The 72,089-nt window shown below is 45.9% G+C and overlaps 3 pseudogenes; 2 read left to right on the forward strand and 1 right to left on the reverse strand.

Moving 5' to 3' along the window:
• Positions 1 to 14,281: 14,281 nt before the first annotated feature.
• On the forward strand, positions 14,282 to 16,396 carry LOC126543180 (putative nuclease HARBI1; annotated as a pseudogene).
• An 8,840-nt stretch (positions 16,397 to 25,236) lies between these two features.
• On the forward strand, positions 25,237 to 29,639 carry LOC140216510 (uncharacterized; annotated as a pseudogene).
• A 12,396-nt stretch (positions 29,640 to 42,035) lies between these two features.
• LOC140216365 (uncharacterized) lies at positions 42,036 to 43,976 on the reverse strand (annotated as a pseudogene).
• Between the last annotated feature and the right edge of the window lie 28,113 nt (positions 43,977 to 72,089).

The raw sequence follows: 72,089 nt of genomic DNA on the forward strand, positions 1-72,089 counted from the left end.
TTAAATGCAACAAACCTCTTCATATTTGGTGTAGTGGTTGCCGAGAAAAACGAATACTCCTTTTACATGTATTTAGAGAGGAGCACCCGAGCTAAAGCTTCCTCTTAAGGGAGATCTTAAGACACCCCGTGATTTATTGAACGGGTAGAGATGTTCCTTGAGCTGCCTACTTATACGGGTTTTCGTCTGTTAATGGGGCCGTACAGAGATTTGCGAAGGTTTCATGACGGCTCTTCTGTCATGGCAACATTTAAAAAATGGTAAAACGGGCGCCGCTGGTGTGGGAAGCAGATGAGCGCTGCCGACGAGTACCCAGCGTTGTGCTCAATGACTGCGGGAGTTCGAGAGGCTTGCAATGACACCCATTTATTAAGAAGGTGGAGGCGAGGGGTTCGCGGCACTACTTTTTGCTACCGCAGTGGTGGTGAACTTCCGAAACACGCGCCACGTATGCAGGAGGTCCTTGATTTGAAAAGGTGTGCCACCGAAGGTACACGTTTCTTTATAACGGGAAGAAATGTACCACGACCTGGCACTTGGTACACTGTGTGGCTTCTCATCTGGAAAGAAGGTCCTACAGAAATTTTTGGTGGTCTCTCGGGGGTCATTGTCCATCCAGAGCTTTGTCCAGTATACGTTATAGCACATTATTCTCAACTGCTGTGGGATCCAGGGATTTGCTGCCGCCGAATACCTAGAACAACACAGATACAAGCGGCTCCCAGCCCTGCGGTCAGCAACTACGGACATTTCAGATGCTTGGCAAGAGACTTACCTGATGCGAAGGTGGCGGAAAGGAACAGCTAGACGCATTTTTCTGAGAGTCATTTGGTGTTTTCTTCATCTTAGTTCCTACGCGGAATTCACAGCAGTCTTACTAACCTCTCCAAAACAATAAACACTTGGAAGGCTGCACGCCGGACCGGGGGGATGATGGTTCCCGTGTTAAAATCGGTGAATGTCCAGGGGTGGGGATCGAACCAAGCAGGTCCCGGAGCCCAGCCGGGCGTTCAACTCACTGGATCACGACTGCGGTGGAGTGCATGCCTGTATGCCACAGCTATCACACATCATAACGTTAAGCAACAGAGATATCATTTCGGCGGATTGGCGCTGACAGCAACAACGTGCCATCAAAATTCATCTCCTGCGTGCGTGCTCGTACTATGTTACCCCTGAGTGCGGTAGAATCGCATTTTGGTGGCGATATTTGCGGGATGTCATTTGTACAATCCCTGTCTATCCAAGTGCAACGCAAACTTTGTATTGGGGGAGTGGCTAGTACGGGTCGCAGAGGTTTAGATAACATGTCTAAGCTGGAAGGTTAGATCTCATTGCATACGCCCTTTTACCCAAGAGAGAGGGGGAGAACACTTCCCAATCACTCACAAACCGCTCTCATAGCATTGAAGGGAACGCGTCAAGTCCTATTTGTAGAAGTACTTTTTGTAGGCTTCGCTTAACCAAATGCGCTGTAAACACGTAGTGCCCTATCTTGTACGGGAATTTGAAAGTCACACTTCAGGCCAACATAAGGAAGGCATTCTATTATCGCTCGGCATCACATCAAATCGCATACTGCGAGTTCCACTTGACAGACCTCAAGAAAATTTAACCCTCAGTTTTTCTTTTTTTTAGAATTGTATAGTGACCAGCTGCAATGCACTTTGTGAGCTGTCTCAGTACCGTGGTCAGCCTGAATATTATCCTTAGTGTCATCGCAGGCAGCCAACCTCTGAAGCGCAATTTTGCGGTGCATATGCATGCCTTCGTGGAAGACAGTCGAGTTTTGACACAATAATGCCCTGACGTAACTGCTGCCCAAAAGCACTATCAATGTCTGGCTGATCGATAATGTAGGCAACAGCTCCATAAGGCGCAGCGTCCTTAGTCAGCTCAGCGGCAGTGGTGAACGTCCTATGGTTGAGTCTGGCCGAAATTTTTGCTTTATTAGATGGGACACCGGTGGTAGCCGACGAGTAATCAGGTGCATTATGAATACGTTATGAACCATCTAGTCTGCCAAAATGCAATTTTTTCTAACGGAGTCTGATGTTTCTGAAAAGTTGTTTTAATCGAATCAAGCGTTTTATTTACATTTGTCGTTTACACATAAGGTTATGAATAAATATATGACCAAAACATATTCATAAATCCTCAGCCCCCACCTTTCTTTTCTTTTTTGCCCTTCATTTCGAACTTCAAACTTCATTTCGAAAATTGTGGAAGAGAAAAAATAATAATATCTATAAAAATAAAAGTGTGGAGACACATAGATGACAAAAGCAGCAACGAAAAGAAAAAGAAGTGAGGCGGAGCGGAAACCCAAATGCCTCAATGTGCGTAAGAAAGCAAGTAAACAATGTACGTAAGCCACCGTAGAGTGTAAACGTGTAGATTGCTTCTGCACTTTTTTTATAGCTATGGTGAAATTCACTGTACGTGCGGGTAAACATGTTACAGTCCGCTTTTGACTGAGATATGAATGTGACGAAGGTGCGTATCCTAAGTTTCGTATATCTGTGTTTAGAAAGGTAATGAATATATCCCAAACATTGCCACACCTGCTTCAATAAACCGCCACTCTTTTCCCATTGTCCCACGTTACGTGGGTTATATACAGTCTTGTGGCCTCCTAGCTTAGGCTTAACACTTCTACGATCCCTTTAAAACTACAGGCGTTAATTACATTATTTTAGTATAGATTAGAAGTTGGCGCGCGCTAAAGCTGCACTAGATATACTATTACAACGCGAATAAATTTCTTGTGCAGTAAAAACCTACTATAATTGTGATGTGTAATGTCGTGCTCAACGCTATTCTTTCATTTTCAAAACAAAATGAAAGGATACTGTTGAACAGGACAGTACACACCATTATTATGTTGTGTAATTCACAGTTTTTTTCATCTATTGTTACCTAAGTACAGTGCTCAGAGTGCTCCCTTGTCACACCAGTGCAAAAAATATACCCCCCCCCCCCCCGGAACATTACAAAGGGTCGACAATGTGCGTGTGGCTCCAATTTACAAATACACCATTATGCACGAATAGTTGTTTATTCTTCAGCATGGGTACACCCGTATCACCTTTGTTGCGTTATTGCGCATAAATTTATCACTTTATCATTGTCGTGGTGCAGTCACAAGGTCAGCATGCCCTGATTTCTGAATTTCACGCACACGGTACCAAGTGGGGTATACAGTACTGCAATGAATGGTCGTGGCAAGCATTCAGCCGACATTGTGTTTAGTCAGAGGGTAATGGCGTTTAGTGACGGGTCTCCTGCACTTATTCGTGGCACGTCCCACAGCACTCATCCATGACCTAACCTTTGTATGAAGGAGACTTTCGTCCTCAGCATGTTGGTCGACGGATCTGTAGATTCGCGCTAACGAACACCTGTCAACTTACGTTCAGTTTAACTGGTTCCGCCACTCAGCTTCGTGTATAGTACCTGCAAAACAGGCTGGCTTTGATGTAAGGCGTCTGTCGATACCGGCTGCCAGCGCATGATCTCTCTGTCCGACACAAAGGTCATTCTTGCTTTTCCTCTGCGTCATAAAACCGGGCAAGTGAATGTACCGAGGCGCAGACCATCGGTGAACACACAACATGAGGCCTTTTGCGCAAACCGTCGCGGCGCACAGTGGCTATACAGAAAAACATAATGACCGTCAGAGCTTTCGAAGAGTCGCCCGGTTCAGCGATATCTTCTTTGAAATTTAAGCAAGCTTTTTGGACTCACCTTTTACCGTCTGTAGGTAGCTGGGTCAGGTATAAAAGACGCAAAAACAAAATGTGGGAAGATATGCTCTCCGCGCAGGCTTGTTAAGGCGTCATCGATTTTAGGAGCGTTTGCAGGACTCCTGTAGTGAAGTGTTTTCTATAAAGCAATATATTGCAGTCTGAGTGTACCGAAGGTTAAAGCTAGGAAATTACAAGCTTTTATCTCGAGCCTTAATTTGTGATGTCACACTTCCGTAACGGCACAGTTGCTTCGACAAATATTTAGATAAAGCACTGTCTGTTTTCAATTCTTCAGCTATTTACCAACATTATTTTTTTTTTGCACCTGATTGAATAAAACCCATTTTAAACGAGTACTTTACCATTGTTACGTAGTGTTGAACATGTCGCAAAAATATATAGCTTATGACTGCTCCTTACCAAGCTTTCTTTACGTGTAAGGGCGCCCATATGTTTCATCTAGTTTTTACCATTGCGGGTTAAGCAATTGTCCACGTGGCGAACGCATCATGACCACAATCTGAAAAATAAAATTGAAAGTTCCGGAAGCCTGAAGAGAGTGCACCAAACTGCCTCCCCAGGAGCCCTAAGAGCATAACAGTACACAATTTTTAGATCAGCAGACGAGAATTCTGAAAGCTACCAAGAATCTATGGGCGAATAAAAAGTCCGCTCTTTGTTATAGAATGTTTGCACAAACTTCTACCAATATTTTTTCTTGCGCATTTTATGAAATCTTAAAGTATTTTTCTAGCGTTTCCCAAATTTCCGGAAGGAAATGTTCTTTTTATTGTATTTTACACGGTTTCAAAATTTCAGGAAATCTCGCATCCCTACCATGAACCCTAACAGGCCTCGGAACATATAAGATAGCCTGGTGAACATCTCAATAGAGATGTTGTGCAAATAGAAACACTGCAGTTAATTAGTGTGATTGTAAGCGCTCGAAAATGACACACGCGTGTTTTCTAGTGTACCGGGAGAAGTAAATGATGGAGAGAGTATAAAAACTGAACGAAAGAGCGAGTTGTTTCAGGAGTGACGTCCGTGGAAAAGATGATTTCCTTGAAAGTAAATGACCTATTAGAGCATTCGACAGTGGTAAACAGCCTCTACACGGTGTTATTTCTAAGTCTCCCGCGTATGAGGAACATGGTATGGATATGTATGGGATGTCGCACGAGTTAGGTCAGACTTTTTAACTACATTTCTTTGACTTCATGCTTTGACATACCATTCTTTGGTCCACACGTCATTTGGAAAACCCGTTTTCCGGGCACCGTGAGCCGTTCTATTAACTTTTGGGTAAGCGACACGGAGACCACATTTGCTAGAAAAAGCTTACATGTGCGCCAAAAACTGTGCGCCAAGTACGATGTTTGCATATAATGGCTGAATGATCCGTTTTATCACAGTCTTCAGGCGTTCACGAAGCACGTAGCAGCCTATCCTGTTACGTTCAGAGTGCCGAAGGCGGCGCCAAGTCTATATTTCGTGGAAGTAAAAGACAGCTTATGAGTGACGTGTAGGAACCATTGGTCTATCAGAAGTACTGAGAGCGTTTTTACTTAATTCTTTATTACACTCCGTGCAGGAGCGTTTTAGCAAACTTAATATGCCCGTGAACGAAATGTTACATGAAACGAATTTGCAGGAAATGAGGAAGCGAGGGTCACATACAAGATTAGACGATTTAAATAGGTAGGGTTCTTATAGAGGGCAGAGAGGGTAACACAGGTGGGTGAGGCAACGACTAAAAGTGCATTAGCAGCAAGGGTGTAGAATTGAAAAGGTATGCTATTAAATATCGGTGGAGAAATGTGAGGTAGACGACCGCGTGTCAGCCGGTAGGCGGGCCACCCTAGATTTCTTTTTTCGTGGAAGGGGCCTGGATTACGGGTCGGGAGAGGGGAGAGGGAATATCAGCCCGGCTGGCGGTAACTGAAGTATCGCCTGTCTGCATAGCAGAATAAAACAGGTGGCAGAAAATGGTACTCGTGGAAAAAAAATAGGCAGAGACACATAAGACTGCGTAAGTGTGCGAACGCGAAAGCAGTCTCATTGGCTTAATGTTTCTTTACCTGCGTTCCTTCTACGCGCAAGTTATCGCTTGCGGTCTAAGTGCGCCTCGGTAAGGCCAAATGAACAAGCGCCAAGTGTCTCAACGCGCTGCTTTGCCCGCGAAGAGTTGATAACTCGAAGGAACGCTCGGTGGCATTAGGCAACTTGGGCATTAGGGCATTAGGGCATCTTGTGCGTTAGGGGCGTCGGACACCTAGCGTAAGAGCTGAGTCACAGGCGATGTCAAAGGGATCGTCGTAACTATGGCACAGCGAAATGACGGCAGACACTGTGGTCCGGTTTCGGGCGAACAACATCTTAAAGGCGTCGTCCTCTATTTCCTCGAGGATATTCCTGATCTCGTCGGCTTTGGGCATTGTTGCGTCGATTCCGTTGCACAGATTAACGATGACTTCGACGTAGCTGGTTCACTGGCCGCCTAGCAACTGGGCGCGTTCGCGTAGGCGCTGTTCGGTCTGAAGTTTATAGACAGCAGGGCTGCCAAGGACTTCCGTGAGGTGGTTCTTGAACACCGACCAATTCCGGAGGCCGGATTTGTAGTTTCAGTACCGTGATTGTGTAAAGTTTCTCAAAAAAAAAAAATACGTTAATGAGCGTTGTTCAGTCGACAGATTACTTGTTCGCGCTGAATCTTTAGAACGTGGCGAGCCAGTCCTCGACGTCGTGATCTCTGGTACTCGCGAAAATCACAGAATCCCACTTACGAAGTGCGCGGGGACGAATGACAGGAGACGTCGTGGCTGCAACTGACGGGGCTGGATCGTCAGGCATCCTTCGAAAAGGCTTGTCGGGACGATCCGGCATGCGCCGCGATGGTAAACGAGTTTGGCTCCGAAGTTCGAGCGCTGATGCAGTCGTACCCAGCACCTCAGCCAATTGCCAAGGTGCCTCTTGACATTATATGCAAGAAGGAAGAAGTCGAACTCCGTACGCAGATTTCACCCTACGAGCAGCCAGAACTGGCCCCGTACGCATGCACTGGCCGTGCGACTTCTTCATCGTTGCATTTTTTCGATACAACCTCCATCGTAATGCGGCCGCCATTGCCACGAATGCTGTGTCATGAATTAAGTGGATATGTTCCGCTCTTCAATGACCATCTCGCCAACTTTCGTCAGTGAGTTTGTGCCACTGAGTGTGCACAAGCGAGGGCACAATTCTCGGAGTGCGCCGACACTGGCATGGAACGCTTGTTGGTTTGGAGGCCACGCGTGGGCTTCTCGACACTGCCGCTGGATGGCGTAGCGTATCCAGAAATAAGCGAGAGCGAGGACCAGATTGCCGCATGACGCATTTCTCAGCATTTTCACGCGCCGGTGCGTGATGCGTATGGGAGGGTGCGCACTCAGGCTTTCTGACGGCGGCGCTCAGTGGCACCGAGTGTTCTTAACGAAGCGCGAAAGAGCAGTCGCGCTGTAGTAGAGGCTTCATACATAACTCGTTTAGACAGTGGCAATAGGTTGTGCTGCTCAAATGTTTAAATGCTAACGCATTACCGTCGACAGTCACCGTAAGATGAGTTCTGCCGCAATTTTTTCATCTCGCTCGTTCGAAGGCCTTAACTGCCTGCCTTCCCTGTATTTTCAGTTGCTCAAGGACGCCGCCGCATCGCCGGCGCGGTAGTATTGAAGTGGAAATGACAACGCAGATGGAAATAAAATCGACATATTGTATGTCTTCTGCTAGCGGCTTCAGATGGTCATGTTTTCAAAAGATGCAACCTTCCGTGTTCCATACGTGGCTTTAGCACAGAAACTACATTCATGCCGGCTTCCGGCTTGCAGCAGTATATGAAATAGCCGATATATTCTGTATCGCGACCGAAGAAGGCATTCTGCCAAGAGCCTCTGCTTCTGTTAACTGTACACTACGTGTTTATGCCCTTGCCGTTAGTGTAATATACACTTTGTCATTCTGCCTATAAGCTTTTTCGCTATACACAGATATTTGCTGAAAAGAGCGTTGCGGCGTGTACAAAAGCTTTTGAGAGTATCTACTTATACTTCATAGAAACATTGCCCTTCAGAATACTTCCGACCAAATTTTTAATACAATTCAAAGCAAGTGGCTTTCTTTCGTGTTTTAATACAAGAAAGCAACTATTCTCTTCTGAATTCGAGAAAACATATTCTTCCTTATGTGGGGAAAGCACAGTACTATAGTAGTATTTTGAGTAGTGTGCGTTTTGAGTAGTCGCGAGAAATAAAGCTTCTCGCGATTCACTGCTCCCCATGTAGCGTTGTGTTATATAACACGTCACTGCCTACTGCCACGCAGTTAGAAGGCGCGTGCTTGGAGCCACCTGGAAAGAAGAAAAAAGAGGATGAAATAAACGGAGGAGGACTGAGTAATGTCTCTATTGATATCGTACTGAGTGCTATGCACGATATAACATAACTGGCGAAGAGGATTTGACAGCCCATGTGATACCGCCTTGCCCTTCCTCTGTTCCTTTGATTTCTGCGTATCATCCTCTACGATGGGCATTTCGGAGCTACGAACAACACCCCCGTTCCTGTCGTAACCTGGACACCAGGTCATCCCCTAAGAGCAATGGATTCAAGCGCTCAAGAACTACATGGTGGCGTTGAGCGCCTCCGATCTACCTGCCATGCGTCGGAAGCCGACTCTGCTCAACTGCTTGGGCTTGGAAGGACAACCTATCTTCCAGACTCTCACGTCGGAGGACAACCCTCGCTTTTTGGCTTCGAGCGCTGCCGGAGGGACTCCTGCTCCCGGTGAGTTCGACAGCGCAATCGCGACACTTGAAGGTCACTACGAGGAGCTCTGTCAATGTCACTGCACCGTGTCACCGTTTCTGTCGACGTGCACAAGCGCCAGGTAAGAGTGCGTCGATTACGTCACCTCGCTACGAGGGCCCGTAGGAGCGCATAATTTCGGTGACTTGGCGGACGACATCATACGCGACCAGCTCATAGAAAAAACTACGAGTGAATGCTTGCGTAAACGCCATTCTACTGGAAGAGTTCTTTACGCTTTCTCGGGCGCTTACTATTATTGCAACACAGCATGATGAAGCGACTAGAAAAGCGAGAGAACTTGCACAACATGACGGTGCAAAAAAATAAAGCACCAGTGCATCACGTTAAAGACACAAACCCTTCAAATACGAGAGAAAAGCACTGTAGCGCGTGCACATGCTATAAGACGCGAACTGAAAGCCGTCCAGCTTTCAAAAAGCAATAATGTTGTGGTTGTGGTTCTCTGGAGCATCTAGCGAATAGCCCTCACTGCAAAGCTAACACACATAAATGTCATAGATGTGAAAATACTGGCCATTTTCAAAAGGTTTGCAAGTCTCTCCGGAAGTCTGAAAAAAAATTCAGCATGTCACGGAAGACGACACAGATAGTGCTGACATGGACTATCACATAAATGCTTGTCACATCCTGAGCCGTAAGAAGGGAATTTATGCGGCTTTGGAAATTTAAGGAATTTCTGTGTCGTTCCTGATTGACACTGGATCATCGGTTTTAATCCTAGCAGAACTTTACCGACGTCATTTTGCTACTGTATTTTCTCTGACATCAACATCCGTCCAGTTGCTCGATTATTCTAAGTCAGCTATTCCTATAAAAGAATATTTCATTGCTACAGTTTCATTTCGTGGCCGATGAACTTCTACTCTTCTGTACATTGTGTCTGGACGAACATCCATTCTTGCTTTATATGGTATCGCGTCTCTGGATATGGAGATTCAAGGGTCACCGCTCAGGTGTCTGCTAATGACGCAAGAAACTTCTGTGCTACCTCCTGAATTACGTTCCAAGTTCGAGCCTTTGTTTGAAAAGCCATTGGGACCTGTCAGAGGTTTCATTCACAAGGTTGGAGTTCGTGTGTCTGTTCAACCAGTGGCTAGCAAACTGAGACGTTTACCACTCGTCATTCGTGAGCAAGTCTCGGCACCAGTACAAAAATTAGAAGCTCAGAAAATCATTGAGCGCGTCGATTCTTCAGAGTGGGTCTCACCAATTGTCGTAGCAAGAAAAAAAGGATGGCTAGATTCGCATGCGCGTATACCTACGTGAGCCAAACAAAACCACAGTAGTTCAAATGCAGGTTTTCCCTTGCACAAACCAAGGATCTTTTGAACATATTGGCTGGTGTGCAGCCATTTTCCAAGCTAGATTAAGCTTCTGCATACCATCTGTTAAGACAAAGTCCAGAGAGTCGTGATAACGCACAACGGACTATATCGCTTCAAGAAGGTTTGCTTCGCACTGGCATCGGCACCGTCAGTGTGATCCTCAAAGAATGCAAATGAGACTCATTTTACATTGACGACATAATCGTGCATGGACGCTCCCGAGAGGGTCATTGTTCAATTTGCGCACTGTTTGGAAACGACTCTGTGTTGTTGGCCTCAGGCTCAAACAACAATGTGTTTTTGACGTGGCAGAGTTGACTTTCATAGCTCATGTTGTCAGCATCAAAGGCTTATTCCCACTGATGTCATCTATCGAGGCGATCACCAAGGCGCCATCACATACAAATATCAATGAACTTCGCTCAGTGCTGGGACTTACAAGCTTCTACTGCAAGTTCATTCCGCAGTTCTTTTATGTTGTAAAGCAAATGCGTGCTTTGCTTCGAGGAAATGCGCCTTTCCCTTGGAATGCGGCAACACAAAGCGGCTTGGAGTAGCTGAAAACGCTGATAACATTTTGCGAAGTTCTTCGTTCTTCACGTTTTTGTTCCTCAGTTGCCTGTGTACGCTCAACTGATGCCTCAGGATATGGATTAGGTACTGTACTGCAGCAGGATAACGGGGCATCACTGCAAACTGTCGCGTTTGCCTCACGTACTTAGAAACCGCATGAACGGAAGTACTCAGTTGGTGAACGTGAGGCCCTTGCCTACGTCTGGGCCTGCGAGCACTGGCACGTTTACCTGTGAGGCCGCCTCTTCATCTTGCGCACGGACCACGCCGCTTTGGTTACACTCCTTTCAACGAAAGGCAGAAGTCACCGTTCGTTAAAAATTGCGCGCTGGACATCACGGTTCCTGTGCTACAATTACATCATGAAACCAGGAAGGGTAGCGAAAACGTCGTAGCTTACGCCCTCTCCCGGCTGCCTTTATAGAGTTTCATCAGCGATGCACCCGAAGAACAACTTGTACCTGGCTTGTCCCCAGTAGTTACCATGCAAAAGCTTCCAGAAGCAAGAGCCGCCAATCAGGATATCTCTCAAATTAAGCAGTTTAGCACTACACTCTGGCCTGACAAGGAATTATTGCCAAAGAGCTGCTCCCTTACTTTCACGTGTAATCTGAACCTTCGATTGTTAGCGACATTCTAGCCGGGTAGACAAGATTGTCGTGCCTACAACTTTGACCCGCCGTCTCATGGATCAGGCTCATAAGTCTCACCCAGGAATTTGTTGAACCAAACCTCGTCTTGGAGAGTCGTATTGGTTGCCATGCATAGATAACCACACTGAAAAACTTGTGCGCACATGTGTAACCTGCCAGTCATGTGACAAATCAGCATGTACATCTGCAGCTCCAATGCAACCTTTCGCTCTTTCCAAGAACGCCTGGGGAAAAGTCGCTGTCGACATTGTGGGACCTTTCAGGCAAGCTTCAGCTGGCTGCCGTTTTGCAATTACAATTATTGACTATTACAGCATCTGGCCGGAATTGGCTTTCGTACGGGATGCGACCACCTCTACAGTTAGAGAATTCCTACTTGAGCTTTTTGCAAGAGAAGGGTATTCACGTAGTATTGTATCCGATCATCGACTACAATTTTCTTCAGCGAACTTTGAATTTCTCACAGAGCGCTCAAGCACGCATTACAACTCTTCTATATATTACCCGCAAGCTAATGGTTGGATTGAAGGATTTAACAGGGTAGTAAAGTCATACATTTAATTAGCCCTGTTAGGGCGTCGTGATATAAGGACAGCGATGTTTGAATTCTTGCAAACATATCACTATACGCCTCACGCGACTACCGTTGTTGCACCCGCTGTTCTTCATGGACGCCAACCTCGAACCAGACTTTACACTGTGGGATTGTCTGACAAATGTTTCAGCATGGACCCTTCAAAGGCCCTATAGCAGCTGAGAGAGCACACCAAGAACAAGCAAATGAAGTCGAAGACCTACACCGATCAAAAACGTGGTGCCAAAGAGCCCAACTTCGTTGTTGGTGATTGTGTGTGGGTTAAATTACCTGTAGTTCATTTTCTGCGCCCATATATTGAAAAGCGTGAACCCGCCTCAAACCTCTTCGAAGATGGGCGTGTGCGGAATGCTTCCAAACTACCCGTAGAAAAAAATTGTTCGAAGGATATCGAAATATCATTGTTCAACGTCAACAAATGGCATTCTAAGAACATTGGGGAATCGTTGAAACATGTTGAGGAAGTTATTGACAAGTGTTGAGAATTGGACCGTGACATTTTGTCGACACATCTTTGGGGCTTCTCAATTTGTAAGATCATTGGTATATTGTTGAAACTATGACATGTTTCAATGTTGAAAGCCCATTGAAGCTCTGTTGAAGATGTGTTGAATCTGAAAATTGAAAGCCCATTGACGTATTATTCAAATGTGTTGCTTGTCAATACCGAAAGCCCTTCAAGCATTGTTGCAGATCTGGTGAGTCTCAACAATAAAAGTCGGTTGAAATATTGTTGCAGCTGTGTTGAACGGCAACACTGAAATTATGTTAAAAGCCTTTTACGCCCCAGTGGATTAAGCAGTGTTTAAAACTGCACTTGCCTTAAAATACTGCTCACTTATGTTGTTTTGCATATAATTAAGTATGATGTCACGTTGATATCTTTGCTGTGAGTGAACAGGGGTAAAATTTATATACAGGCACTTCTGCATTGCAGGCCTCGGTAACGCTGGGCCCAAAGTATGCTCCTAGATTGCCTGTAATAAAGCATATTGGAAAGCTGCTAGCATTACTGCAATGCCACTTTTTCAATAGTCACAGCGAATGGTCCTTCACAAAATCAAGAGGGCTGAACGGATGCAGACAAAAACCATTTTTCTAGGTGAAGTGTTCATTCGTAACCAAACGTTGGTGTAAATGTACAACCATGCATAGTTTAAGGAACATCGGAAACGTCTTGAAAACTTTTGCAAATTACAAACTTCTTGCAGCTTGACACCATAACACGATTGAGTACTGACAGATGTAGTGTGTATGGCCCACAAGTAAACACATTTTTCAAAAGAAATGAATCTTAAAAAATAAATACCTAGATATATTAATGTACAGGCAAAATGACATGACAGTAAATAAGAACACTCAAAAAAGGTACTTGCTTTCTCCATTAGGCACCCAGTGGTACTATAACCATGGCATTATTTGCTTGTGCCCACAGCACTCACTGAGACGCTGACGTGCAGGGTGGTTATCTTTGAGTTTCATGAAATTTATTAAAAACTGGCTGTTGGAGCTAACATAATTCTAAATAGAGAGTGCCAAACATTACTTCTACGTGAAATCAGGACGCATATTAAGCAAACTAACAAAAACTCACTTCCTAATAATTTTTTTATTGATCGTAGCCGGTAGTTTTACAAAGCGTTGCACTTAGAATGAATTTCCAGGATTACGCCAAAATCAAGAAATGGGCTGACAGATGGAATAGCACACGTTGGTATAGAAGTTAGAAACAGGCATAAGGTGCCTCAGAAAGGCTAGCCAACGTTTCGAGAAGAGGGCCTATCTTCATCAAAGGCGGCCTCGTCATCTTCGGAATGTTAGTTTTAAAGGGTTAGTACAGTGACGGCACGCGCGGTTGTCGGTGGGGGCTTGATGTAAAGGGAGAGACTTCAAAGAGAAATAGCGCTGTCGCCTGACGTCTATGAGCGTGTTTCCCAAGACGGGGGGACAAGTGCGGGAGAGTGGGAAGGTGGGGAGAAAAGAACAGAAAGCAAAGGAGAGGAAAAAAGAAAAAAAGAGGGGAGGGACACCAAGAGTGAGAAAAACAAGAAAAGAAAGAGAGGGGCATGAGAGGGTGTTGCGGAAGCGAGAGGTTAGGGAGCACTCAGGGGTGTCGTTGGCGGCATGCTTTTGTGGCGTTAGAAGAGCCGGTCATGCGGTCAGTGCGAGTGTAACAAAAAAGGCCCAAAAATGGCACCAGTTGAAAGAGTGGCTTAAGTAGCTTAGCAGCAAATGCGTCGAGTAATTTTGAAAGAGTTATGTTGAATTCCAATGGCGGAGTCGGAGCAAGTTTTTCTGCTTGGTTCGGAGAAAGCTTGTTCCAATGACGGAGTGAGAGTAGGAGTAAGGTGTTCCAATGAGAGAGTCGGAGTGGATTCAGAGCGGGAGTCACTCCGTGGAGCAGAAAAGGATGCTCCGCCAAAATCGGCGGAGTGGACCGGAAGTCTGCATGACGTATTTCCTTTACCACGTTTGTCTGCTGGGAGGCGCCACCGGTCACGACTCGCGAGTTGTGTTTGTAATGGCGGACGACATGAACGGCTCCGCTGGTTCGGCAAAGCGTGCGGCATTGCTTCTGCTACTCGATAGCGACAGCTCTGAGTCGGAAAGCTCAAGTTCCGACACGAGCGATTGCTCGGATAGTGACAGCGACGGTGAAACTGCCGCTTACAAGCGGGAATTCGACAGGATGTTCCGCATTCCCGCAAAGAGGCCTAAAGTAGTCGGCTTCATCGAGGACGTCGTGCGGCAGTACTCGGACGATGAGGTAAGGAAAGAAAAAGGAAAGCAGCATACTCAAGGTTTAACACGTTGTGGTGCTTTCGTTTCTGTTTCTTTTTTTGTGCAGTTCTGAAGGCACTTCAGGCTATCTCGACCTGTGGCGGAAAAGTTGATCGCCGACTTTGCCGCGTCGTCAATGTGCCCTTCGGGCACACATGGAGGGGTTCCAGCGAAATCTGCGGAAACGCATATCTTGTCTTTTACCTGGTTAGTTCTCGCCGTTTTTTCTATGCACCTGCCAAATTAAGAACGATTAATGAAACGCGAAAGAGTCAGATGCCTGCATAAAAACGCATTTCACTACGAGCTCGTTGCTTGCAGTGCACTGTAGTCTGAAGCTGCTTTTTCGGATGCGTGTAATCCCACTGCGCAGGTACGCAGCCAACAAAACCTGGATGAGAAAAGTGACCAGCCGGTTCGACTTGTCGGAAAGCTCTGTTTACCGAATCCTTCATAGAGTAGCCGACTTCCTCCTGACTCTGGGACAGTCGTTGATAAAATTTCCTGCTGACCTGGAGAACCTCACTAGAAGTTTTGAGAAGTTTTGTTTTGATTTTCTTTACCTATAAGAAGCACTGAATATCGGCCAGCCAAGTTTTATTGATATTGCAACATCACTGTGCACGTTTTGTTTGCTATTTCAAGCTCTATAATGCTGGACCTTCATGAAAACGTGATAGCTTGTGATGATAACACTCAGAATTTATACCAGTGGTGGTCGAAACATTCAACCTAAAGGTATCTCTTGGGATCACAGCCAATTCCTTGCTTAGGAATGATGCTGCATGCTTTGTCATCACCCACAATAGTAGATGTCTGTTCAGATTTCCGGGAGTACGATGCGATATTGACCATGTCTGCTTTGGCAAGAAAATTCTCATTACGTGCTTCAAATCGATTAAGGGAATATACACAGGATTTGTTTTATTTTCTCTCCCATTTTGATATAGTAAAAAGAGAAGTGGATAGTAAAAAAACATGTAATATGTTGTGTGCACGGCAGTGTATGCTGCCCTCAGTACTTCTCAAATTTGCATTTGGTTTGTATTTTGTTTCTTTAACTTAAAATAAATGGTGCTGTGCCATGAAGGGTATGCTGTTAAAGTGAGTTAAAGGGTATGAGCACCAGTATTTTCTCTTAAAACTCCTTGCAAATGCTCATTTTATGTTCAGACATGGATGATATCGCTCAACACAAGTGTATGACTTGATTGCAGGTGTCTGGAATGCCTGATGTTGTTGGTTGCATCGATGGGTCGTACATAAAGATACAGTGCCCGGAGAAGAAGGTTGCTTCGACATATTGTAACAGTCTGCCGTCTGCGATGACAAAAGGCGCTTCCTGGACGCATTCATTGGAAGTTCAAGCAAAATGCATGCTTCGCATGTGTTCAGCTTGTCGCCACTTTCAAAGAAAATCTCTGCAGTATGTCAAGGGTCTTACCATCTTTTAGGGGACGCAGCGTATCCACTGCGGGAACACCTGTTGACACCCTACAGGGATTACGGTGCTTTAACAAAGGAGCAAAAGCACTTTAATTATAAGTTTTCAGCCACAAGAGTTCTCATTGAAAATGCATTTAGCACCCTCAAAAAGTGCTTCAGACAGCTGATGTACCTTGAGCTCCGCACTATTCCCTGGCTCAATAAGTTTATCATAAGCTGCTGCGTTCTCCACAACTTGTGCATTGAGTATGGTGATGTAGAGCCAGATGATGATGATAATGAACAAGTACCCAATGACGTTCAGTGGCAGAATTGCAGTGACAATCATATTGACAAATCTGGTGAAGAGCGAGCACTGCGCAGGCTTGGAGAAATTAAGCGCACGAAAGTCTCGGCAAAGCTCCTGTAGAAAAACTGGTCACTAAACCATCCTGCTCCAAACTGTTGCTGTTCTCTTCCGAGACTTTTACACATTACTTTAGTTTTCTGCAGATTAATCTTTAGACCCACTCTTCTGCTTTGCCCCTTCAAGTCAGTGAGCATGCATTACAATTGGTCCCCTGAGTTACTAAACAAGGCAACATCATCAGCGAATCGCAAGTTGCTAAGGTATTCTCCATTAACTCTTATCCCCAATTCCTCCCAATCCAGGTCTCTGAATACCTCCTGTAAACACGCTGTCAATAGCATTGGAGATATCGTATTGCCTTTATTGGGATTTTGTTGCTTTCTTTATGGAGGACTACAGTGGCTGTGGAGCTGCCATAGATATCTTTCAGTACTTTTACACACCGATTCCATAATGCCTCCATGACTGCTGAGGTTTCGACAGAATCAAACGCTTTCTCGTAATTAATGAAAGCTACATATAAGGGTTGGGTATATTCCGCACATTTCTCTATCACCTGACTGATAGTGTGAATACGGTCTATTGTTGAGTAGCCTTTACGGAATCCTGCCTGGTCTGTAATTACCTGCATGTAAACATGAGAACCACTACCTCCAATGTGCATCGAAATAAAGTCCATGCAGTAGTTGGGGGCTGCGGTGTGTGTACTAATGCGCGGCCCTCATTAAATACACAAACACATGTTTGGCACTGTACACTTTTATTTAAACAAGCCGATATTCTCGGACACTGGAATTTTTTTATTCTTCAAGGCCAAGAGCACGGCTTAAAAGCCAAATTTTTTCGGAATGTTGTTTTGCTTTTTCTTGCCGAATACGTTCCTTGTATTCTTGCCTTTCTTTGTGGCACCTCTCTCTCTCTTGTTCCCGTGTAGCTCGTCTTCTTTCTTTTTCTTCTTGAATTTTGCTCATTTCATCGAAGAATACCTTCATCTCCAGCATTCTCGAACCTGAAGGCTTAGGCCTTTTGGGCATAGGCTCCTTTGTCAATGCTTGGCTCAGCGCTAGGCTTTCAGACTTCCTGGCTTTCTGATGCTTGGCTGGTCGACGCTGGGCTGCCTGATGCTAGGCTGGTCGACGCTGGGCTGGCGGATGCCTGGTTGGCCGACGCCTGGCTGGCTGGCCTCTTAACAGCAACAACGCCAGAGCTGTCCCTCAGCTCTTCGGGCTCGAGGCTGTCGTCTAGCCAGCGTATTCTGGCTACTTCATCCTCAAAGGGCACTTCACACGGGGAATTCCCGGATTTGTTGTTGTGTGCTGTAGCGCTTCTTTTTCTACGCATGACGGTTTTGTAGCGGCTGCAGCACTGCTCACCGGTTTTTGGAACTCCAAGTGCCTCTGTAATGTTGGCTGCAATTCGGCTGAACATTAGCTTTTTATTTTCGAATTTTTTCAACGGCCCAATCTCAGCAAAGTATTGCTCATAATAATCAATTAGCAACTTGGTTTCCCCGGCTGTCCATTCACAGCCTGTACCTGCAAACAAAAAGTGCATGAGGTAGTTGTAGAGGTGTTACGGCTGCATTAAGCGATTGCATTTGCTGGTTTGATTTGTGTAGTGCTCGTGTTTGCAGCGATCTTTTGAAGCTCATTTTATGATTTCTCCATCCTGTATCGGCCTTTGGTCTAACAGTATCAATAAATAAATAATAAGTCATTATGAATGAACTCACTGCGTTGGTCATTTTTGCTGCTATGTTCCGGCACTGTTGATGGAAAAACCAAATGCAACATTATTCATTGCCCTGGATTCATAAAGGTGGCATATATGAAGCGACATAACCATTACGAAGTTGTACTCTGTGACATGTTGCAGTACATTGAACCACCACGTGCATTTCATGCAACTACGTAAGCAATTAAGCCATGTCACACTTCCTAACACAGCTTAACAAAATAACTCGCTGTTTGCTGCGCTACCTCATCTCAACATGAAATTTCGAATAATAGCGTAATATAAACATGCACGGTGCCACGCAAGTTCAATATTTGCTCAACACATGGTGCACATTCTTGATTACATAACACACGCTTAGCATGATGCAACCAACGTCCCTGATCAGGTGGCTGTTATTCAAGATTACCGTACGGTCCTTCTGGCCTGAAATCGACAGTGACGCTTCAGGAAAAGCAATTTGTAGATTTCTGTGGCACTGAGACTGATTCGAAAATTGGATGCACTTACCGCCCTGACCTACATAACAGCACAACTCCATTCGGCAGCAGAATGCACTCGCACTGATACGTCCGCTAAAATTTCGTGGGAGACAAATTCTCAGGCACGTGACACTGCTTCATTGCTTCTTCGCGACATATAAAGCTAGACAACTACTTCTGTACCACACAAAAAAAATTAAATTATGGGGTTTTACGTGCCAAAATCACATACTGATTATGAGGCACGCCGTAGTGGGGGACTCCGGAAATTTCGACTACCTGGGGTTCTTTAACGTGCACCTAAATCTAAGTACACGGGTGTTTTCGCATTTCGCCCCCATCGAAATGCGGCCGCCGTGGCCGGGATTCGATCCCGCGACCTCGTGCTCAGCAGCCTAACACCATAGCCACTGAGCAACCACGGCGCGTGTTTCTGTACCACGACGGACCCAAAGGAAAATGCACAATACAATGACGGATGCGATGCGTTTGAGTGAAACGAACACATCAGCAGTAAAGCAACTACGCAACTGAAATATAGCGTCAACAGACAATTGCTCCACGCAACACGTGCGTTGCATTGAACTTACAGCACGGTGTTCAAAGTTGCGATGACACCTACTATGTTTGTCCGCATGCTGTGTGCTCACCAGAGGAAGCAAAACCGCTGCACGCTTGCCGAGATATCCATTCCACACTTTTCAAAAACAACAGGTGAATGGCGCTGAAGAGACAAGTGACTGGCGCGGCGGTGCTGGGAGCAAACAGCGGAAGGAAACAACAACGCGCAAGGCATCCTGGGTCACTCGGCGATAGAAGTTCCGCTTCCGCCTTGCTCCGGCGGCGCAGGTTGTATTCCACTCGCGGATTTGGAGGCGTTGATCTACGCCAGAGCCGAGTGCTCGCTCGCGGAGTGCGTCGGCTGCTCCGACTCCGCCATTGGAATTCAACATTAGGATGACGACAAGGAGTCTGGGGTGCAATGCATGGGGTAACTGGAAGGCAGCGGCATGGTGTTTCAAGGGACGTTAGCCCGAGTAACTCAACGTAGGTGTCGTTACGGCGGCATACAGACATGGCGATACCCTGTGTGGCTGAGGCGCCGAAAAAGGTATGCTGGCATCTGGGATTTTTTAATGTGTTGGTGAGGGCGTTTCAAAAAATATATATATTTAAAACAGACAAATATGGGGGGGGGGGGGGGGTGAAACCGGAATAACAAATAAAAGGATGACGTGCGCGGAAGCGGGCGGGGGCAAGTGTACATGGGAAAAGGCGGTCGTACAGTTGATACAAACGCCAATAAATGAAAGAGTATAGAAATGGAGTACAAGGCAGGAAAAAAGTTTTCGGAATGGAGGAATAGGTGAGGTTAAGGAATTAAGGTTAGCTGGTAGCATAGCGTGTTTTGTGCCTTGGTTGATGATATGAGAATTTCAGATTTAAGTTAGCGCTATTAAAGATTTTAAGCAACCACGTGCCAAATTATTCCCATCGGGTGTAGGCAAATAAACTTGTGCATGAGGTATGATTCCGTTTATTTCCTTTCGCGAGGTGAACGGAAATTTGCTTGTAGTATATAGAGCCTTGCACTGTCGAATATATGACAATGTTCATTGAAGTGTCCGACTACTGCTTTAGGTAAGTTGTGTTTTGTATCCACGCGGTGACCGTTGAGCCTTGTATGCAATTGTTGTCCAGTCTCAACTATGTATTGTTTGCTACAAGCGGCACATTCTAGACAGTACACTACGTTGCTTGATGTGCAGGTGAAACCAGAAGAGACCTTGAGTGAGTAATTCGACGCTGTACTTTTTTGACTGTAGTAGTAGATTGAATATGTTTGCATGTAGAGCACCTGCGGCGGCAGCAGGGACCGCTTCTAAACTCTGTCTTTGTCCTTAGTTTGGCATGCACAAGAATATCTTTATATTTAGTGTTGCGTCTGTAACCTACTCTCGGCGGGTCGGAATTTTTTTTTTTTTAATTTCTGGTTGCTGGTGACGATTGGGTAGTATTTACTGAGGATGTTGTTCAGGTTTGAGAGTGCGTTTGACAGTTTAGTAGTTGTTCTTGTGATTGTCGGGCAGGGCTTGAGGACCTAGGCTCGATCAAGTGTGTTTGCAGGGGAGTAGGCTTTTGGAAGGTCACTGTTTGCGTGGTTCCTGTTTGATAGGGTTTCCTAAAGGTGATTGAGTCTATCTATGTAGTCTTGGTCTGCAGCGCAAATGCGACGTAGTCATGTTGCTTGGCCTTTAAAAATCCCTTGTTTGCAATGTAGGTGTCGTATATGATGGCTCGTATATTCTAGGTACTGTTGTTTGTCGAAACGGTTCCTATACAGCGTTGTCTTTAGTGCCCCATTTTCAATGTATATTGTTGTGTCTAGGAAGTATATGGGTTCAGTTGAAGATCCTGATGTGAATTTTATGGTTGGATGAAAAGAGTTTACAAATGCTACATATTTATTTAGACTGCCTTGACCATGTCCCCATATTATGAATATTTCGTCCATGTATTCTAGGTATGTGTGGGGCTTCTCAGTGCAGCGCGATAGGAAATCTGTTTCTAGAATCCCCATAAATATGTTCGCGTAAGTTGGTGCAAAAGGAGTACCACTGTTTGTCCCATGTATCTGTAGGTAGTACTTCTCCGCAAATTCGAAATAGTTATGTCTCAGAACTTATTCAAGGAGAGAAAAGTAGACTTCTCAAGTAGAAAAGAAATATACGGACTCATACCTCATACACAAGTTTAATTGCGTACATCTAATGGGAAAAATTCGGCACGTGGCAACTTAGAATCTTTAAAAGCGGAAACTTAAATCTGAAATCATCATATCATCAACCAAGGCACAAAACGTGTTATATTACCAGCTAACTTTAATTCCTTAATCTCACCTATTCCTCCATTCCGAAAAGTTTTTTCCTGCCTAGTGCTCAATTTAATGTACTCTTTCATGTGTTTACGTTTATATCAACTGTACAACCCCCTTTTCTCATGTACGCCTGCCCCCGCCCGCATCTGCGCACGTCACCTTCCTATTTGTTATCCCGGTTTCGTCGCCCCCCTTTCTATGGCGTGTTTTAATTACATACTTCTTTAAAATGCCCTCACCAACACATTCAACAGCTCCCCTTCTTCCACATACATTTTTCGGAGCCTCAGCCACATAGGATACCGCCATTTCGGTATACCGCCGTAATGACGCCTACGTCGAGTTACGGGGGCTAACGTTTCTCGAAAGGCCATGCCGCTGCCTTCCAGTTACCTCATGCATTGCAATCCAGACTCCTTGTCGCCATCCTAACTCCTTGAAAATTATTCGACGCATTTGCTGCTAAGTTACAAAGTTACTCTTTCAACTTATGTCTTTTTGGGTATTTCTTGTTACTAGCACACTGACCACTGACCGGCTCTTACAACGCTACAAAAGCATGCCGCCAACAACACCCTTGAAAGCTCCCTAACCTCTCGCTTTCCCAACACCCTCCCATGCCCCTCTTTTCCGTTTCTTGTTCTTCCCCCTCTTGGTGTCCCCCCTCTTTTTCCTTTTTTTCTATCTCGTTAGCTTTCTTTTCTTTTCGCCCCACCTTCCCGCTCTCCCGCTCTTGCCCTCCCGTCTTGCGAGCCACGCTCACAGACGTCAGGTGACAGTGATCATTCTGTTTGAAGTATCTCCCTTTACAACCAGCCGCCACCGACAACCACACGTGACGTCACTTTACCAACCCTCTAAAGCTAAAATGCGGAGGATGACGAGGCCGCCTTTGACGAAGATAGGTCCTTCTATTGAAACGTTGGCCAGCCTTTCTGAGGCACTTTATCCGTATTGATAACCAGAATAACACCAGTAACGATACAGATGTCATCAACGTGGCTCTAGAAATGCTCTGTTGTTGCAATTACTTTTTTAAAGAAAACGCACTGCTATGCATTGAAGCACAATAGTAACTAAAATGCCCAAGTATTTCGTCTCCCATTTATGCAAGAATCTCGAAACTGGTGTCATCCTCGAAATTAGTTTCAAGTGAATACGTCTTTCAACATGAAAAATGGGGGTACCAGCGAGACACAAAGCAGGCGCACACAAGGAAAAGGCGTTAGACAGGAACGGACGCTGGACTTTAAACTGTACTTTATTGAAATTATTATTTTCGCATACACTGCCCATGCACCAAATGGCCCAAGACCTTGCGCTAATGCACGTCTTTCAAACTCACTCTGTACAATTTGTAAACTGCAATATGTGCTGTAATGTTATAAGGGAATGAGTAAATTTGTGAGAAACCGTTGAATGTGTTTCCATTTCTTGTGCTAGTAATGTCCACCTTTGAATAACCCAGCTCAAAAACAAGAATTATGCTACCTGGCACAGGCAACTTTTAACAAAAATCTGCTGAACTTAAAAAGGATCACTCTGTACAATCTTTATTTGTTGTCTGAATAGTGTGTGCCAATTTCAGGAAACCTTGTTTACTTTAGAAACATGGTTATCGCAATAAGTGATGCTATGGGAGCAGTTTATTCTGCTGCATGTTTGTTGCATGATCCAGTTGTGTTTTTTGCCATGGTAACGTTCCTGCGCAGGTCATTCCATATCATATTCCTTCTGTTCGCAAGCCGGACCACGTGTGCTGCCATCGTCCACTCTAAGAAGAGATTACACCCTTTGGCGTGCCCCTTCTGCCACACAACAATAATCGTCATCTGCCTTGATGCGTTTCCTTTCGTTATCGCTGCGAGCCAGGAACTTTCCGGTAACGAACGGCACGCGCGTTATCAGAAGGGGCACTCCAAAGGGTGTAAACTGTTCTATGCTGATAACGCGCGTGCCGTTCGTTACCGGAAAGTTCCGGGCTCGCAGCGATAACGAAAGGAAACGCATCAAGGCAGATGACGATTATTGTTGTGTGGCAGAAGGGGCACGCCAAAGGGTGTAATCTCTTCTTAGAGTGTCGTCGACGAAGCGCAGCTCGTAACTGAGCCGGGGGCGTTTCCTATCATATTGGCTGTGGTGGTGGAGCGCAAAGAACACGACACTTATCGCTCTTTCTGTTTCCCAGGTTGGCTGGGGCCCAACGCTACTACACGCTTGTAGTACAACTTTTCTTGGACCTGCCCAGCTGTTTCCATCTTGAGTACTATGCTACTTGCCAAAAGCATTTTCGTCGCCTCGGCTAACCTGGACATATGCACTTCGCGTCTTGTGTTCGCAAGCCGGACCACGTGTGTTGCCATCGTCGTCGACGAAGCGCAGCTCGTAAAGGCCCATCCACACGACGGACCAAGTCTGCAGGCCGATCGGTCACGTGATGTGACGTCACAGCCCGCCGCGGTCCGGTCCGCCGCAGAGCGCATCCACACGGCGGACCGCCATAGCAGACGGCAGAGCAGACCAATCAGCTAGACTCTCGGCCAGAGTGTTATCATTGTTATCATTCCGGCTCGAGTCCCACAAAGCCGAGAACTACTCAACGAACGAGGGGTACAAAATAAAATATCATAACTCCAAGAGGACACGCTGTTTAAAAAATATATCTGCTGCACGCACGTGTAGGCGGAACGGCGGACATGAAACGACTGGCTTGACTGGCTTTTGCTGAGCCGAAAACTAAATTGGATTAGGCTGAAGACACTCTGTTGTCGGACAACGTTCGTTGGCTACGCCAAAATTGCTGCCGTTTGCATGCGGTCCGCCGCCAAAACTGAAGCGTTAAAAGCCTTGGCGATTTGTTGGACCGCGAGGACCGCGCTCTTGCGCGGGCCAACGGCGGCACGCACAAACTGGTGAAATCCTATTACGTGATGCGCGAACGACGGTCCAAAAGAGCAATTTGGTGCATCGTGTGGATCAGCCTTAACGGCCGATCCACACGACGAACCAAGTCCGCGGGCCGATCGGTCACGTGATGTGACGTCACAGCCCGCCGCGGTCCGGTCCGCCGCAGAGCGCATCCACACGGCGGACCGCCATAGCAGACGGCAGAGCAGACCAATCAGCTAGACTCTCGGCCAGAGTGTTATCATTGTTATCATTCCGGCTCGAGTCCCACAAAGCCGAGAACTACTCAACGAACGAGGGGTACAAAATAAAATATCATAACTCCAAGAGGACACGCTGTTTAAAAAATATATCTGCTGCACGCACGTGTAGGCGGAACGGCGGACATGAAACGACTGGCTTGACTGGCTTTTGCTGAGCCGAAAACTAAATTGGATTAGGCTGAAGACACTCTGTTGTCGGACAACATTCGTTGGCTACGCCAAAATTGCTGCCGTTTGCATGCGGTCCGCCGCCAAAACTGAAGCGTTAAAAGCCTTGGCGATTTGTTGGACCGCGAGGACCGCGCTCTTGCGCGGGCCAACGGCGGCACGCACAAACTGGTGAAATCCTATTACGTGATGCGCGAACGACGGTCCAAAAGAGCAATTTGGTGCATCGTGTGGATCAGCCTTAACGGCCGATCCACACGACGAACCAAGTCCGCGGGCCGATCGGTCACGTGATGTGACGTCACGGCCCACCGCGGTCCAGTCTGGCGCAGAGCATATCCACACGGCGGATCGCGATAGCAGACGGTGGAGCAGATCAACCAGCTACACTCTCGGCCGTAGTGCTCGCGACTCAAAAAATTCACGAAGCAATGCCAACCCCGCGCGCTCATGCTGCGCATGTATCGCGAATAGGAGTCGTCGAAATGGAGGCGGAGCAGAAGCGTCGTTTGGCCGCGATGGCGTTGGCTCTTTGCGTGGACGAAGAAGATTACTGCCCTGCCCCGAAAAGGTCGTGTTGGATGAAGGATTGGATGTGCTGGAAGGAGCTCGGCCTGCAGAACCAACTCTTCAAAGAGCTGGTAGTGTCCGACCTTGCTGAGTACAGACGGCTCCTGCGCGTCAGCCTTGCTAGGACCTCTTGCTAGGCGCGTGGCCACAGAGTTGGCAGACGACAGAGACAATGCGTGCACTTTCACGTTTCCTAGGTGACACGGGCCTGGACTCACGCCTGTGATACCAGTTGTGTAATGGGTCATTCATCTCGTTCCTCCCATTATCATCCCCCATTGGAACACTTTTTCTTCCCCTCTTCCCCTTCCCTTACGTAGAGTAGCAGGCCAGATGCTCCATTATCCGGCCGACCTCTCTACATTTTCCAATCATTAAAATACTTCTTCTTCTGCGCGTCAGCCGGGAGCAGTTCGCGGAACTTCTCGCTCGCGTGAGGCCTAGGATAGCACGGAAGGCGACTGTCATGCGCCAGCCGATACAGCCGGCGACGAAGCTGCAAGCAACGCTGCGTTACCTTGCATCTGGTAAGCATTTTTCCTCTAGGTTTGGGCTGTTGCAGCCTTACATCACTTCTCATTGCATTGCTGCGCCTCGTGTACTTTTTCATAGCCAATTGCACTGAAATGTAGCACCGGGTGCAACATCAGGCTTCAAGACCAGCAGCCGAATGTACTATCGGCCAAAAAAGTAAACGGACCACGGCTTAGATGACAGGAGCGGCTGCGGGGCCACACCGGGGCGCTGCTATCTCGCTCCACGTAGTGTTCCTGTATATGCTCCCGCAGGGAGCAGAGTTGCGCATACCTTTTCCGGCGCCGCTCGCACCGCTATTGGCCGAGCGCGAAAAATGACGTGAAATGATCCGCGCCGCTGTGAAGCCAACTTTACGGGCGCATCGCCGACTCATGCGAACTCGTCGTTTCCGTCAGTAGCATCGCCATTGCAATCAGTGGACCGTCGATCGTGCGTTCAGAGGAGCAGCTAGAAGCTCTTGCATCTTGAATCTTTTTCTATTTGCAGATTTGCTGCTACTAAATAGTAAGCACTACTAAATAGTAAGTACTACTAAATAGTAATAGTAAATAAAAGTAAGCTTTGCTTAAAATGTGCACATGTCAACATTTGAAATGCGCTTAAATATGTGTCTGCACCGCATGTATCGAAAACGTGCAGCTGTTGTGAACGATGGTTAGTGATAAATGGCGCTCTGTTAACGGTCACTGACACAACTGCAGGCACGATAGCTCTCTTGGCGACGGTCATTAATCGGCTGGTTTCGGCAGCCAAAATGCGCTAAGTGTCCACCTTACGTGTGTGAAGTTTTAAACACTCTTTAAAACATTTCTTGCTTTCTGGCCATGACAAGACAACTTCATATGCATGCTGAAAATCATTGCACCGCTGTTTGTGGCAACGTACTGCGCGTTTGCGAGCGAACTTTGGAGCTGTTCGAGCCACGGGAGTATATTATTTTGGGGAATCGAAGGCGATCCCACCCCATATTTGTACGTTCGTGTGTGTGTTTGTATATGCGTGTTTACATAGGTACTTACAAAGTTTCGGTTGGTTGGAAGCCCACCCCCTCCGGCTGCACGAATGACTCGTTCGAGCGTAGCCTGTATTAACAAGTGCCCTTTGCTAAGCGCCTGCGAACAATTGGCGCTTGTAGCTCGCGACCACCAGAGAAAAAGGCGGAACACCGCGCGGCATTTGGCTGCTGCGCGCGCGAGGAGTGGCTTCGCTGCAGAGCTGGATCACGGCGGCGGAACTATGCGCAACTCTGCTCCCTGGGGGAGCATATACAGGAACACTAGCTCCACGCGCTGACGGCGAGAGTGCCCCGGGTGACGCCAGACTTCGCCCTCACTCTCACGCGGTGCCTTGTCACGCTTGATAAATTTCTGGTGCGCCGTTCGGTTGCTCTAGTGCTGGCAGTCGCGACAAAGGAAACCGTGCATCGCCGGTAGTCCAGAGCATGGCGCTGTCGCACAGGGGCGGACGGCAGCCGGACAACAAACCGCGGCACTGAGAAGGAACGGAGACCCGTTCTGATTGTTGTTTTGTTTATATTCGCCGTATCTTTTATATTAGTGCATGTCGCCGGCGTCCAGTGCTGCTCGATTTTAGGCAACGTCGCACAAGTAGCCGCAACGGCGGCTATTGACGCGCGCCCTATCACGCCGGCGCGATAGTCGCAGGCGGCAAGGTTTACTGCGGGCACGGCTTATATGTCGAGACCACTTTTCCGTCATTGTCTCCAGTAGTACGTTTAATATTAACATCAGCGACGCCTCTTAAAACTGCTTTAATTAGATACTACAATGCGTAGGCCGTAATGAAACAACAAACGCACGGCCAGGAAGAGATAATTGGGAAGACGAATAGGAATAACTATAGTCAGTCATGAAAGTTTATTCATGGAAACATTCCGTGGCTTGAAGGGGTCCTCAGTGCGATGAAAAGTTGCCGTCGACCGCGATGACTTGGCTTACTCGCCTTGGCATCGAGAGCGCCGCCGCTATAGCTTCGGAGGTCCACGCAGCGCTTCCAACTCTCTAAGTTATCGCGATGACATGAAAAAGCGCGCGTCACGGTAGCCGCCGTTGCGGCTACTTGCACAATGTTGCCTAAAATCCAGCAGCGGTGGACGCCGGCGACATGCACTAATATAAAAGATACGGTCAATATAAACAAAACAACAATCAGAACGGGTCTCTGTTCCTTCTCAGTGCCGCGGTTGGTTGTCTGGCTGCCGTCCGCCCCTGTGCGACAGCGCCATGTGCTCGACTACCGGCGATGCACGGTTTCCTTTGTCGCGACTGCCAGCAGTAGAGCAACCAAACGGCGCACTAGAAATTTATCAAGCGTGACAAGGCACCGCGTGAGAGTGAGGGCGAAGTCTGACGTCACCCGGGGCACACTCGCCGTCAGCGCGCGGAGCGAGACAGCAGCGCCCCGGTGTGGCCCCGCAGCCACTCCGGCCACCTAAGCCGTGGTCCGTTTACTTTTTTGGCCGATAGTACATGCTTTGTGTTGCCACAGTGTAGTGTGCAGCTAGCTATTTTCTTTCTAGGAGAGCTGTGCCTTGGCATTCTGTACCTTCCCAGCGGCATGTAGTGAAGTGGGGTTTGTAGGAGCTAAAACGCCACTGTTTCGCTGACATCGGCACTACGAAAAAAAGCAAAACGATCGTCAAGCTGCCATGTCTGCATAAACTGCCCACGTTTAGTCTAGTTTGGCTGCATGCGCCAGTATGTTCTACCGGCAATTTAAATGGTTCCTTCCACCTCGCCTTTTTTATTGACCGGTGAGAGGCACGATTCCCTAAGACGCCAGTTCAGAGTCGGGCACTCCACCGCCAACGATTTCATTCCTGACACATGTTCGGCTATCTGTCATAAGCTAAGCAAAATTATACGAAGTCACCAAAAACAGTTGAAGGTTGGCGGTACGTTATTAAGGGGTTTGACGAAAATTGACAATTTCCAAACTGTGTGGAAGCAATAGATAGGAAGCATGTCTGCATAACCTAACCAATCAACTCTGGGTCCCTTTACTTTAACTATAAAAAGTCATTTAGCATTATTCTTCTTGCTGTTGTGGATGCAAATTATAAATTTACATACATTGACGTTGGTGTGCCCGGTGCTCGAGGCGACGCAGGAGTATGGCAGACCACGCCCCTGCAGGTGGCATTGGAAGCCAACAGAGTAAACTTGTCAGACCATGTGGAAGTTGGAAGAGGTCTATTCCTACCCCCCGTGTTTGTGGCCGGCGACGCATTTCCCATCGGGAAGAACCTGATGAAGCTGTATGGAGGTCGCAGCCTGTCGGGTGATCAGCGGATCTTCAATTACATGCAAGCATATTAAGCGGGATTCTTTGTATTTTAGAGGGCGTTATAAGGCTTTTGAATATGCTTACCTAAGAAAATGCAATAATTTTTCACTTTGTATACATTTTGCAAGTTGTCCAGAGCAAGAGGGGTTGTGGCGAACGCGTTCGGTATACTGGCCAATCGCTTTCGCTTTCTTCTCACTACAATCAATGTAGGGCCTGAAAGAGTTGTCCTCATGGTGAAGGCAGGATGTGTGCTACATAACTGTCTTGACAAAGGCATGAGCACATTTCTTGACTCGGCGCCCGAAGATAGTAGGGAGGAAATATTTGTTGACCTACGAGCAACAGGCGGACGTGTAAACGCATTTGATGCCAGGGTCCGTGAGGACATGCGGGACTACTTCAACGGCCAAAGTGTTGTGCCTTGGCAGAGGGCATCTGCATATGTTGATGAGTAGGAATAAAATGAACATTTGCACGCACATTTATTTACATTGTCAGAAATTTCTCAACTGTGTCCAGAATTTCTTTTTGGCACCGCACCTGCTTCACAGCGTCCAGCTGCCTCATATGAGCCGCAATCGTTTTGGCAAAGAAAAAAGAGGCGTCGTTTGGCTCGGACGGTTGCTGCATGGCGGAGGTAATACTGTGCAAAACTGCCTGCCTCTGGACCCAGTCCTCGCTTGTCGGCCCAGAGGAGCGTGTGCGGAAAGCGCAGAAGAAATGTAGCGGAAAAGCACTTCGCTACTCGTGTAACTGCGACTTCTGTAAGTTACATGTTCATAATTACCGATATACATCGCAGTATAACTTTCTACGGCTCGTTTCTAAGGCAACACCGCATTCACTAGAGGCGTTTTTGTCCCCCTTTGAACGATCGATCCCACGAAATCCTGTTTATGCTTCTTGATTATGTTAATGTCGGATCAGTCATGTTGGACGGGGTAAAAATGATGTATGATGGTTGTACCACAAGCTTAATTATTAACAACAAACTGAGCAGGCGGATTGCAGTAATGTTTAGCATAAAGCAAGGCTGTCCGACCTCGGCCTTGCACTTTGCAGTTTATTTAGAACCTTTCTGTTTAAAGTTACTACATAGCCATAATATTCTCGGGTACACATTCCTTGGTAGAGAAATAAAAGCTTTAGCTTATGCCGACGACATAGCAGTGTTCTGTCGCGATAAACAGGGCATTGCAGAAGCTGTGAGAGAAGCCCAAGCTTTTTGCAATGCTTCCGGTAGTGCCATAAGTTGGTCAAAATGTTTAGGGCTTTGGCACGGGAATTGGCCAGATGCACCAGAAGTCTTTTGCAAAATGCAGTGGAGTGTATTACCCGGCACTTATCTTGGGGTTCCGCTCAGTGCCTACCGTGAGCCAATCGAATACTGGACGAGCGAGAGAGACGGAATGAAAGAGCAAACTAACAAATGGGGAGGCCACAACTTTTCGATGTTTGCTAGGGCCAAAGTATGTAATATCTTTTTAGTAGCTAAAGTGTTCTACGTCCTGCAGGTGCTATGCATGAGCCGATCTTCAATTCAAAAAATACACAGAGTGTTTGCAGAGTTTATTTGGGGTTCGGTGTGGGAACGCACGAGTAGAAGTAATTTGTTTCACACATTGCGCAATGGGGGACTTGGTTTAACGCATTTGTTTTTCAAGCAACTTGTATCGAGATTTGTTTTCTTCCGCGACCAAAGCGATGGGTTTCTGCGGACGGTAATCCAAGTGAGATTGCGCGATGCTTTGCCCGATTTTGTTGTATCGTCGCACGCAATCAAACCGATGGCATTAAAGGGCTATCTGCGTGAAGTTTCCATCGTGATACGTCTTCTAAGCGCTCGTTTTTCGAAAGACTACTTGTTTGCAGTCTCACGAAAACAATTGTATAAGGATCTTGTTGAAGTGTTTGTACCTACACCAGTGTATCGTTCTATGTATCACTTAGGACCTGAACGAGATGTTTTCAAGCGAGTCAATAACATGCCTGTACGAGCTAACACAAAATCATTCTTTTTCAAACTGCATACCGGCACACTGCCTGTTAAGCCATGGCTAAGAAGCAAGGGCTTGTTTGTCCCATGGTCAGACAACTGTCTTATATGTAACAAGGAAGAAACTGTCGAACATATCTTTCTTGACTGCCACGATGCCCACTTTCTTTGGGACATCCTGCAAAGAACATTAAAAAAGGAGCTTCCTATCACTGCGTTCGGAATAAGGTTTTTGCCATGTGCTGAACCTGACGGTGTGCCGGTGGACATGTTGATGCTATTGTGTATGCAAAGTGTGTGGCGAACTCGTATGGCTGTACGCAATGCTGATGTTGATGCAAGGTCAGCAATGTATTATTTTACTGAGAACGTTAATTATACAAGCGAAGTGTTGAAACTGCTGAGTGATCCGCCAAATTGGCTTTCAGTGTTGAACAGTTTGGCTTCGATGAAGCCATTTTAACATGACACGTCAGTCTTAGTTACGACTAGACGTTTTAACATTCGGTTTTATTTGACAATATTTGTATGTACTTGCCAAGCCGGTAATAAAGAAAAAAAAAACTCATGACTGAGTGGTAGCGTCTCCGCCTCACACTCCGGAGACCCTGGTTCGATTCCCACCCAGCCCATCTTGCAAGTTGTTTTTTATTCATGAAGGGCCTGCCGGTCGGCGTCCGCGGCGTTGGCCGCGGACGCAGACGACATCGCCTTTTCTGCGACACGAGCTCCTTAACGCTGTCGCGTTAAAATTAAAGAACGCACAAGGTGAAGAGGGAACTCTGTAAAACCACCAGGCATTCACGAACGCCGCACGTATGCAATCATTTAGGTTGCGCTCCCACCAATTCACGTATAAGTTGCTGTCTGCGCGCGAACGCGCAATGTCAGTGGCTCGAAAAAATCGGCCTGCAGCCGCACTTAACGTAGTGTTATGACACATAGGAAGAAGGCCTTTCAATGACAAATGACACTCTCGCGAACTCACATTATGAAAAAGCAAAGACTGCCTTGTCGCAGGAAGAACTTATCCACTTCATACGGTCCGTTTTCCAGGTAGTTCATCTCCCCTCCCCCCCCTCCCGTTCATATCTTCAACTACCTTATTCCACAGGCAACGCTTTTTCGCGTTGTCATTGTAATCATTCAGGCTCGATTCCCACAAAGCCGGGAACTGCTCAACGAGGGATACAAAATAAAAAACCATGTCGTTACTCCAAGAGCACATGCTGTTTAAAAATATATATCCTGCACGCACGTGCAGGTGGAACGGCGGACATGAAACGACTAGCTTTTGCCGAGCCGCAAACTAGATTGCATTTGGCTGAAGACACTCTGTTGCCGGACAACATTCGTTGGCTACGCCGAAATTGCTGCGGTTTGCATGCGGTCCGCCGCCAAAACTGAAGCGGGAAAAGCCTCGGCGATTTGTTGGACCGCGAGGGCCGCGGTATTACTTACACGGGCCAACGGCGGTCCGCACAAACTGGTGACCTTCTGTCACGTGATGCGCGGACCGCGGTCCAAAAGAGCAATTTGGTCCGTCGTGTGGATCGTCCTTAACTGAGCCGGAGGCGTTTCCTATCATATTGGCTGTGGCGGTGGAGCGCAAAGGACAGAGCACTTATCGCTGTTTCTTTGTTTCCCAGGTTGGTTTCTTTCTCTGCGTTACTCCTCTTGAAACGCGCTCTTTCCGCTACAGCCAATCTATACATTTGTGTTCATTTACTGTTTTTATTGCCATATTTTGGAAAGTCATAGACCTCTACAGTTGCAAACTATGTCGCCTTGCTGTGAATGTCGCTCTGTGATAGATGAAAGCGAATTGTTTTTGACTTGTTCACAATGGGAATTGTCATATCATAGCTTTACCTGTTCCAGGGTTGCCGAAAGTGCGATTAAGGGCAAAGGAGATCAATTCAAAAAGTATTGGAAGTGCGAGTGTTGCAGGCCTACAGGAAGTAAAAGCACCTCCTCGGCCAAAGCGTGTAAGAATGAAAATTAGATAATAAAAAACGCTCAAATGGACCAACAACAAAACTTGCTTGTTAGTCTGCCAAACAAGGTAGACGGGATCGAACTGTCCGTCCAAACATTTTCCGATCCCTTCGATGAAATTCAAAGAAGGCTTGACAGCCACGAAAAGGAATTAAACACTGTCAAACGGAAAGTAGAAAAAATAGAGAAGTACGCTTCTCCTAGGGAGCTCGATCAGATTCAGGCTGACAGAGGCACTTGAGTGGCGTGGCAGACATCTTAACATTGAAATACGCGGTGTACCTGAGGCTGACAGTGAAAACCTACGCGAAAAGGTATATGATCTTACAAAGAAGCTTGAACTTTAACCTCTGTCTGGGGAAGATGTGGCAGTTCATAGGCTCCTAGCAAAGTAAAGAAAAACGCGAGGAATTATTATCCGCCTTGCCCGGAAGGAACTGAGGCATGCATGAATTACCAAAAGCGAGCCTTAAGGGACAACCAGTGCAAAATATGCATTAACGAAAACTTAACCTCTCGCTCGAGGAAGCTTCTTGCCACTGCCAAAGAATGGACAAAGGAGGAGGGGTACAAGTTCGTGTGGCACTCAAACGGAAAAGTTCTCGTGCGTACGGCAAACGGTCAATCGGCAATTATCGTTAAGGGTGAAAATGATCTTTATGCTCTATTGGAATGAACGCCAACTTCTTATTGCTATCATTTGACTCTTTGGCGAAATGAATCATTTGGGATATATTGGCAAGGAGGATTGTTCCACGTCCTTGGCCACTCAAAAGGAGGGACTGTCTTTCATACATATGAACATTCAATCAGTCTCCAGCAAGCTACCTGAATTAGAATTTTTTTCTCATATAAATTGTCAGTGCAATGTAGTCATGCTAAGCGAAACACGGTATTGCTCTGATGATGTCTTTCGCCCGCCTCGCAAAAAAGTATTTCATAAAAACCGAGCCTCACGTCGGGGTGGGGGAATATCTGTTTTGATGATTCTCTAACGTATCAACTATTAGCTGAGTATTCTTCTGTGACAGAAAACTGCGAAATGTTGTGTGTCCAAACACGGTGCAGTATGTTACCACCCGCCGAATGGTTTATTGAAATTATTTTTTAATTTCTTCAGAGCGCATGCTTTATCTTGCGTCAGAAAACAAATATAAAGTGGTCTTAGGAGGAGACTTCAACATTGATATGAGTTCTGATGGTGCTAGGAAAACAATATTTCAAAGAATTTCTGTGTCAAGCGGATGTAAAAATGCAATTGAAACGTTCACGAGAATAACAGAAACTACGAAAACTACTGTTAATTTTTTATAACGAACTATAATTCATTCTTAGTAACTAGAGAAGTCTTAAGCTGTCCTCTTAGTTACCACATGCCAGTAGTCATGTTTATCTACACAAGAGCAAACGAAACCGAAAAAGATAACACTGAAAAAACATTTCAGACAATAAATGAGTACACAATAACTGCCTTTCAAAATGCCTTGAGACAAGTATCTTGGAAGGAGGATTTTCAATAAAATGAGGCTGAGCCAGCATACAACATTTTCTTAAAGAAATTCTCAGCTATTTATGCGCAACATTGCACACACAACGAAAGAAACCACAAAGCCTATCGGAAACATTGGATCACCAAAGAGCTTCTAGAATACAGAAAAGAGAGAAAATTTGCACCAGGTTTATAAAATCTCGGAACGGCGAGGATCCGAAATGCTTCAACATTTTTACAAATAAGTTAAATAAAGAGCTAAGAAATACAAGAAATCGCTATTTACGTACTTTTTCTTCATGCGAGGGACATACAGAGAAGATGTGGAAAAGTTAAATGAGCTAATGGGATGCAGACAAAACACTGAAACTATAAAGAAAGTTTCTGTAAATGGAGGCCTTTTAACCGGAAAACATTTAGTTAACGCATTTATTCATTACTTCAGAGACACTGATTCCCACTCATCACAAAGCTCACCATATGTATTTCAGTTCCCTGCAACTGTGGACACTATCTTTTTTCAAGCGACAACCCCTACCGAGATTGTTTCATTTTTTCTCAATCTGAAAAATTCATGCAGCTGCGATGCTGATGGCCTCCAAATAAGACTTATCAAATACGTCATTTGTGACATTGCAGCTGGGTTAGCTTATGTTTATAACTTATGCGTAACATCAGTTACTTTTCCGGAAAAAATAAAGACTGCAAATGTTATTGTGTTATATGAGAAAGGTGGGAAGCTCGCTATAATAAATGACCGTCCGATGTCTATTCTCCCGCAGTTTTATAAAGGTCTTGATCTTTCAGCAAGAAACATAAACTGATAACAGAAGCTCAGTACTGTTTTCAGCAAGGTAAATGAACAGAACTAGCACGTGTTGCAAAGAAAAGATATATACTGCACAACCTCGCAAATTAGTTACTTTAATTGGTCGATTCATAGATTTTACAATGCGTTCGGCTGCATAAGTCATGACCTCCTAATACTTAAGCTTGAAAATATGACATCAGGGGCCTTCCTCTTCAGTTACTGACATCCTACCTTAGAAATCGGCAGCAATATCTGTCCTTAAGCACTAGCGTATCATCTACACGACAAATACAAACAGGCGTCCCTCAGGGAAGTATCCTGAGTCCATTTCTATTTAACATCTACACAAACGACATAGTTCTTATCCACCGAGAAGCAAAATCCATAAACTACGCAGTTGATAGAAGTCTTTTGTATCAAACAACTCTTATACAGGTCTCATTGGTGCAGCGAACAATCTCTCAATCCCTCTCTAAAAATGGAGCCAGGACAACTTTTTAAACCTAAGTTCCAATAAAACACAAGCAGTCATCTTTAAAAGAAGAGGTACGTGTACTCCATTGACCTACAAGATATTTTACAACTATGGGAATATAGAGGTTGTTGACGTGGTAAAAGTACATGGCGTATACTTTACCGACACATTGCAATGAGACGTTCACATGGATTTTATACTCCGGAAATTGAGCCGCATAATAGGAATACTTCATCGAAATCGGTACCTTTTACCTACGTCAGCTAAATTGATCATTTATAATGCACTGTTTGCCTTGCATGTAAATTATTGCCATCTTGTATGGGGCACAACATCAGCTTCCAATCTCTCTAAAATACTACTGATGCTAAACAAAACAATACATGCTATCGCAAATGGGCCGTACAACTCATACACTGAAGGTCTTTTCACCAAGTACAACATAAAAAATTCATCACCTCTACAAAAAAAAAAAAACTCTCCTACGCACCTACTACTTTCAGGTAAAAGATAGAAGAAACTTATTAAGAAACATAGCACACCCAAAAGAGAACACACCCACATATGACACACACAGTCATGAAAAATGACTCATACCTTTTTCGAGAACAAATTACAGCCATAAAATGGTCGAAAACACCTTGCCATGGCTACTAAATTCTTATGTAGAAGCCGGCATTGACATCCACGCCTTGACACCATTGAAGCTCATCTGTCTGGAGCAAACTACGATTGAAGTCTCCATGGTACAGTGAAACCACGTGTATTCACAGTGAGAGAAAGAGAGAGAGAAACAACTTCGTGTAGTCGCCTGCAGAACGACACCATGACTAAATGGCGCCGTCACGCGGGCCCTGACGTCTTCTCAGCGGGTGGTCTCCATGCAACTTAGCGCGTGTAACTCCCGTGGTCGGTCGCCCTGAAGGGCAACGTTCCGTCGGTTTCGCTCGGCCTTTGTCTTTCAAGAGCCGCCGAGACATGCTGGACGGCCCAGGTTCGGCTTTCGTGGTCGTAGCATTCTGCCGCAGCCGCGAGTCGTGGCGGAATCGTTGTACTTGTCGAAGCTTCGTCGGGGAACTTGGTGCAGTCCCACAGGATGTGCTTCAGGGTGGCCCTCTCCCGCTGGCACACGCGGCACACATCACTCACATATAATTTCGGCTATAGATGAGTCATTAACACTTGCTAACCGCTTCCTTATTTACAGTGAAAGAAATGTAGTTAATCCCTTTATTCAATGTTACCCACTGTTATTTGTTTTTCATTTCTGAAAGTGTTCTTTGCCACCGGTCTGCCAATATGTGAAAGAGGTCAGGTACCACACAAGCTGCCAATAAGCAGCTTTTACCTTGGCCCCCTCCATTTGCGTGTAAATGGGCACAAATAAAGCCCCTCCATCCACGCGCCACCGCCGCTTTCTTAAGTATCGACAACCGCCTTTTCCCCTCACACCAAATCCGGTTCCGGCATTTCCGCTTCCGGCATTTCCGGTTCCGGCATGTCCGGTTTTAAGATTTCCGGTTCCGGCGTTTACGCTTCCTGGAGTTGCGCTGCGAGAATTTCCACTGTGATTGCAGACGATGGTGAGACGCGCGTGCTTAGCAACCGGTGCTAATTTGAGTAGCTCGCTCTAGCCATTCCACCAAGCGTCATTCGTGTGTATCTACGTGCTTGTTTGCGTACGCTGCGCCCGCACGCTTTGCCTGTCGTCCCCTTTCTCTGACAAAGTGCGGAGAGCCATGGGCTGGGGCACAACACACGAACACAATTCGCCGTACACATCTGCTCGCGTCACAACACTAACACAATTCGCCGTACACCTTTGCACGCGTTACAACACGCGCGCACGCACCAATTCACTGCACACCTCCACTCATATCGCACAAGAAAAGCACACTTGTTTTCACCATGTCACTGAATGCCCTCCACGCAAATTTGAACTTGTTATATTTCATAGCTTCACGTCATTGCAGTTCTTCACGCAGTGCACGCACTTGGGACGTTCGTTACCTTCGATCTGCCGTACGAGACAAGTTCAACCTCAGAATCAACAGCATAAACTCTATACGTCTGCCGTACAAATTGGCGTCGCGAACTCCTTCACTAAAGTCCCTCCATACGTGCTGGCTGGAGGGGATGTATGCTTCAAAACAAGAAGAATTCAAAGGCGACAAGCTGTTGTATTCCGCTGAAGTAGTAGTTTGCGGTCGCTGTTTTCGAAATGCACCAAAAACGGGAGCGGTCTCCAAGCACCCAGGCACTACATTCCACTGTACGTTGTCTCTCGTGGCACAACTTGTCGCAGGTTGACCCGAAGCAGCGAACACGACCAGATCGCCGATTACAGTAGGCGGAGGTTCTTGGATGGAATCGCATTAACAGTTTCAACCGCAGCTGGTGCAATTAAAGCCTCTCCGTAGACGCGAAAGTAAACAACGCTAAAAAAACATAGGGTCAATTCCACTCGGAACAGGAAGCTGAAGCTACGTAAGTTCCGCTTGACGCCGGAAGCTGAGGGGGTGAGGGGGAGAGGAGCGTGGAGGAGGAGGGCAGGTTGGCAGTACTTAACCTGGTCGGCGGTGACGCGTGGATGTAGGGGCTTTAGGCACAAATAAAACGAAATAAAGAGACTTGTTCATATAGGCTGCTTCAGATTTTTATATGAAAAAGAAAACTGCTGTTAGTGACGTGCTTCAATACAAGAAAATTATTCCTTATGTGAGTTCCGTTTCAAGTTTGTTCCCTGCCACAAAAAAAATAAAGAAAGAATTCAAAAGAAACATCTCGTTTCATGCAAACATGAGAGGCCCATCATTGCCAGTAGCGGAGTTTTGTTGCACATTAAAGTTGAGCCAATTTATTCCTATTAATTCTTACTCATGTATTTTAGATAGAAAAATTAACAATTCTTATTAATTTATGTAAAATGCAGTTTTTACTAAACAACTCTGACAATGGCACAGATGCACTTGGAGGTGTGTCATTCCATGCCGAATCGACCAGTGTTTTTTTGGAGACCACAAGTATAGCTGAAAACTCTGCCACATGTTTACTGGCGTTCAAAATTCCTTCCCCACTTTTATTTATTTTTGCCAAAAATTTTGTGGCATTTTGGTGACATTTTAGTTTTCCTACTCAGCTGAGCTAGATGATATCCCTCAACATTCTTTTTCAAATGCACATTGTATTAATCGAGGCCTTCAAATGCTGTGCATCGAAATACGGCGAAATAATGGGACTGCCAAAATAGCCAATTTTTCAAATATTTGAATACTTCGAGCGCTTTTGGCCCCATCAAAAGTGAGTAAAGTTGCAATGCGTAAATTTTTTGTAAAAAATTCAGAAGACAGAAATTAAATACAGGATGGTAGCCCAGGTGACATAGTATAGCAAAAAAATAATTGAAGATCTGAAGGTTCAGCTGATCGCCTGTAAAGAAACTAAAATTCTAACCTTTTGCAAGAAGCTTCGTGCTGAAGGTAAAAATCGCTTCGGTGGTTGGCCATTTGATATATTATTATATAGCTCTACATGTCTGCTATTCATCTCTGAAGTTAAAAAAGCCATTATTTTTAAACGCTAAAAATTATTTTTTGAATTTTGTCAGCATTTGCTTTTATCGGATGTGCACACAAACTCGGCGGCCGGGAATGCAGACGACAAAGCTGGCTTCGTCTGCAACACAGATGACAGAGACGCAGTGTTGGGGTCGCCATTTTATTGACAAGAGACACACGCTCTAACGCAACAAGGTTTGTGCTTGGTGTGGGTCGGGTAAACCACAGCCATTGCATATAAGTTATCAATAAGTGTTAAATTCATGAGGGAGTCATGGAATGCTAAGAGATGTTTCATGCAGCTTACAAAAGGAAATATTTGCTATTACGTAGACAGCAAATCTAGAAGAAGCGCTGATATTGCTCATGCAAAGTATTTTATAGACATATCGCACTGCAATGCAATGTGCCATACAGGGAGCATGATACTTTGTGCCCTGCTCCCTGGAACCCAATGACTATGCAAGTAGAAATCACCTACATAATTAAAACTGAAAACCTACACGAGTATGAACAAATTTTTGTGATGTTGCGTGTTACCACTGTTTCAGAATCGGACCGGAACATGCTCATCTATAAAAGTCATATGTGCCATATTCAGTCTGATGTGGTCAGATGTCTTTGGCGACCGATTTTTGCGCTCATGTTAAAAAAATATGAGTCGAGACAGCGGCGCATGACGTCACCTGCTTTATAATGATAAAAAAAGGCAGTCAGTTTGTTGACTAGTTTTTGTGGCTAATTATATTAACAATTCCTCCTTCCTCTGCTGTAACATCGGGAGTGACGCAAGGATCGGTGCTTGGACCATTGCTTTTTCTCGTCTATATTGACGACCTCCCTGACTGCATTACGTTTTCCTCTGTTGAGCACTTCGCTGACAACTGTCTACTTTACTATAAAATTACTAATCCATCTGATGCATGTAAACTGCAGAACTATTTGAATAATGTGTCACTCTGGTGCACTAAATGGCTAATGTAACTTAATGTAACCAAACGTAATGCTATGCAAATTTCCCGTCGTTAAAAATGCAGTAACACGCGCCTATACTTTCTTAACAGTGGCCAGCTAATGTTGTTCTTGGGGTCAGTGTTTGTTGGCTTCTCATGATATGACTAATAAAAATCGAGCCCCTCGGTTAACCCCCTTTCTTCTCGTTTATTACATAACGAGGGTCTCGAATGAGGCAACATTGATGCATTCACGTACCATATGTGGGTTTATTGACCAGTTGCCTTCACCCAAAAAGATCACGTTCTCGTGACGCCTGCGGCAAAAAGGACGTTCAACGTCCGCCGCCAAGGTCTGTGAGTAACTAACGCTCTCAGGGTTCTACTAGTACACATATATACCCAAGAAAGTGGATGGGGAAACGCCGCCGCGGTAGCTCAATTGGTAGAAATCGCACGCCAAATGCGAAAGTTGTGGGTTCGGTTACCACCTGCGGCAAGTTGTTTTTTCGTCCACTTTAATTTCCATTAAATTATCGTTTCTTTATTTCATTTATTAGGCACAAGTAATTTCCCCTATGTTGTCCTTGGTGTCAGTGTTTGTTGGCTTCTCATGACAAACTTCGAGAACGCAATTCAACATGCCTTTTCCTAAATCCAAGATTTTTTGCAGAAATTGTTTGTTATGATTCCCCCACTCCTTTCCGTAGTGCCTCCGGGCACTGAAAGTAAATAATTAAATAAATAAATAAATCTTTCCTGGCCAGATGGCAAGGCTTCATATCTTTATGCTGTACGTGTGACCCGCAAATGAACATTATAAAACATAATTTAGCGCACTTAAAGAATAATACTTTTTTTTTCGAGACTCACTCGCGTGCCCTCTCTCTATCGGGCGCACAGAGCAAGCGGCGGTGATGAAGGTGTGTTGTAAATAGGGCAGCGACATTTGTGACAAGCTGGCTGTCTTTTTTTTTTTGCATTTAGAATTACAGCCATACTCCTAACTTTTCCGTAATTATGCGACTTCGGCACATAGACCTGACAAGTAAGTGCCATAGCCCAGGACGCATGCAGCAATTTTCAGTTGCTTCGACGTATCATCTGTGAATGCCAGGATTCAAACCGAAACAAGACAGCAACTTATTTCATGCCAACTGTGATATTGATCATTTCAGCCTCACCACAACCGAGATCTCCTGGCACCTGCAGAACATAGTGGCGGGGAAGAAGGGGAGCTGTCCGTGATGCTGGACGAAAGGTCGAGCACCAACTCTCCAACCACGTTGAGAAGAGTCGAGTCGCCGCCCACACTCAGCACAAGAGGGCCGAGGCAGTTACGCTCCTCGGGGCCGACAAGCGAGGACTGGGTCCAGAGGCAGGCAGTTTTGCACACTATTACCTCAGCCATGCAGCAACCGTCCGAGCCAAACGACGCCTCTTTTTTCTTTGCCAAAACGATTGCGGCTCATATAAGGCAGTTGGACGCTGTGAAGCAGGTGCAGTGCCAGAAAGAAATTCTGGAATCAGTTGAAAAATTTCTGACAATGTAAATAAATGTGTGTGCAAATGTTCATTTTATTCCTACTCATCAACATATGCAGATGCCCTCTGCCACGGCACAACACCTTGGGCGTTGAAGTATTCCCGCATGTCCTCACGGACCCTGGCACCAAATGCGTTTACACGTCCGCTTGTTGCTCGTAGGTCAACAAATATTTCCTCCCTACTATCTTCGGGCGCCGAGTCAGGAAATGTGCTCGTCTTTGTCAAGGCAGTTATGTAGCACACATCCTGCCTTCACCATGGGGACAACTCTTTCAGGCCCAACATTGATTGTAGTGGGAAGAAAGCGAAAGTATTGGCCAGTTTACCGAACGCGTTCGCCACAACCCGTCTTGCTCTGGACAACCTGCAAAATGTATACAAAGGGAAAAATTATTGCATTTTCTTAGGTAAGCATATTCAAAAGCCTTATAACGCCCTCTAAAATACAAAGAATCAAGCTTAATATGCTTGCATGTAATTGAGGATCCGCTGATCACCCGACAGGCTGCGACCTCCATACAGCTTCATCAGGTTCTTTCCGATGGGAAATGCGTCGCCGGCCACAAACACGGGGGGTAGGAATAGACCTGCTCCAACTCCCACAAGGTCTGACAAGTTTACTCTGTTGGCTTCCAATGCCACCTGCAGGGGCGTGGTCTGCCATACTCCTGCGTCGCCTCGAGCACCGGACACAACAACGTCAATGTAGGTAAATTTGTAATTAGCATCCACAACACCCAGAAGAATAATGCTCAACGACTTTTTATAGTTAAAGTAACGGGACCCAGAGTTGATTGGTCCCACGGCGGCCGCATTTCGATGGGGGCGAAATGCGAAAGCACCCGTGTACTTAGATTTAGGTGCACGTTATAGAACCCCAGGTGGTCGAAATTTCCGGAGTCCTCCACTACGGCGTGCCTCATAATCAAAAAGTGGTTTTGGCACGTAAAGCCCCATAATTTTCTTTTATTGGTTTGATTATGCAGACATGCTTCCTATCTATTGCTTCCACACAGTTTGGAAATTGTCAATTTTCGTCAAACCCCTTAATAACGTACTGCCAATCTTGAGCTGTTTTTGGTGACTTCCTATAATTTTGCTTAGCTTATGACAGATAGCCGAACATGCTTCGGGAATGAAATCGTTGGCGGGGGAGTGCCCGACTCTGAACTGGCGACTTAGCGAATGGTGCCTCTCGCCTTTAAATAAAAAAGGCGAGGTGGAAGGACCCATTTAGATTGCCGGTAGAGTGGCTGCATACTGGCGCATGCAGCCAAACTATACTAAACGTGGGCAGTTTATGCAGACATGGCAGCTTGGCAATCGTTTTGCTTTTTTTCGTACTGCCGATGTCAGCGAAATAGTGGCGTTTTAGCTCCTACAAACCCCACATCACTGCATGTCGCTGGGAAGGTACAGAATGACAAGGCACAGATCTCCTAGAAAGAAAATAGCTAGCTGCACACTACACTGTGGCAACACATAAAGCATGTGCATTCGGCTGCTGATCTTGAAGCCTGATGTTGCACCCGGTGCTACATTTCACTGCAATTGGCTATGAAAAAGTACACTAGGCGCAGCAATGCAATGAGAAGTGATGTAAGGCTACAACAGCCCAAACCAAGACGAAAAATGCTTACCAGATGCAAGGTAACGCAGCGTTGCTTGCAGCTTCGTCGCCGGCTGTATCGGCTGGCGCATGACAGTCGCCTTCCGTGCTATCCTAGGCCCCACGCGAGCGAGAAGTACCGCGAACTGCTCCCGGCTGACGCGCAGCAGCCGTCTGTACTCAGCAGGGTCGGACACTACCAGCTCTTTGAAGAGTTAGTTCTGTAGGCCGAGCTCCTTCCTGCACATCCGATTCAACATCCAACACGACCTTTTCGGGGCAGGGCAGTAATCTTCTTCGTCCACGCAAAGAGCCAACGCCATCGCAGCCAAACGAAGTTTCTGCTGCGCCTCCATTTCGACGACTCCTATTCGCGATACATGCGTAGCATGAGCGCGAGAGTTTTGGCGGCGCACCGCATGCAAACCGCAGCAATTTTGGCGTAGCCAACGAATGTTGTCCGGCAACAGAGTGTCTTGAGCCATATACAATCTAGTTTTCGGCTCAGCAAAAGCCAGTCAAGCCAGTCGTTTCATGTCCGCCGTTCCGCCTATATGTGCGTGCAGCAGATATATTTTTTAAACACCGTGTCCTCTTGGAGTGATGAGGAGATTTCATTTTGTACCCCTCGTTGAGTAGTTTCCGGCTTTGTGGGACTGGAGCCGGAATGATAACAATGATAACACTCTGGCCGAGAGTCTAGCTGGTTGGTCTGCTCTGCCGTCTGCTATGGCGGTCCGCCGTGTGGATGCGCTCTGCGCCGGAGCGGACCGCGGCGGGCTGTGACGTTGGATCACGTGACCGATCGGCCTGCAGACTTGGTCCGTCGTGTGGATCGGCCTTTACGAGCTGCGCTTCGTCGACGACGATGGCAGCACACGTGGTCCGGCTTGCGAACACAAGACGCGAAGTGCAAATGTCCAGGTTAGCCGAGGCGATGAAAATGCTTGTGGCAAATAGCATAGTACTCAAGATGGAAACAGCTGGGAAGGTCCAAGAAAAGTTGTACTACAAGCCTGTTGTAGCGTTGGGCCCCAGCCAACCTGGGAAACACAGAAAGTGTTATGTACTGGGAATTACTTTATTCCGCACATAGTACACTCAAAGGACGTAGCCTTGTCGGAGAGATGGCGACCACACTACATGACTTGGCGCGAACACACTGTCCACGTGATTGTCCCACACCAGAGCTTGCCAGGGATGTGGCTCCACCCATCGGCACAGTGGGGAATGTTCACACACAGTTCCGGACACTCCCACTACGCGGCTGCACCCGTCCGCATCCGAGGACCGAAACCCAAACTAATCACGGACACAACACATTTCCCCCCTCAGAAGGATGCCTTGTACCAAGTAGGCTGCCGTCTGATCCGTGCTGGTCGTTTCGGTATGCTCGATTCGGATTCGAGTGGACGTGAAGATGGCATAGCTGGTGTGCTTTCCGCTGGATTACTGTCCATGCCCCATGTGAGCGTTGCTGAGGCTTGTCTGTCCAGCTTAACTTCGCCGGTGCGCTTCCTGAGCTGGTTTAGATGGCGTCTCACAATTCTGCATGCGCATTTCACAAGCCAGGATCTGTGGCCCATCCTTTTAACGAGAGTTTCTTCTGTCCAGTCTGGCCCCTTGCCGAATCGTTTTACCCATACGGCTTCTCCTTGCATAAGTTGACGACTCTTGGGTAGGTCTGGTTGTGCAGCCTCCTGTCCTTCCGATGCAATGATGAGGTCCAACTGGTTTGGCAGCTCCCACCGGAACATGGCTTTAGCCGGTGTTAACCCGGTTGACTGATGTACCGTGGTATGCTGCCGAAACAGAAAACGTGACAAGCGAGCACTGAGCGAACCGGATGGTTCTCTGGCCCGTGCCCTCTTCAGTTCCCCAACATAACGTTCTGCTTGCCCGTTTGTAGCAGGATGGTAAGGAGCTGACGTTACGTTTCGAATGCCATTTCTCTGGTAGAAGTCTTGTATCTCGGAAGACACAAATGCAGCCCCATTGTCCGACACAACCTTGCGTGGTATGCCAAAAGTGGCAAACAAAGAGCGCAGCACATTAATGATTGCTGTTGATGTTGGGCTGTTCACCGCTCGCACCTCTACCCACTCAGTAAAAGCGTCGACAACAACCAAAAAGGTATGTCCTTCTACCGGACCTGCAAAGTCCACGTGCAATGTGTGCCATGGTGTCGTTGGCTGCGTCCAATTTGGAACTGGAGCCTTTTTTGGATCGCTCTGGGTGCGCTGGCACTGGTCGCATGACTTGACAGTTGTTTCGATCTCGGCGTCCAAGCCAGGCCACCAAAGATAACTGCGCGCACAAGCTTTCATGGCTACAATTCCACGATGGCCTGCGTGAACCAATGAAATGGCCTGTTCTCGTGCTCCTGCTGGTATGACAATTCTTGAGCCCCAGCTGATGCATCCTCGATGGATAGCCAGTTCGGTGGCTCTTCTGCGGTATGGGGTGAAACTGTCTCCCTGCAGACGCTGCACGGTGCCATTCTGTACTGCTGAAAATACCGCTGCTAGGATTGGATACTCTTGCGTTAGTGTGGCCACAACCTCAGCTGTCAACGGCGGTCGTGGTAACGCCTCGAACATGAGCACGTCTCCAGGTGGGTTAGGCTCTTCAATGCGGTCTGGCAGAGGCAGTCTACTCAGCGCATCTGCATTCTGATGACGACTACCGGCACGATACTGGAGGTTGTAGTTGTATGCTGACAGTTTGAATGCATTTCTGGTACCGGCTTCCGTGGTCCGAGAATCCCCAGTAACGGCTGGTGGTCAGTCACGAACGTGACTTCTCGACACACAATGTACTTGTGGAAGTGTGTGGCTGCAAAGACTACAGCAAGACCTTCACGGTCAAGTTGTGCATAGTTACGTTCAGCAGCACCCAATGTTCGGGATGCAAACGCAATCGGTGCCTCTCTGCCTTGGCTGTCCAGCTCAGCAAGCACTGCACCTACACCACAAGGTGAGGCATCACATGAAATCAAGAGGGGCTTGCTTTCGTCATAGTGTGACAAAACAGTCCTCGACAACAAGCACCGTTTCAGCTCATCAAACGCCTTTTGATGCCGTTGCTCCCACTTCCAAGTCTTGTCCTTTGCCAGAAGTTCATACAGGGTTGCTGCAACTGTAGCACGATGCTCTAGAAATCGATCATAGAAGGCCAACATGCCTAAAAATGACTGCAGTGTCTGCTTACTTGTGGGCGCTGGTGCCTTCACGATAGCGTCCACTTTTTCCTCAGATGTGTGAATCCCTGCTGCATCAATCTTGTAACCCAGGAATTTAACCTCTGCCACACGAAACTGACACTTGGATTTGCACAATCGTAGGTTTGCCTCAGCCAGCCGCTGGAGAATTGACGCTAGGCGGTCCTTGTGCTCTTTTGCGGTTGCTCCAGTCACGATGATATCGTCCAGGTAAACACAAACTCCCGGCAAGCCGCTCAAAGTTGTCTCCATAAACCGCTGGAAAATTGCTGGGGCTGCTGTAACACCAAAAGGAAGCCTGTTTGCCTTCTACAGCCGTTTTGTAGTGTTTACTGTGAGAATCTGTGCTGTCGCTGGAATCACATGAAGTTGAGTGTAAGCTTGAGCCAAGTCCAAGGTGCTAAGCACCCGGCCACCTTTCAAAGTGCTAAACACTTCCTCTGTTGTGGGCAGGAGGTATGAAGCCTTTTTCGCAGCTTCATTCACTGTACAGCGGTAGTCACCGCAGGCGCGCAAGCTTCCATCTTTTTTCCGCACCCATCTATAGCGGTTCCACAGCCACCGTAATACTCCACAAAGAAAGCAACAAAATCCCATTAAAGAAAGGCGTCAGACAGGGAGATACGATATCTCCAATGCTATTCACAGCATGTTTACAGGAGGTATTCAGAGACCTGGAGTGGGAATTGGGGATAAAAGTTGATGGAGAATACCTTAGCAACTTGCGTTTCGCTGATGATATTGCCTTGCTTAGTAACTTTATAAAGTAAATTACTTTATTCCGCACATAGTACGCTCAAAGAACGTAGCCTTGTCGGAGAGATGGCGACCACACTACATCACTTGGCGCTAACACACTGTCCACGTGATTGTCCCACACCAGGGCTTGCCAGGGCAGTGGCTCTACCCATTGGCAAAGTGGGGAATGTTCACACACAGTTCTGGACACTCCCACTACGCGGCTGCACCCGTCCGCATCCGAGGACCGAAACCCGAAATAGTCACGGACACAACAGAAAGAGCGATAAGTGTCGTGTTCTTTGCGCTCCACCACCACAGCCAATATGATAGGAAACGCCCCCGGCTCAATTACGAGCTGCGCTTCGTCGACGACGATGGCAGCACACGTGGTCCGCCTTGTGAACAGAAGGAATATGATATGGAATGACCTGCGCAGGAACGCTACCATGGCAGAAAACACAACTGCATCATGCAACATGCAGCATAATAAACTGCTCCCATAACATCACTTATTGCGATAACGATGTTTCAAACGTAAACAAGGTTTCCTGAAATTGGCACACACTATTCAAACAAATAAAGATTGTAGAGAGTGATCCTTTTTAAGTTCAGCAGATTTTTTGTTAAACGTTGCCTGTGCCAGGTAGCATTATTCTTGTTCTTGAGCTGGATTATTCAAAGGTGGACATTACTAGCACAAGAAATGGAAACACATTCAACGGATTCTCACAAATTTACTCATTCCCTTATAACATTACGGCACATATTGTAGTTTACAAATTGTACACAGTGAGTTTCAAGGACGTGCATTAGCGCAAGGTCTTGGGCCATTTGGTGCATGGGTAGTATATGCGAAAATATTAATTTAAATAAAGTACAGTTTAAAGTCCAGCGTCCATTCCTGTCTAACGCCTTTCCCTTGTGTGCGCCTGCTTTGTGTTTCGCTGGTACCCCCATTTTTCAAGTGGAAAGACGTATTCACTTGAAATTAATTTCGACGATGACGCCAGTTTCGAGATTCTTCCACAAATGGGAGACGAAATACTTGGGCATTCCAGTTACTATTGTGCTACAATGCATAGCAGTGCGTTTTCTTTAAAAAAGTAATTGCAACAGAGCATTTCTAGAGCCACTTTGATGACATCTGTATCGTTACTGTTGTTATTCTGGTTATAAATAGGGATAAATGCCTCAGAAAGGCTGGCCAACGTTTCAATAGGTGGACCTATCTTCGTCAAAGGCGGCCTCGTCATCCTCCGCATATTAGTTTTAAAGGGTTAGTAAAGTGACGTCACGTGTGGTTGTCGGTACCGGCTGGTTGTAACGAGAGATACTTCAAACAGAATAATCACTGTCGCCTGACGTCTGTGAGCGTGGTTCCCAAGACGGGAGGGCAAGAGCGGGAGAGTGGAAAGGTGGGGAGAAAAGAAAGCAAAGGAGAGAGAAAAGAAGGAAAAAGAGGGGGACACCAAGAGGGGGAAGAACAAGAAACGGAAAAGAGGGGCATGGGAAGGTATTGGGAAAGCGAGAGGTTAGGGAGCCTTCAGGGGTGTCGTTGGCGCCATGCTTTTGTAGCGTTGCAAGAGCCGGTCAGCGGTCAGTGTGCTAGTAACAAGAAATACCCAAAAAGACATAAGTTGAAAGAGTAACTTAGTAGCTTAGGAGCAAATGGGTCAAATAATTTTCAAGGAGTTAGGATGGCGACAAGGAGTCTGGGTTCCAATGCATGAGGTAACTGGAAGGCAGCGGCATGGCCTTTCGAGAAACGCTAGCCCCAGTAAGTCGACGTAGGTGTCGTTACGGCGGTATACCGAAATGGCGGTATCCTATGTGGCTGAGGCACCGAAAAATGTATGCTGGCGTCTCGGATTTTTGAATGTGTTGGTGAGGGCATTTCAAATAAATATATAATTAAAACAGGCCAAAGAAAAGGGGGGCGGCGAAACCGGGATAACAAATAGGAGGGTGACGTGCGCAGAAGCGGGCGGGGGCAGGCGTACATGAGAAATGGGGGTCGTACAGTTGATATAAACGTAAACACATGAAAGAGTACATTAAATTGAGCACAAGGCAGGAAAAAAGTTTTCGGAATGGAGCAATAGGTGAGATTAAGAAATTAAGGTTAGCTGGTAATATAACACGTTTTGTGCCTTGGTTGATGATATGATGATTTCAGATTTAAGTTACCGCTTTTAAAGATTCTAAGTTGCCACGTGCCGAATTTTTTCTCATTGGATGTAGGCAATTATACTTGTGTGTGAGGTATGAGTCCGTATATTTCTTTTCTACTTGTCAAGTCTACTTTTCTCTCCTTGAATAAGTTCTGAGACATAACAATTTCGAATTTGAGGAGAAGTACTACCTACAGATACATGGGACAAACTGTGGTACTCCTTTTGCACCAACTTACGCGAACATATTTATAGGGATTCTAGAAGCAGATTTCCTATCGCGCTGCACTGAGAAGCCCCACACATACCTACAATACATGGACGACGTATTCCTAACATGGGGACATGGTCAAGGCAGTCTAGATAAATATGTAGCATTTGTAAACACTTTTCATCGAACCATAAAATTCACATCAGAATCTTCAACTGAGCACATAAACTTCCTAGACACAACAATATACATTGAAAATGGGGCACTAAAGACAACGCTGTATAGGAACCCTTTGGACAAACAACCGTACCTAGAATATACGAGCCATCATACACGACACCTACATTGCAAACAAGGCATTTTTAAAGGCCAAGCCACAGGACTACGTCGCATTTGCGCTGAAGACCAAGACTACATAGATAGACTCGATCACCTTTAAGAAACCCTATCAAACAGAAACCACGCAATCAGTGGCCTTCCAAAAACCTATTCCACTGCAAACACTCTTGATCGAGCCTAGGTCCTCAAGCCCCGCCCGAAGTTAACAAGAACAACTACTAAACTCTCAAATGCACTCTCAAACTTGAACAACATCCTCAGTAAATACTACCCAATCCTCACCAGCAACCAGAAACATAAATAAAAATGGCCGACCCGCCCAGAGTAGCTTACAGACGCAACACTAATTATAAAAATATTCTTGTGCATGCCAAACTAAGGAGAAAGACGGAGTTGCGAACCGGTCCCTGCTGCCGCCGCAGGTGCTCTACGTGCAAACATATTCAATCTAGTACTACAGTCAAAAGTACGGCGTCGAATTACTAACAGAAAGTAACTTCGGGTTTCACCTGCACAGCAAGCAACGGAGTATACTTTCTCAAATGTGCCGCTTGTAGCAAGCAATGCATAGTTGAGACTGGAAAACAAATTCATACAAGACTCAACGGCCACCGCGTGGATACAACACACAACTTACCTAAAGCAGTAGCCAGATACTTCAATGAACATGGTCATATATTTGACAAAGCAATGCTCTCTATACTAAAAACAAATTTCCGTTCACCTCGCGGAAGGAAATATAGGGAATCATACCTCATACACAAGTTTATTTGCCTACACCCGATTTGAATAACTGGGCACGTGGTTACTCAAAATCTTGAAAAGCCCACTTAAATCTCAATTTCTCATATCATCAACCAATGCACAAAACAGGCTATGCTACCAGCTAATCTTAATTCCTTAACCTCACCTATTCCTCCATTCCGCAAAATTTTTTCTAGCCTAGTACTCAATTTATATACTCTTTCATGTATTTACGTTTATATCAACTGTACGACCCCCTTTTTCCATGTACACCTGCCCCCGCGAGCTTCTGCGCACGTCACCCTTCTATTTGTTATTCCGGTTCGCCACCCCCCTCCCCCACTTTTTTGTCTGTTTAATTACATATTTTTTTTGAAACGCCCTCACCAACACATTAAAGAATCCCAGACGCCAGCATAGCCTATTCTGCGCCTCTGCCACACAAGGTATCGCCATGTCTGTATACCACCGTAACGACACCTTGGTTGAGTTTTCGGGCTAACGTCCCTTGAAGGACTATGCCGCTGCCTTCCAGTTACCCCCTGCATCGCACCCCAGAATCCTCGTCGCCATCCTAACTCCTTCAAAATTACTCGACGCATTTGCTGCTAAGCTACTAAAGTCACTCTATCAACTGGTGTCTTTTTGGTTCTTTTTTGTTACACTCACACTGACCGCATGACCGGCTCTTCTAACGCCACAAAAGCATGCCGCCAACGACACCCCTGAGTGCTCCCTAACCTCTCGCTTCCGCAACACCCTCCCATGCCCCTTTCTTTTCTTTTCTTGTTTTTCCCACTCTTGGTGTCCCTCCCCTACTTTTTTCTTTTTTTCCTCTCCTTCGCTTTCTGTTCTTTTCTCCCCACCTTCCCACTCTCCCGCGCTTGTCCCCCCGTATTGGGGAACACGCGCATAGACGTCAGGCAACAGCGCTATTTCTCTTTGAAGTCTCTCCCTTGACATCTAGCCCTCACCGACAACGGAACGTGACGTCACTGTACTAACCCTTTAAAATTAACATGCCGAAGATGAATGACGAGGCCGCTTTTGACGAAGATAGGCCCTCTTATCGAAACGTTGGCCAGCCTTTCTGAGACACCTTATCCCTGTTTCTAACCTCTATACCACAGTGTGCTATTCCTTCTGTTAGCCTATTTCTTGATTGGAGTGTCATTCTGGAAATTTATCCTAAGTGGATACACTTTCTAAACTACCAGCTACAATTAATAAAAAGAATTATGAGGGAATGAGGTTTTGTTAATCAGCTGAATATGCGTCTTGATTTCTCGTAGAAGTAATGTTTGGCACTGTATTTAGAGTTATGTTAGCTGCAACAGCCAGTCTTTAATAAATTGCATGAAACTTAAAGATAACCAGCCTGCATGTCAGTGTCTCCATCATTGCTGTGGGCACAAGCAAATCATGCCATGGTTATGTTACCACTGGATGCTTAATGGAGAAAGCAAGTACCTTTTTTGAGTGTTATTATTTACTGTCATGTCATTTTGCGTGTACATATATTTATTTAGGTATTTATTTTTTAAGATTTATTTCTTTTAGAAAATGTGTTTACTTGAGGGCCATACACACAACACCTGTCAGTTTTCAATCGTGTTATGGTGCCAAGCTGCAGGAATTTTGTACTTTGCAAAAGTTTCTAAGAAGTTTCTGATGTTCTCAATCTACACATGGTTGTACATTTACACCGAGGTTTGGTTACGAATAAACACTTCACCAAGAAAAATGGTGTTTGTCTGCATCAGTTCAGCCCTCTTGATTTTGTGAAGGACCATTCACTGTGACAATTAAAAAAGTGGCATAGCAGTAATGCTAGCAGCTTTACAATATGCTTTATTACAGGCAATCTAGGAGCATACTTTGGGCCCGACGTGACCGATGCCTGCAATGCAAAAGTGCCTGTATCTATATTTTACCCCTATTCTCTCACAGCAAACATACCAACGTGAGATAAAAGATAATTATATTCAAAACAACATAAGTGAGCAGTATTTTAAGACAAGCGCTCTTTTAAACACTGCTGAATACACTGGAGCGTAAAAGGCTTTTAACACAATTTGAGCGTTGCCGTTCAACACAGCTGCAACAATATTTCAAAGGACTTTTATTGTTGAGACTCACCAGATCTGCAAAAATGCTTCAAGGGCTTTCAATATTGACAAAGAACACATTTGAATAATACGTCAATGGACTTTCAATTTTGAGACTCAACTCATCTTCAACAATGCTTCAATGGGCTTTCAACAACGAAATATGTCATATTTTCAACAATCTATCAATAATCTTACAAATTGAAACGCCCCAATGACGTGTCGACAAAATGTGACGGTCCTATTATCAACACTTGTCAATAACTTCCTCAATATGTTTCAACAATTATCCAAAGTTCTTAGAATGCCATTTGCTGACGTTGAACGATGACATTTCGATATCCTTCGAACAAATTTTTTGTACGGGTAGTTTGGAAGCATTCAGCACACGCCCATTTTAGAAGAGGTTAGAGGCGGGTTCGCGCTTTTCAATAATTGGGTGCAGAAAACGGTGGAGATAGCTTCCCATGAACTGCAGGTAATTTAATCAGCACACAATCGCCAACGACGAAGTTGGGCTCTTTGGCACTGCGTTTTTGATCGGTGCAGCTCTTCGACTTCATTTGCTTGTTCTTGATGCACTTTCGCAGACGCTATAGTGCCTTTGAAGGGTCTGTGCTGAAACATTTGTCAGCCAATCCCACAAAGTCTGGTTCGAGGTTGGCGTCCATGAAGAACAGCGGGTGCAACAACGGTAGTCGCGTGAGGCGTAGAGTGATATGTTTGCAAGAATTCAAACATCGCTGTCCTTACATCACGACGCTCTTACAGGGCCAATAAAATGTATGACTTTACTACACTGTTAAATCCTTCGACCAATCCATTAGCTTGCGGGTAATACACAGAAGAGTTGTAATGCGTGCTTGAACGCTCTGTGAGAAATTAAAAGCTCGCTGAAGAAAATTGTGGTCGATGATCGGAGACAATACTACGTGAATACCCTTGTCTTGCAAAAAGCTCAAGAAGGAATTTTGTAACTGTAGATGTGGTCGCATACCGTACAAAAGCCAACTCTGGCCAGATTCTGTAATACTCAATAATTGTAATAGCGAAACGGCAGCCAGCTGAAGCTTGCGTGAAAGGTACAACAATGTTGATAGCGACTTCTTCCCAGGCCTTCTCAGGAAAAGTGAAAGGTTGCATTGGAGCTGCAGATGTACATGATCATTTGTCACATGACTGGTAGGTTACACATGTGCACACAAGTTTTTCAGGGTCGATTATCCATGCATGGCAACCAAGACGACTCTCCAAGACGAGGTTTGGTACAACAAATTACTGGGTTAGACTCATGAGCCTGATCCGTGAGACGGCGGGTCAAAGTTGTAGGCACGACAATCTTGTCACCCCGGCATAGAACGTCGATAAGAATCTAGGGTTCAGATCACACGTGAATGTAAGGGAGCAGCTCTTTTGACAAGGATTCCTTGTCAGGCCAAAAGTAGTGGTAAACTCCTTACCTTGAGTGATAGCCTGATTTCCTGCACTTGCTTCTTGAAGCTTTTGCATGGTAACTACTGGGGACAAGACAGGTACAAATTGTTCTTCGGATGCATCGCTGATGAAACTTTATAAAGGCAGCCGGGAGAGGGCGTGAGCCACGACGTTTTCGCTATCCTTCCTGTTTTCATGATGTAATTGTAGCACAGCAACCGTGATGACCAGCGCGCAATCCTTAACGGACGGTGACTTCTGCCTTTGTTGAAAGGAGTGTAACCAAAGCAGCGTGGTCCGTCCGAAAGATGAAAAGGCGGCCTCGCAGGTAAATGTGCCAGTGCTCGCAGTCCCAGACGTAGGCAAGGGCCTCACGTTCACCGACTGAGTACTTCCGTTCAAGCGGTTTCAAAGTACGTGAGGCAAACGCGACAGCTTGCAGTGATGCTCCGTTATCCTGCTGCGGTACAATACCTAATCCATATCCTGAGGCATCAGTTGAACGTACACAGCTAACTGAGGATGAAAACGGTGAAGAACGTCGCAATATGTTACCAACGTTTTCAGCTACTCGAAACCACTTTGTGCTGCCGTATTCCAAGCGAAAGGCGCATTTCTTCGAAGCAAAGCACGCATTTGCTCCACAACATAAAAGAAGTGCATAATAAACTTGGAGTAGAAGCTTGTAAGTCCCAGCAGTGAGCGAAGTTCATGAATATTTGTAGGTGATGGGGCCTTGGTGGTCGCCTCGATAGATGACATCAGTGGGAATAAGCCTTTGACGCTGACGACATGAGCTATGAAAGTAAACTCTGCCACGTCAAAAACACATTTAGGTTGAGCCTGAGGCCAACAACAGAGAGCCGTTTTAAAACAGTGCGCAAATTGACTAATTGATCCTCTCTGGATCGTCCATACACCATTATGTCGTCAATGTAAAATAAGACGCATTTGTATTCTTTGAGGAGCACGCTGACGGTGCTGTTGCCAGTCCGTAGCAAACCTTGAAGCGAAATAGTCTGTTGTGCGTTATAAACGTCGTAAGATCACGACTCTCTGGACTTTGTCTTAAGTGTTGGTAATACAAGATAAATATAGCTTGCAAAATCGCTGTACACCAGCCAATATGTTCAAAAGTTCCTTAGTTTGTGCGAGGGGAAAACTGTCCACTGCTGTAGCTTTCTTTGGCTCTCGTAGGTCTACGCACATGCGAATCGAGCCATCCTTTTTTCTAGCTACGACAATTGGTGAGACGCCCTCAATGATTTCCTGAGCTTCTATTTTTCTACTTCTGCCGAGACTTGCTCACGGCAGTCATCTCAGGGTGCTAGCCACTGGTTGAACAGACACGCAAACTCCAACCTTGTGAGTGAAACCTGTGACAGTTCCTAGCGGCTTTTCAAACAAGTGCTCGAACTCGGAACGTAATTCAGGAGGTAGCACAGAAGTTTCTTGCGTCTTTAGCAGACACCTGAGCGGCGACCCTTAAATCTCCATATCCAGAGACGCGATACCATATAAAGCAAGAATGGTTGTTCGTCCAGATCCAACGTACAGAAGAGCAGCAAGTGCATCGGCCACGAAATGAAACTGTAGCAATGAAACATCCTTTTATAGGAATAGCTGACTTAGAATAATCGAGGAACTGGACGGATGTTGATGTCAGAGAAAATACAGTAGCAAAATGACGTCGGTAAAGTTCTCCTAGGATTGAAACCGATGATCCAGTGTCAATCAGGAACGACACAGAAATTCCGTCAATTTCCAAGGCTGCATAAGTTCCCTTCTTACGGCTCCGGAGATGACAAACATTTATGTCATAGTCCGTGTCAGCAGTATCTGTGTCGTCTTCCGTGACATGATGAGTTTTTTTCAGACTTTCGGAGAGACTTGGAAACCTTTTGGAAATGGCCAGTATTTTCACATCTATGACATTTATGTGTTTTAGCTTTGCAGTGAGGGCTGTTCGCAAGATGCTCCAAAGAACCACAACCACAACATTCTTGCTTTTTCAAAGCTCGACGGCTTTCAGTTGGCGTCTTATAGCATTTACACGTGCTACAGTGTTTTCTCTCGTATATGAAGTGTTCGTGGCTTTAACGTGATGCACTGGTGCTTTATTTTTTTGCACCGTCATGTTGTGCAAGTTCTCTCGCTTCTCTAGAAGCTTGATCATGCTGTCTTCCAATAGTAAGGGCTCGAGAAAGCTTAGAGACTCTTCCAGTAGAATTATGTTCACGCAAGCATTTGCTGGTAGTTTTTTCTATGAGCTGGTCGCGCATGATGTCGTCTGCCAAGTCACCGAAGTTACGCGCTCTTACGGGACATCCTAGAGTGGTGAGGTTCACCTCACCACTCTAGGATGTCCCGTACTCTAGGATGTCCACTCTAGCACCTGGGGCTCGTTCACGGCGATGGAAACGGTGACGCGGTGCGATGACATTGGCAGAGCTCTCGTAGTGACCCTCAAGCGTCGCAATTGCGCTGTCGAATTCACCTGCAGCAGGAGTCCCTCCGGCAGCGCTCGAAGCCAAAAAGCGAGGGTTGTCCTCTGACGTGAGAGTCTGGAAGATAGGTTGCCCTTCCAAGCCCGAGCAGTTGAGCAGAATCGGCTTCCGACGCATGGCAGGTAGATCGGAGGCGCCCAACGCCACCATGTATTTCTTGAGCGCTTGAACCCATTTTTCCTAGGCGATGACCTAGTGTCCAGGTGACGACAGGAACAGGGGTGGCGTTTGTAGCTCCGAAATACTCATTGTAGAGCATGATACGCAGAAATCGAAGGCACAGAGGAAGGGCAAGGCCGTATCACATGGGCTGTCAAATCCTCTTCGCCAATTATGTTATATCGTGCATAGCACTCAGTACGATATCAATAGAGACATTACTCAGTCCTCCTCCGTTTATTCCATCCTCCTTTTTCTTCTTTCCAGGTGGCCCCAAGCACGCGCCTTCTAATTGCGCGTCAGTAGGCAGTGACGTGTTATATAACAAAACGCCACATCGGGAGATGCGAATCGCGAGAAGAAGCTTTATTTCTTGCCACGTTGCACACTACTCAACATACTACTATAGTACTGTATATGTATATGTTTTTTCGAACTCGGAAGAGAATAGTTGCTTTCTTGTATTGAAAACACGAACGAAAGCCACTTCCTTTGAATTGTATTAAAAATTTGGTCGGAAGTATTATAAAGGGCAATGTTTCGATAAAACTTATGTAGATACTCTCAGAAGCCTTTGTACACGCCGCAACGCTCTTTTCAGCAAAGATATGTTTAAATATCTGTGTATAGCGGAAAAATAAATAGGCAGAATGACAAAATGTATGTTACACTTACGGCACGGGCGTAAACACGTAGTGTACAGTTGAGAGAAGCAGAGACTCTTGGCGGAATGAGTTCTTCGGTCGCGATACAGAATACATCGGCTGTTTCAGATACAGCTGCAAGCCGGAAGCCGGCATAAATGTTCTTTCTGTGCGAAAGCCACGTGGGGAATACGGAAGGTTGAACCTTTTGAAAACAAGACCACCTGGAGGCCCTAGCGGAAGACATACATAATCGCGATATTATTTCCATCTGCATTGCCGTTTTCACTTCAATACTACCGCGCCGCCGATGCGGCGGCGTCCTGGAGAGACTGTGAAAATACAGGGAAGGCAGGCAGTTAAGGCCTTCGAACGTGCGAGATGGAAAAATTGCGGCAGAACCCATCTTACTATGACTGGCGAAAGTAATGCGTTACCATTTAAACAATTGAGCAGCACAACGTATTGCCACCGTTTAAGCGAGTTATGTATGAAGCCTCTACTACAGTGCGACTGCTCTTTCGCGCTGCCCTTAGAACACTCGGTGCCACTGAGCACCGCCGTGACGAAGCCCGAGTGCGCGCCCTCCTATAAACATCACGCACCGGTGCGTGAAAATGCTGAGTAATGCGTCATGCGGCAAATTTGGTCCTCGCTCTCGCTCATTTCTGGATACGCTACGCCATCCAGCGGCAGTGTCGAGAAGCCCACGCGTGACCAAAAAGCGTTCCATGCCGGTGTCTGCGCACTCTGAGCATTGTTCCCTCGCTTGTGCACACTCAGTGAGACAAATTCACTCACAAAAGTTGGCGAGATGTTCTTTGAAGAGCGGGACATATCCACTTCATTCATGGCACAGCATTCATCGCAATGGCGGCCGCATTACGATGGAGGCTGTATGAAAAAAATTGTAACGATGTAGTAGTGCCGCTCAGTTAGGCGCACCGCCAGTGTATGCGTACGGAGCCAGTTCTAGCTGCTCGTATTGTGAAAACTGCGTACGGAGTTCGGCCTCTTCCTTATTGCATATCCTTTCAAGAGGCACCTTCGTAATTTATGGAGGTGCTAGGCACCACTGCATCAGTGGTCGAACTTTCGTGCCAAACTTGTTTACAATCGCGGCCCATGCCGGATCGTCCAGACAAGCCTTCTGGAAGTATGCCTGACGATCCAGCCACGTCATTTGCAGCCACGACGTCTCCTGTCATTCGTCTCGGCGCACTTCGTAAGTGGGATTCTGTAATTTTCGCGGGTACTGGAGAGCACCACGTCGAGGACTGGCTCGCCACGTTCGAAACAGTCAGCGCCAACAAGTACTCTGTTGACAGAGCAAAGCTCATTAACGTAATTTTTTGTTGAGCAACTTTACACAATCACGGCACTGAAACCACACATCCGGCCTCCGGACAGGGTCGGTGTTCAAGAACAACCTCACGGAAATCGTTGGCAGCCCTGCTGTCTATAAACTTCAGACCGAACAGCGCCTACGCGGACGCGCCAAGCTGCCAGGCGGCAATTGAACCAACTACGTCGAAGTCGTCGTTAATCTGTGCAATGGAATCGACCCAAGAATGCCCAAAGCCGACGAGATCACGAATATCCTCGAGGAAATGAAGGACGACGCCTTTAAGATTTTGTTCGCCCAAAACCGGATCACAGTGTCTGTCGTCATTCTGCTGTGCCAGAGTTGCGACGATCCCTTTGACATTGCCTGTGACTCAGCTCTGACGCTAGGTGTCCACGCCACTAACGCACAAGATGCCCTAATGCCCTAATGCCCAAGTTGTCTAATGCCACCTAGTAATCCTTAGAGTTATCGACACTTCGCGGGCAAAAGAGCCCGTTGAGACACTTGGCGCTTGTTCATTTGGCCTCACCGAGGCGCAGTTAGACCGCAAGCGAGAGCTTGCGCGCACAAGGAACGCAGGTAAAGAAACATTTAGTCAATGAGACTGCTTTCGCGTTCGCACACTTAGGCAGTCTTAACTGTCTCTGCCTATTTTTTTCTTTTTTTTTTGCACGAGTACCATTTTCTGCCGCTTGTTTTATTCTTCTAAACAGACAGGCGATACTTCAGTTAGCGCCAGGGGACCTGATATTCCCTCCCCCCTCTCCCGCCCCGTAATCCAGGCCCCTTCCACAAAAAAAGAAACCTACAGTGCCCGTCAACCGGCTGACACGCGGTGTTACCTCACATTCCTCGGCCGATGTTTAATAGCATACCTTTCTTTTCAATTCTACACCCTTGCTGCTAATGCACTTTAATCGTTGCCTCACCCACCTGTGCTACCCTCTCTGCCCTCTATAAGAACTCTACCTATTTAAAACGCCTAATCTTGTATGTGACCCTCGCTTCCTCATTTCCTGCAAGTTCGTTTCATGTAAAATTTCGTTCACGGGCATATTAAGTTTGCTCAAACGCTCCTGCACGGTGTGTGATAAAGAATTAAGTAAAAATGCTCTCAGTACTTCTGACAGACCAATGGTTCCTACACGTCACTCATAAGCTGTCTCTTACTTTCACGAAATATAGACTTGGCGCCACCTTCGGGACTCTGAACTTAACGTTATAGGTTGCTACGGGCTTCGCAAACGCCTAAAGACTGTGATAAAACGGATCATTGAGTCATTATATGCAAATATCGTAATTGGCGCACTGTTTCTAAAACTTTATTCACGTGTTGTGCGTCACATGTAACCCTTTTCTAGCAAATGTGGTCTCCGTGTCGCATACCCAAAAGTTCATAGAACGGCTCACGGTGCCCGGAAAACGGGTTTTCCAAAAGACGTGCGGACCAAAGAATGGTATGTCAAAACATGAAGTCAAAGAAATATCGATAAATTGTCTCAGCAAACTCGTGCGGCATCCCATGCATTATCTATACCATGTTCGTCATACGGAGGAGACTTAGAAATAACACCGTGTAGAGGCTTTTTACCACTGTCGAATGCTCGCATAGGTCATTTACTTTCAAGGAAATGATCTTTTCCACGGACTTCACGCCTGAAACAACTCGCTCTTTCGTTAAGTTTTTATACTCTCTCCATTATTTAGTTCTCCCGGTACATTAGAAAACACGCGTGTGTTATTTTCGAGCGCTTGCAATCACACTAATTAACTGCAGTGTTTCTCTTTGCACAACATCTACATTGAGATGCTCACCAGGCTATCTTACATGTTCCGAAGCCTGTTATCGTTCGTGGTAGGGATGCAGGATTTCCAGAAATTTAGAAGCCGTGTAAAATGCAATAAAAAGAACATTTCTTTCCGAAAATTTGGGAAACACTAGAAAAATACTTAAGATTTCATAACATGCGCAAGAAAAAATATTTGTAGAAGTTTGTGCAAACATTCTATAACAAAGAGGGCACTTTTTATTCGCCCATAGATTCTTGGTAGCTTTCAGAATTCTCGTCTGCCGATCTAAATATTGTGTACTGTTATCCTCTTAGGGCTCCTGGGGAGGCAGTTTCGTGCACTCTCTGCAGGCTTGCGGAACGGTCGATGTTATTTTTCAGATTGTGGTCATGATGCATTCGATACGTGGACAATTACATACCCCCAATGGTAAAAACTAGATGAAACATATGGGCGCCCTTACACGTAAAGAAAGCTTGGTAAGGAGCAGTCATAAGCTATATATTTTTGCGACATGTTCAACACTACGTAACAATGGTAAAGTACTCGTTTAAAATGGGTTTTATTCAATCAGGTGCAAAAACAAAAATAATGTTGGTAAATAGCTGAAGAAGTGAAAACAGACGGTGCTGTATCTAAATATTTGTCGAAGCCACATTACCGTCACGGAAGTGTGACATCACAAATTGCAAATATTACTTTTATTTAAGAAATTAAGGCTCGAGATAAAACCTTGTAATTTCCTAGCTTTAACCTGCGGTACACTCAGAATGCAATATATTGCTTTATAGAAAACACTTCACTACAGGAGTCCTGCAAACGCTATTAAAATCGATGACGCGTTGACAAGCCTGCGCGGAGAGCAAATCTACCCACATTTTGTTTTTGCGGCTTTATTACCTGACGCAGCTACCTACAGACGGTAAAAGGTGAGTCGAAAAAGCTTGTCGAACTTTCAAAGAAGATATCGCTGAACCAGTCGACTCTTCGAAAGATCTGACGGTTCTTAAGTTTTTCTGTATCGCCACTGCGCGCTGCGACCGTTTGCGCGAAAGGCCTCATATTGTGTGTTCACCGATGGTCTGCGCCTCGGTACGTTCACTAGCCCGGTTTTATGACGCAGAGGAAAAGCAAGAATGACCTTTGTGTCGGATAGAGAGATCATGCGCTGGCAGCCGGTATGCACAGACGCCTTACATCAAAGCCAGCCTGGTTGGCAGGTACTATACACGAGGCTGAGTGGCGGAACCAGTTAAACTGAACGTAAATTGACAGGTGTTCGTTAGCGCGAGTCTACAGATCCGTCGACCAACATGCTGAGGAATAAAGTCTCCTTCATAAAAAGGTTAGGTCATGGATGACTGCTGTGGGATGTGCCACGAATAAGTGCAGGAAACCCGTCGCTAAACGCCATTATCCTCTGACTAAACACAATGTCGGCTGAATGCTTGCCACGACCATTCATTGCAGTACTGTATACCCCACTTGGTACCGTGTGCGTGAAATTCAGAAATCAGGGCATGCTGACCTTGTGACTGCACCACGACAATGATAAAGTGATAAATTTATGCGCAATAACGCAACAAAGGTGATACGGGTGTACTCATGCTAAAAAATAAACAACTATTTGTGCATAATGGTGTATTTGTAAATTGGAGCCACACGCACATTGTCGACCCTTTGTAATGTTCCGGGGGGGGGGGGAGGATATATTTTTTGCACTGGTGTGATAAGGGAGCACTCTGAACACTGTACTTAGGTAACAATAGATGAAAAAAACGGTGCATTACACAACATAATAAAGGTGTGTAATGCCCTGTTCAACAGTATCCTTTCATTTTCTTTTGAAAATGAAAGAATAGTGTTGAACACGACATTACACAGCACTATTATAGTATGCTTTTACTGCACAGTAAATTTATTCGCGTTGCAATAGTATATCTAATGCAACCTTAGCTCGCGCCAACTTCTAATCTATACTAAAATAATCTAATTGACGTCTGTAGTTTTAACGGGATCGTAGAAGTGTTAAACTTAAGCTAGGAGGCCAGAAGACTGTATATAACCAACGTAACGTGGCACAACGGGAAAAGAGTGGCGGTTTATTGATGCAGATGTGGCAATGTTTGGGATATATTCATTACCGTTATAAACACAGATATACAAAACTTAAGAGACGCACCTTCATCGCTTCCATATTTCTATCAAAAGCGGACTCTAACATGTTTACGGGCACCTACAGTGAATTTGGCCATAGCTATCAAAAAGTGCAGAAGCAATCTATACGTTTTCACTCTAGGGAGTCTTACGTACATTGTTTACTTGCTTTCTTACGCACATGGGGCATTTGAGTTCCCGCTCCGCCTCACTTCCTTTTCATTTCGTTGCTGCTTTTGTCATCCATGTGTTTCCACACTATTATTTTTATAGATATTATTTTTTTTTCTCTTGCACAATTTTCGAAATGAAGTTTCGGTCCAATATGAATCTGGTATTTAGGGCAAAAAAAGAAAAAAAATTGGGGCTGAGGATTCATGAATATGGTTTGGTCATATATTTCTTCATAACCTTATGTGTAAACGACAAATGGAAATAAAACGCTTGATTCGATTAACAAAACTTTTCAGAAACATCAGACTTCGTTAGAAAAAATTGCTTTTTGGCAGACTAGATGGTTCATAACGTATTCATAATGCACCCGATTACTCTTCGACTATAACCGGCGTCCCATCTAATAAAGCAAAAATTTCGGCCAGACTCAACCATAGGACCTTTGCCACTGCCGCTGAGCTGACTGAGGACGCTACGCCTTATGGAGCTGTTGCCTACATTATCAATCAGCCACACATTGATGGTGCTTTGGGGCAGCAGTTAGGTCAGGGCATTATTGTGTCGAAACTCGACTGTCTACCACGAAGGCATGCATATGCACCGCAAAATTGCGCTTCAGAGGTTGGCAGCCCGCGGTGACACTAAGGATGATGTTCCACCCGACCGCGGCACTGAGACAGCTGACAAAGTGCATTGCAGCTGGTCACTATACAATTCTAAAAAAAAACTGATGGATAAATTTTCTTGAGGTCTGTCAAGTGGAACTCAGAGTATGCGATTTGATGTGATGCCGAGCGATAATAGAATGCCTTCCTAATGTTGGCCTCAAGTGTTACTTTCACATGCCCGTACAAGATAGGGCACTACGTGTTTACAGCGCATTTGGTTAAGTGAAGCCTACAGAAAGTACTTCTACAAATAGCACTTGACGCATTCGCTTCAATGCAATGAGCGATTTGTAAGTGACTGGGAAGTGTTCTCCCTCTCTCTCTTGGGTAAAAGGGCGTATGCAATAATATCTGACCTTCCACTTTAGACATCTTATCCCACCCTCTGCGACCCGTACTAGCCACTCCCCCACTACAAAGTTTGTGTTGCACTTGGATAGAAATGGCTTGTACAAATGACATCCCGCAAAAATCGCCACCAAAATGCGATTCTGCCGCACTCAGGGGTAACATAGTACGAGAGCGCATGCAGGAGACGAATTTTGAGGGCACGTTGTTGCTGTCAGCGCCAATCCGCCGGAATGACATCTCTGTTGCTTAACGTTATGATGTGTGATAGCTGTGGCATACAGAGGTGCACTCCTCCGCAGTCGTGATCCAGTGAGTTGAACGCCCGGCAAAGCTCCGGGACCTGCCTGGTTCCATACCCACCCCTTGACATTCACCGATTTTAACACGGAACCATCATCCCCCGGTCCGCGGGCAGCCTTCCAGGGGTTTATTGTTTTGGAGGGATTCGTGAGACTGCTGTGAATTCCGCGTAGGAACTAAGACAAACAAAACACAAATGACCCTCAGAAAAATGTGTCTAGCTGTTCCGTTCCGCTACCTTCCCATTAGGTAAGTGTCGTGCCAAGCATCTGAAATTTCCGTAGTTGCTGAGCGCAGGGCTGGCAGCCGCTTGTATCTGTTTTGTTCTAGGTACTCGGCGGTAGCAAATCCTTGGATCCCACAGCAGTTGACAATAATCTGCTATAACGTATACTGGACAAAGCTCTGGATGGACAATGACCACCGAGAGACCATCAAAAATTTCTGTAGGACCTTCTTTCCAGGTGAGAAGCCACACAGTCTCTGTCTTCACATGGCGTGCTGACGTTTCGGCGGACACTCCGGTGGTTAGGTCTGCTGACACAAACTTCACCATGAGCCTAGAACGGCTTTTGCCTTAAAAGCCAGTGTTTCCGGGGGCACCGGCGTTAAGACCCAGTACCTCCGGTACATATGAGACAGGAGTTGTACCCTTGCCACATCGCTGAGGACATGCGCTGGTGCTTGTTGCAATTTCAGTTCTCCTATCCACCCTGATATTTTTCATTCGGTGTTTACGAGCGAGTGCTCGAGCAGAACGCGTCGTATTCGACTGATGAATGTCGTGTGCAATGTACGCTTACCCTCAGTTTTCTGCTCTCTTCTGCGTTCTCCTTGGCGACAATGTAATGTGTTCAGCGACTTTTGATGAGCTTCCCGTTTTCCAAGTTGCTTCAGCATGAGTAATTTTTTCGAACTGGCGTAAACTCTAAAATGCTGTCTATTGCCTTTTCCCTGTATCATTGGCGCTAATTGAAGTACGAAAAGCTGATCGCATTGCTGAAGCATAAGTGATGGTATCGCGCCCCCCTCCCCATGGAATACACCCCTTCTAGATTACTTTCCGATAACAGGCACACCTTGAGCGGGACATGCGAAATGGCTAAAGTAAAGAAACGAAAGCTAAACAAAGAAAATGCCAAGTATGAACCACTTTACAATTAACAGAGTGGTAGGCTTAACATATAGTTGCGAACCAACATTACATGTACATAAGCTCAGATTTCATGTCGAAATTCATATTTTATGATGAACAGAGGTGTGTCTACTTGGTGATCATACAACGGGTATATCAACCCGTCCGGTGTTACCTTTATTCAGAGTACATATAACATTTGTATACATGTCCACATATATATTCATCGCGATTGCGACCACCACAAGAGCAGCAAACAGCTAGCACTCCGTACGTAGCAAGGCAGCGACGCCGAAACTGGGAAAGGTCCTTTAATAGTTGAATTAGGAAGGAACAGCACCAACTAAGATGATCACAAGTGGAGAGAACGACACAGGACAAGCGCCAGCTTCATCTATCTTTATTCACCGAAAAATCAGCAAATATAAGGAAAAACACAGACATGCGCACAACGAATGAATGTGGCAATGAATGTGTTAGTGATACTTCCGTGACCCTTTACAAAAGCGAAATGTCCTCTCTAGAACGGTTTGGCAGATGATACATGATGGTCATTGTGCGCATGTCTGTGTTTTTCCTTATATTTGCTGATTTTTCGGTGAATAATGATAGATGAAGTTGGCGCTTGTCCTGTGTCGTTCTCCCCAATTGTGATTGTCTTAGTTGGCGCTGTTCCTTCCTAATTCAAGTATGCACCATCTAGCCCATAAATGTTGTCCTCTCCTTTATTAGTTTTGGGGGTGTTTGAATAGTGATTTTTTATTCGATACAAATCAGTTTCATTTGTTATGAAACGAATAATTCCAGAAGTGACACCAAGCGAGCATGGAATAATTTTCGAATGGTTTTCGACTAATGAACAATCGTTAGCCATATTAGCATAAAACTATGTTTACATCCCAGTATTCTTAAAGCTACCAAGCTTCTGTGAGTACATAGCATATGTTACGTTATCAGGCTTTGCAAATTAAAAGCTGGAATGGAGCATTAGTGCCAAGTAAGTAGTTTATTTCGGATTCACAGGGCCCCTTATTCAGAGAGTGGGAATGATCGCGGCACCGCATCAAGTCAGTAAACGGTGACATATTCACTGGGTGAGGATCTTGACCTAATAAAGCAGTTTTAAACTTTAAGATGTTCCAGCGTAGTATTCGCATATCGGAAACGCCGGTCAAAACATGGTGTTGGTGTCTTCATTCTTGTGAGGGATCGCCATGTGTTCGAGGAAATCTTTATTCATAACAATGAAACTGAATCCGTTTGGTGTCGCAGAGTGAGGACTGTCCGTTCTAGTTTTGTTGTTTGTCCTTTTAAATCCTCATTTTTGAGCCTAGCGGCGTGCGTCAGCCGAAAAAAATTCCATGAAATTTTCTAAAGATTGTGTAGCTCTTGCGGGTGACTTCAATTTGGCGGAGGCTAAGTGGACTAATGGCGCCTGTGTTTTAAAATCTAATGCAGCTACATATTGCGAATTGAAAAATTGACCTACATGGGTGGCCTCGTGCAGTACGTTTCAAAGCCTGCGCGAGGTAACAACATTCACAATTTGTTGTTCTGTACTACCTCTCATGTTATTACAAAATCGGGTGCTATTTCGGGTATCAGCAACAATAACGCTCTTGTGGCTAAGCTAACTCAAGCTACTACAGTAAACAGAACTACGATGGCATATAAACAACTTGAAAATCAATTTACGTCGTTTTAATGCAGTGCGGACGAGGCAAGCATGGATCAACTATGGAGAATGTTTCAGAAGCGCTTTACTTGTCACATTCAGTGTTGTGTTTCGAGCATCTCAAGCAATAAGTTAAACACGAGGAAGAAGCTTTGGAATAATGGGCAGCTTGTTGGGATTATGAAAATATGTACGAGGAGAAAAATATGTAGTAGGCCTGGTACATCAAAATATGTACCAGGCCTAGACATATCAGCTGCTGTAAACCTTCTGCGCTCTCTAGAAGGCTTTGTTAATTCTTTACGACCTCCCTTTGATACCTTCGAAGAGAGAGCACGCGCGCTAAGCACCAATCGATGTTATCAGGATGAGGGCAAACGCATCGTTTTGAGTAAGCACCCGGACGGAAAAGTGATATTGCGCTACAAGGTACAAAAAAGTTGATCGTAGAGACCAACAATATTGTGCTTGACAGTCTAGACTCTGCTTTGCGAGTGCGAAAGGCTACCTACACTGAACTCAGGGAAAGGTTCGGATTCTTAAAATTGCTGACAAAAGTTGGGAGCGAGGCCTTTATGGCACTGCAGGCTGAGAAGTTGGTGAAAGCCTACAAAAATTATTTGGAGCCAGCATTTTCCGCTGAAATCGTTCAGTTTACGAACTTTCTGCACAACTCTGAATGCCAGGACACCAGTCCCCTGGGGATAATGTAGTTGCTGCACGAAAGAAAGCTTATTGATGTGTTTCCGAACTTTCCATTGCTTTGATAATGTACTTAAGCATACCCGTGGCAAACTATGAGACAGAATGACCGTTTTCCAAGTCGCCGCTGATAAAAATATGGCCTTCGTGCGAGCCTCCTTGACGACAATGTGAACTCGCTTACTATCATGTCCATTGAAAGTGACCTCCTCCGCGATCGATCCTTCGAACAGACTATATCTGACTTCGCCAAAGCGGAGGCGCGAAAGATGCCATTTTGAAAGAGGACTGTTTGCCCCATACATAAATAGTTCCAATAAGTTCGTTGTGTTGCCTCCCGGCCTCCACGTTTCCAATGAAACGCTGAGCAGTGTAACTCAAGATATGCAAATCTTCGTTGTTCATCTCTTGTTTGTTCTTCTTGTAATGTTTCGCGTGCTTCTCAAGAACTGTATTTCCATTGTTTTTGATAGTGCCACGTTTATTGGGTGTCATATCCTTGCTTGTCTCACCTTTAAGGAAAATATTTTTAAATAATGTTTTGTAATTAAAGTTGGTAATTTTCATCTGTATTCTAGTACATCTTTATGGTGTTTGTATTGCCTTAAGTATTGTTTACATATCTATTGCATGTTTATAGAGTAACGTGTATAACGATTACTGCAGTCTGATGCTTGAATTTTAATAAAGATTGTTTTTAATACAACCATGCGTCTCCTCACGGAATTCAACTTAGTGATGCCAATAAAGCCTAGCTTCAGAAGGATCGACATCTGAGCTCTGTTGCCTTTTCTAAGATCTTGTTCGTCTTGAATGCACTAAACTTTTCCCTAAAGCCTAGCTTTTGCTGAAAACAGAAGGCAGGTTAATCACAAAGTGAACTTATGTGTTGGTGTTTACAACAGCACGCGTTTCAAGCAAGTTTTGTTGTAGTCCTAGTCCCTTGTTGTAGTCCCATTGATCACACTTCCTTCTTTTTAATTTGGCTGAGTTAAAATGAAATATAGAATATTACCAGTAGCGTAGCAGGCGACAGGGGGGCTGGGGGTCAGTATAGGGAAAGGGGGCCTGCATGCACATTAGCCCATGGCCCCCATGTTTCTTAATCCGGCCCTGCAGGTGAGGACAGGAACGGGGGTAGCGTTTGTAGCCCCGAAATACTCATCGTAGGGGATGATATGCAGCAATCGAAGGCACAGAGGAAGGGAAGCCGGTAGCACAGGGGTTGTTAAATCCTCGTCGCCAATTATGTTATATCGTGCTTAGTACTCAGTACGACACTAACGGAGACGTTATTTAGTACTCCTTCGTTCTTTCCACCGTCTTTTTCTTCTTTCCAGGCGGCTCCAAGTACGCGCGTTCTAATGGCGCGGCAATAGGCAATGACGCTTGATATAGCACAACGCTACCTCGGGAACAGTGAATCGCGAGATGCTTTCTTGCGTATCTTGAGTAGTGACACGTTCTACACTACTCAAGATACTACAGGTGTACTGGGCTTTCTCCACATAAGGAAGAATATGTTTTCTCTAATTCAGAAGAGAATAGTTGCTTTCTTATCATATCGAAAACACGAAAGACAGGCACTTCCCTTGAATTATATTAAAATTTCTTCGAAAGTATTCTGAGGGGCAATGTTCTTATAAAAAAATAAGTAGATATTCTGAAAGCCTTTGTACAGGCTGCAACGCTCTTTTCAGCAAACAAGATATGTTCAAATACCTGTGGATAGCGGAAATATTTATAGGCATACTGACAAAATGTATATTACACTTACGGCAAGGGCGTAAGCACGCAGTATACAGTTAAAACAAGCAGAGGCTTTTGACAGAAGGCATTCTTCGGTCACGATACAGAATATATCGGCTATTTCAAATATTGCTGTAAGCCGGAAGCCGGCATAAATGTTGTTTCTGTGTGAAAGCCATATGGGGACCACGGAAGGTGGAACGTTTTGAAAGCATGACCACCTCAAGCCGCCAGCAGAAGATATACAAAATCGCTATTTTATTTCCATCTGCGTTGTCGTTTTCCCTTTGATACTACTGCGCCGGCGATGCGGCGGCGTCCTTGAGCAAGCTGTGAGTATACAGGGAAGGCAGGTAGTTAAGGCCTTCGAAGGTGCGAGATGGAAAAATTGCGACAGAACCCATCTCACGATGAATGTCGACGGTAATGCGTCACCATTAAAATAATTGAGCAACACAACGTATTGACACCGTCTAAACGAGTTATGTATGGAGTCTCTACTACAGTGCGACTCCTCTTTGGCGCTTGCCTAAGAACACTCGGTGCCATTGAGCGTCGCCGTGACGAAGACTGAGTGTGTGCCCTCCCATACGCGTCGCGTGCCGGTGCGTGAAAATGCTGAGAATTGCGTCATGCGGCAAACGTGCTCCTCGCTCTCACGCGTTTCTGGACACGCTGCGCCATCCAGTTGCAGTGTCCAGAAGCCCAATCGTGGCCTCCCACACGAAAAGCGTGAGAATTGTTCCCTCGCTTGCGCACAATCAGTGGCACAAATTCACCAACCCAAGTTGGCGAGACGTTCATTGAAGAGCAGAACAAGTCCACTTCATTCATGGCACAGCATTTGTGACAATGGCGGCCGCATTACAATGGAACCTGTATGCAAAAAAATGTGATGAAAAAGTGCCGCTCAGTTAGGCGCACCACCACTGTATGCGTACGGGGCCAGTTCTGGCTGCTCGCATGGTGAAACCTTCGTACCCCGAGTTGGACTTCTCCCTTGCATATCGTGTCTAGAGATACCTTCGCAATTGGTGGAGGTGCTGGGTACAACTACATCAGCGCTCGAGCGTCGGTGCCAAACTCCTTAAATATCTCGGCCCGTGCTGGATCGTCCAGCCCAGCCTTCTCGAAGCACGTCTGACGGTGCAGGCCAGTAAGTTGCAGCCACGATGTCTCGTGTCATTCGTCGTAGCGCACTTCGTAAGTGGGCTTCTGCGATTTTCGCGGCTACCGGAGATCACGAAGTCGAGGACTGGCTCGCCACGTTCAAAAAAGTCAGCGCGAACAAGCACTCTGTCGACAGAGCAAAGCTAACTAACGTAATTTCCTATTTGAGTAGCTTAATCAAGGAGGAAGTCCCTTGATGCGCTGCCTCGTCGCTGAGTGCCTGCTAGCTAACATTCCACAGCCTACCGTCGCGACGCCTTTGACCTACGCCGATGTCGCTGCAAGCCCGCATGTCGCTCCAAAGCGGTTGCGCGGCCGCCCCCGATGCCCTTCACCCCAATCGCACCACAGATTTTACCGCCACCAGATCCTTGGCCCACAGGACATAATGGCCCAATTTGTTACAAGCTTGGTATTCAGGGACATGTCGCCCGCTTTTGTCGACGACGTATAGCGCCTTTTTATGATTGCAACCGACCCATGAACACTTATCCTTCTCTACAGCTACAATCTTCTCTGCCAACAAATGCAACCCTCGTTTTTAACACTACTCGTCGTTGTCCAGCTACACGCTGCCGCTACATCTCACCGATGAGGCGGGGGCCAAGCCTTCTGTGACCGCGAAACTAATTGTCGGAGTTCGGAGTTCCCGGGACGAGAACTGCATCACCTTTGATTTCCCAAAGGCGTTGAAATAATCCCCCCGCAACGTCATAATACGCCGAAGGATCTCCAACATTTGCACTAGTCCATACGGCCACAGATATCTCGGCGTCAAGCGCAGGATTTAGTGGACGGATACGAAATAAACTACTTCACCTTCCGGACGTTGCTTCAGCACTGCCAGCGCACAGCCTGTCGAACATTTGCGAGCCTGCACAGAACATGTCTTAATAGAGCAGTCTCTTTATGTCAGTAAATTTTTTGTGCTGCCCTCTTGCTCCCATGATCTCATCCTAGGCTGAGATTTC

Source organism: Dermacentor andersoni, chromosome 3, assembly GCF_023375885.2.
Source record: "Dermacentor andersoni chromosome 3, qqDerAnde1_hic_scaffold, whole genome shotgun sequence".
Taxonomy (NCBI): Eukaryota; Metazoa; Arthropoda; class Arachnida; order Ixodida; family Ixodidae; genus Dermacentor; species Dermacentor andersoni.